This window comes from Phaethon lepturus, unplaced genomic scaffold (assembly GCF_000687285.1).
Source record: "Phaethon lepturus isolate BGI_N335 unplaced genomic scaffold, ASM68728v1 scaffold14987, whole genome shotgun sequence".
Classification (NCBI taxonomy): Eukaryota; Metazoa; Chordata; class Aves; order Phaethontiformes; family Phaethontidae; genus Phaethon; species Phaethon lepturus.
Genome location: NW_010554155.1, coordinates 13,069 through 72,774, shown reverse-complemented (window position 1 = coordinate 72,774; position 59,706 = coordinate 13,069). Strand labels below are relative to the sequence as shown.

The window sequence follows — 59,706 nt, the reverse complement described above, 5'->3', positions numbered from 1 at the left end:
AACCTAGTGTTTCTGTGATTCTGTGATGTCCTTCTATGTACTTAACACTGCTTGGAGTTTTGGCTTTACTGGAGATTGGTCATACTTACTACATATATCTCGTGATGCATTGAGTATTTCCATGTTTGTGAGTGGGGCACAGTGTATGCAGATGTTCACCACATAGGTGAGTTTAGTACTATAGAGGAAAATCTTCAATCTCTTGTTTTCTTGAATGGGATAAAATAACTCCGTTCAATTTAAGTTTTTATTGGATCTTGCATCTTAAAGGTTTTAGCAAGTAGTTATCAGCATCCTGAAAGGATGTTGTACACAAAGGGTAAAAAAACACCCTGAAGACAGTCAATGGTTGTTCTAAATGAATCCTGTGTTATTACTCACACTGGAAAATTGTTTGTAGTCCTTAGCTGGGAACACTTTTATATTTTGCCTTGGTCTAGGCATTATCTCATGCTTATTCACGTGGTTATACATTTACTTTCCAAGCAAAAAAAAATCATGTGCAATCATTGAGCTGTTAACTGTCAGAGTACAGCATATTCAAGGGGAGTCAGACTTAAAATTACTGCAAAATGTTGGCATGTTAGTTCCAAGGGTGTATTCAAGAAGCACTTTATAGTTTCCATTACTTCCCAAACCTAAAGGTCAATGTTTGAAGGGAAGTAGCTCCCAAGACAAGTTGTCTTCATATCTGACAGTTATTACTCCAGACATTTCAGTTATGTTTTATTAAAGTTTTTTTAAAAAGTTGCAGTCTGGGTTTCACATGTAGGAATATGATCAGTTGACAGGTAGTTTTTTAAAATAGTCCCATTATGCAGCAGCTAACACATAATGTGGTGGTGTTTTTTTTAATCTTGGAAGTATTAATCATTCATATTTTGTTACCTTGGAACTTTTGCTGACAGTAATATCACAAGCACTCCTGCAAGCCTTGCATTTATTTTGGAGGTTTTTGCTAAAAGCACATTTATCTGGATCTACCTTTCATAACATTTGTAGAAACTTCTCTGGAGGTTATCGAAAAGGTTGCATGGGGGTTTTTTTCAGTGTTACATGTTCATGCTATGTATACCTTCTGATTAACTTTTCAGAAAAAGAGCTTCACACTCCTACTTTAAAGATTTTCCTTAAATGAGCTTCGTTCTGGACTAATATTTGAGTTGGAAACCCAAATGTAAATGCAGATTATTTGACAAAAAATGCCAGTGAATTAAATTAAAAATCCTTTGCAGGCATCCTTTCATACTTTTGAGAGACTCAAGCCTCAAACACAAGTAAGTTATTATGTGATAAGTTTGTGTGTCAGTTGATTTATGGTAACGGCCCATGTTCTGTTCTTAGCCTGTAGGAAATGCATTCTGATTTAAGCTATATTATTAGGCTTTCCCTCTGAAATCTAATCTAACATAGTTGTGAAATGTTCATGTATTTAAGCCCTGAGACCTGAATCCAGATGTTATATCTAGAGTCTATTGTGTTATTGCCATACTACAGTTAGATGAAAAACAAGGAAGAAAACAAGTTTAGAACTCCAAGTAAAGCTTATTTCCTAATTCATTTAGGGCAGTTTTTAAAACAATAAATTGTGCAAGTGTTTTACGCCGCTTCCTAAGGAACGAAAGCTTATGTGATCATGCTGTGTGCCTATGACTGCCAGTATCTTACCTCCTCCCCTTTCCCCCAATAACTTTTGAAACTACTGGCCAATTTCAAACAGATTTGACAGGAGTAAAGGTCTCAAAGATATCAGATTCCTACTAGTTTCATGGAAATAGGTGTCTGGATGGAGAAGAGAGACCCTATTCATATGTCTGCTTTGGAAAAACTGTGGAATGAGATCAACTGTATTATTAGACACTAGCAAATCCTCATGGGAAAGAGAAGTTATGAATGCACTAAATAAGGGAAAGGCTTGGACTGGATTTCTCACCTTCTTAGACTTTAGGGGATCCAGCACAAGAGTCATAACCATAGAAAAACAGCCTTTGGTAGTTCCATTGCTCACAGGCCTGCTTGCTGCTCAGTGAGGTAGGGAAGTAGCTGATTATTCCTGAAGCCATTGAATTAATGAGGAAAAAGGTGAAAAAAAATCTTTTGAGGATGTCCTGCTTCAATTGTCTTTGTAAACTCACTTCAGAGGCAGACTGCTAGCAGAGTTGAATGAACAGTATTGCCTGAAATACAGAAGGGAATGATAAAAGAGGAGAAGCATATGAGAAGATAAAGCGCTTGGATGCATGCATAAAATGCAAACCTGACAGTTTTTGCATGGCAAAGTAGTAATTTCATCCCAGATTCAATAAACTGCTGGAATTGTTTGTTCTTTACATAATCGTGACTGTTTTCACTATTTGTGGAACTATAATGTATAGTTGCCCATTCCACATTTATTATTCTAATAAGTAACTAGTGCACCTGATCTTTCCAGACCTTTGCCTTTGGCCTTTCTACTCCAAATGCTCAGACATTTGCAGTGAAATGGAACGTTGTAGCTGATTACCATTGGGAAAGAATTGGAAGAAATACCTAAATACTACAGGTGCTGAGTATTACTGCTGCAGTGCATTTTAGGATTCAGTGTATTTCTAATTTTAAGGGATTGGTTGCATAGTGGTCAAGAAATTTGAGGGGAAAATTAATAGCAGCTTTTCATAGCTTAGCACCTTGAGAGATGGATGTTGCTTTAGTGCAAGTGCTGTGTAACTTTACTCAGTTCATGCTGTTTTTTAGATATGATTTGGTTCTTGTTGGTATATATATTGAGATATATGTATGTGTTTAAGGCTGGAGGAGGAAGTACTCTCATGAGAAACATTTTTTTAGGGTAAGTTTGAGAAAATGATTACAGAGCACTTTAGGGTAGTGAATCATAGCCTGGATAGATCTTGACCAGACCATGTCACAGCTGTCAAAATTCAGTAGCTAAGAGCATTTCAGCATGGGTGGGATTAAGCTTGAAGTAGTAGCTGATTGTATAGATATGTGAAATGTCATGTTTCTGAGGACTGTAAAGATTAAACAAGGAATTTTTCCAAAGGCTTTAAAGACAGACATATAGCTACAATGCCATTCATGAAAGAAATTGATTAGTTTCATGCTCAGTAAGTATCTTCCCAGCACCCACACATCTACTCTTACCTATCTATATGGCTTACTTTTTTTTTTTTATTTAAAGGGGGTATTTAAGCCATATCTGATGTGCTTATTATTTTCATTTAAAATTTTTTTTGAAGTCCAAAACTACCTGAAGAACCAGGCCTCCTGAAATATAGATAATTCCTGTATCCTGGTGGTTCTTGCACAGTGAAAGAAAGAAATGAAACTTGCAAATAGACTTTTGATGAATCAGAATATTGATGATCTGCAAATGTCACATAAGTTCTATGTCTATTTTCTAGAGTCTACAGTCTACTTAGTCACGATATATATTCAGAATTATGTGTATACTTCTGGTCATCCGCAGTCAAGAAATGCAAAATGAAATTGGGAGGAAGCTTGTAAAATATGAGGAATAGAGAATCCAACATATATGTAGCCAAAGGTATGACATTGTGCTGCGTCCAAGGGTGCTTAGAGAGCTGGCCTTTATGAGACTGCTCCCTCTCAAATTTGAAAGCTTCAAGAGACTGGGAGAGGTCCCAAACAACTGGAGAATGGCAAACCTTCCATGAGTCTTCAAGAATGATGGGTTGATGCTGAGAGAAACTACAAGTTGGTCAGGCTCACTTTGATTTCTGATGAGTGTCCTGGTTTCGGCTGGGCTGGAGTTGGTTTTTCTTCCCAATAGCTGGTATAGTGCTGTGCTTTGGAGTTGGTATGAGAATGATGTTGATAACACACTGAAGTTTCAGTTATTGTAGTGCTTATACTCAGTCAAGGACTTTTCCAGCTTCTCCTGCTCTGCCAGTGAGGAGGTGCACAAGCATCTGGGAGGGGACACGGCCAGGACAGCTGGCCCAGGCTGGCCAAAGAGATATTCCCCACCATATAACGTCATGCCCAGTACATAAACTGGAGTTGGTTGGGAGGTGGCAATCGCTGCTTGGGAACAGGCTATTGATCACCAGGTAGTGAGCAGTTGCTGTATTGGGCATCACTTGTTCTTGTACATTCCTTTGTCAGTATTATTATTACTTTTATCATTGTTGTTTCCCTCTCTCTTGCTGTCCTATTAAACTGTTTTTATCTCAATCCATGAGTTTGTTCCAGTTTTCTCCCCCGTCCCACTCTGTTGGGCAGGGGAAATGAGTAAGTAGCTGTGTGGTACTAATTGCTGGCTGGGGCTAAGCCACCACAGAAAGTCATGGAGCTACTCCTCTCAGAGCATATTTCTGTGCACGTGAAAGAGAAGGTGGTGATTGGGAGCTGTTGCCGTGGATTTACCAAATGTAAATGGTGCCAGACCATGCAGACTGTGTCTGCCTCCACCATGCTTTTGGTGATAAAACAACTGGATTTGCACCTGAAGGGAGAGCAGAGAATGCCATTTGTCTGGACTGTGGCAAGGCTTTCAGCACTGTCTCCCACAGTATTATGTCCAGATTGGGCTGTTATGGTTTGGATGGGTGGAGAATGAAATGGATAGAAAAGTGGTGGGGTGATGGGACTTAAAGGACAGTGGTTAGTGGGTCATATGGGCCTGGAGGCTGGTAACAGGTGGAGAGGAACAGTGGTCTCTCCAGGGACCTGTCCTGCTTCATATCTTTTAACAGTAACTTGGAGGAGGAGGTGGAGTGCACATCCATTGAGTTTCTAGTTGGTACCAATCTGGAGTGACCAGTAGATGCCCTCAAGGGCAGGACTGCCACCCAGAGACACCAGACTGAGGGAACGGGCTGACAGGAGCCATAGGAAAGTCAGGAGATGAATGCAAAGCCCTGCCCAGGGCTGAGAGAGCCCCTGCAAGGCTGTGGGCTGGGGTCGGTGGGGCTGGGGAGCAGCTCTAAAAGTGAGGCACTGGGTCCTGCTGGGCAGTGAGCTGAGTGTGAGCCCTGGCAGCAGTGGAGGCCAACAGCATCCCAGGCCATATCGACAGGAGCACAATTAGCAGAGCATATGAGGGGGCTATCCTTCTTTATTTGGCATTAGTCAGTTTGATACAGCATCTAGTTTTGGGTTCCCAGCACAAGGAGAACACTGATCAGCTGGAATAAATCCAATGGAGGGCTGTCAGGGTGGTCAGGGCCTGGAGCACTTGTCCTGTGAGGAGAGGCTGTGGGACAGGGCTGCTTTAGCCTGTGGAAGAGTTAGCTTCAGGTGTGACCACCTAGTACCTTCCAGGAAGTTACTGAGAAGACAGAGCCAGGCAATTTGCAGTGGTGTATGTTAGAAGGATGAGGAACAGCAGACATAAACTAAAACCACAGTTTCCAATGGGATATAGTGGAAAGGGTTTTCACTAATAGACCAGTCAAGAGTTGGGACAGGTTGTCTGGAGAGGTTGTGTGGTCTCAGTGCTTGGACGTTTCCAAGACCCAACATGACGAAACCCTGAACAACCTGCTCTGATCTCTGAGCTGGCCCTGCTTGGCAGGAGGTTGAATTATAGCCCTCCAGAGGTCCCTCCAAATCAATAACTCTGTGAAGAGCTTGCAAGATAGGAATCAGCTTCCAGTGTGGCTGCAGTGTGCAGGTTGATGAGGGATGTAGGGAGTAACTTTTAAGTGGCAGAGCCTTATTTCTGCCTCTTTCCCCAGGATCCAAATATTCCCTCAAAAGGGAAACTTGAGAGCTCCTCCTGCAGTGTGATTTGGTCCTTCTTAATCTAGTAAAATACAGTGACTTCTGCTGCAAACGTGATAGAGCACTATTCCAGGGACTACTGTGGTTGCCTCTGTACTGGTAAATTGAAATTTCCTGGGAATGTTCCCAGGCACAGAGGCCTTACTGGTGGGGAACCATCCGTGTCTATGCTGTTAAACTCTCTCAGCCTCCAGAAGAGGGTAGCTGCATTCAAACTGCTTCTTGAAGAGTGGTCCTTGGGATGCTGCAACACCTGTGATATGCCTGCAGAGTGTTTGGTGAGGTGGTTGCTGGCATGGGCCAAGGACAAGCTGTGGCCATTCCAGTGCTTAGACATATGTAATACTAGTGTATTCTAGTACCTGGCGATGTTCCCAACTTCTGCTTAGTTTACTGTACAGATGTAGCCTCCTTGCACTGCAGTCAAAAGGGGGCCACAGTGCCATGAGTGTGTGGGTTTGAGGGTGTGAGAAATAGTGAAGCCCTCTCCAAAATATTTGTGAACCCCTGCCATACAAAACAGTGAAACAAGATGGAATTTCATCAGTTGATGTGGAGATAATACGACGGCAATTTTTGTGGAAGGTTTCTGCAGCATGTAGTAAAAACCTGAGAAAAATAGCAATCACTTATGTCAGCTGCTTTGCTCTAGAATAGATATAATGCCTCTGTGAAGAAGGAGGATACTTTTTTTTGAGAATGAGGTAATACTTTTCTCATAAATAAGATTTCAGGAGTGAAAGGCAAGAGTGGAGAAGGGCAGGTTTTTTATCTTAAACTTGATTTTTATAACTGGTGATCATATTTTTATACTGACTGATGTAACCAGCAAGATTTCTTGGCTTCCATGGTACTTTGTAATTTTTCTAGCTTCCTAGAGTTTGCTGTTACAAAAGCAACTTCTGCTTTCACATTGTCATCACTGTATTGTGCAAGTCTAGTGTACTCGTTTTATTACCACACCCAGGGATGTCATGGTTACTGTTGAATGATTTCCCTGGAGATAATAGTGGCACAGCTTTAAAAAATCAAGACCACTCACTGATTGACTTAAGGAATAAAAATGGTATAATGCTTTCCAGATTCAAACTTGTAACAATACTTTCTTTGTATAGGCAACGAAGTGTCAGCATCCTTCATTTGTAGGTCATATTTTTTAACTCTGTACATGAATTTTCATTAACATTTTCCTCTTTTAAATTCATAGGTAATTTCATAGTGAAAACCTGTTTGTATGGAAGTTCTGTTTCTTAATTCAGAGTCTATGCGTATGTGGAGTAGAGGAGGTAGCTGATATTTAACCGACAGTAGCAAAGCTGGTTCTGGAAATCACTGCCTGTCTGTCTTGCAGGAGTTCCAGCTCTCAGCTGGGAAAAGCAAGTTGCTGTAGCTTACAGTGCCTATTGTAATGCAAGCATGTGAGGAACTTCTTACTTTTGAATTAATGTAGCATTCAGCGTTGTCCTGTATGTTATGACTAATCTCTAACTCTGTGGTAGAGAATTTACTTTCAGTACCAGCTGTAGGCAAGGTCATCAGTAGGTTACTTCAGGATAGTTTAGCTGATAGTTTTAATCTCTTGTCCTAGCAAGATTTTCTAGGTATAAATTTGTGAAAGCACTGAAAAGAAGTGAGTAAAGTATTGTTTTGGTTTGGTTCTTGAGATTATTAGGATGGCATATTGAGTATTGAAAACATGTGGTTTCAGACTGTGGGATTTTTATTTATAAAAAACACCCTGATTTCTCCTCCATCGTCTGTAGTTCTCAAAGACGCAGTTGAACTGGCATTGATAGTTAGCATGGAAAGACCAAGCTCTACTAAGACTAAGCTCTGCTGTAGAAATAGCCCTTTCAGAGTAGCTCCCTTCCAGCGTAGGAAAGGCGTTGAGAGATGCTCAGGATAGGGCAGTGACAAAAGGATCTGTTGTTATATGGGTCTGCAGGGCTTTCCTGCTTGAACACAGGGGTCACATCTGCTAGTACAGACAGCGGGTCTTGATAAAGACAGAAAGGGGCTGCACAGCTGCTCCGTGCTGGTGGGCTGCTGTGGAATTTCGCCCCCCCCCTCAAATTCTCCATTAATATTTCCCTGGTGAAAGGACATTTGCTTAGACAGTACCTTGCAGGAGACGGCATCTGTCTGCAAGGATGTAGATGTTATTAACTATGCTAACCCAGCTGATTGTTAACACAGTTTGAAATACTAAGATGAGAAGCAGAGCTCAAGTATCTCTGAGTCCTACTCTGGAGGCATAGGAAAATGAGTGAGGTGAGTTAGAGATGATTCTGTTACAGCTGTATGTTGACTCATACAATTAAAACTTCATCAATTAGTTCACACGCTAGGGATATTTTCGTTTCAAAATCAGACCTAAGTGTCTGTAACTGTACTCTCTGTAAAAATTATCTGTTAAATCATTTTCAAAATAGAGAAGGAAAAAGCAAAACATTATGGATTAGGGTTTAAGAATATAATGTAAAAAGAAGAGAGTGCAAGAGAGCCACTATATAGCTGCTATAGCCTGCAAGGACAAGAAAGGATAAAATCTGTCTGTCTAAATTTTTTTTTTCCCTAGCTTGTGGAATTATGGAATTCCTTAAATATATTTTGGATAGCAAATACTGTTAGAAAGGATTGTCAGAATACTTAAGTAATACAGAGAGAAATCATAGCCAGCAATGCAGATGCAGTGAGAGTTTCCAGCATGAATATTTTTTTTTGTTATAGACTAATATGTCATAATGAAAAATTGTTGTTACTGGAAATTAGCTCACTCTTAGTATCTAGCTTCAGATTCTGCCCCAGAAGAGAGAGCTTGCAGGCATTGCTGTCTAAGTGGCTTCTCATTTCGGTGCATAACCTTTGATAATTATTACCTTTAGATATGATAAATCTCATTTCTAGTGGAATGTAGTAATGCTAAGAATATACGACATATGTATTTAATGCAAAATTAAAATCCACCATCTCTATAGAATGAAGTAATTTTCATGTAGTCTTAGAATTTTCCATGAAAAAATGTACTGGCTCATATTTTAATGACTTTTTTTTAATATGTGAAACATCAGTAACTACAAGGAAAAATTATTTGAGAAGCTTTTCAGTTTAATTCCAAAATATTTTCTGTCTTATGGTTGAGATCACTTCTTTCTTCATCTGTAGAAGACAAACAGTAGGCAGGGTGAGAGGTGATGGGAAAATGAGAGTTTTGTCATAAGCTTCTAATTCTTGTTTTTATTTCTAAACTTAAAATACTGGTCTAATGGATAAGTGCTGAGTGTGATTTCTGATTAAGGGAACACAACTTTCTAAATGATTCTATATTCATTTTCATGTGTCTTTAAAAAACAATTTAAAAAATCCCAATAAACAGTAAAACAGATATTGAAGGGGAGCAGTATATCAGTCACATTCAGTTTGTTGTGCACTGGGACCTCTAGCAGATCTGCTCATTTTCTGTATAAATGAAGTGTTTAATGCTTCACTGTTTTACATAATGTTTTCTAGAATGATCTGAAAGAGGATGTAGGAAGCACATTAATTACATATACAGGTGATACAAAGTTAGAGAGCTACAGCAGCTGGAAGAATGGCAAGAAATATAAATTGATCTAGAGAGCAGCAATATGCAGGAATTTACAAAATGAGGCTTGTCTTGGAAATGTGATCCCAGTTGTAGACATGCTATATGTAAAATTAGCTTAGTGAAGTGTTGATGTTGAGCTTTCACTCATGCAGTAAGAAAGATCTATTTATCCCACCCAGTTAACTGTTTCTTATGGTATCCTGATCTTTAACCACTTCTATTGAATCTTCCTAGAATCATTTCCAATTTTGCTACTGTGGTTTTGGTGGTGAAGGACAAATAACTGGACAATTTCTTGGTTTAGTGTCAAGCAAAAACTAAGCAATATGTGGAAAAACTAATGCAAACTTTTTTATTATTTTTTCCCCCCAAAAAAATCATTGAATTTTAATAGAACTCTGTCTTCATCAGTGCTGCAAATTAACATGGCTGTCCAGTATTCAGAATCCTTGGATCTAAAATTCTGCTATTTTGTGAATCTGCTCCTTTACCAGTTTGCTTTCCCATTTGGGATGCCAGTAGGACTCCAGAGCAAAACTATCCTGAGAATTCATTTTCTTTATGTTGTTTTACGAATGGCTCATGCTTTGCCTTGACACTTTGGAAATGAAATGGATCTGGCTGCCTTTATGGCTTATCAGTCTCCCAGCACTGGGCTCTGTACAGGGGCAAATGCCAATCAGTTGTAGTTTGCTCAGATAACAGCGTTGCTATTGTTAGTGCTCACATTTCTGTTTGTTAAATAGGCAGTGTAATAGCCTGTTGGAAAATAAAATTTCATGTTGAAGAAACGACTGAAGAAGGCTTTTTTGGTACACTTTGTAAAACATTCTGTATGAAGGATGCAAAGCAAAACTGCACATCCAATGTCACGTTGTTTTTGGCTTAATTAGGGCTGTATCTAAACATACTGTGTTTGTCTGCACTGAGGTGCTGGAGCTAACTGCAATGTAACCCAGATAATTTGCTCCTACAACTATATTAAGTTAAGATTAGAAAACAGGGGGCAGGCAGTAAAAAGTATACAGAAGAATATTTCTTTGCAGAAGCCTTATGGGGTTGGTTTTTTTGTTGTTTGGTTGGTTTTTTGGTCAATATGTGAGCACCTGCCTAATGGATTTAAGCCTTCTAGTAATGGGCCTGCTTTACTTGCCTGCTAGAAATGGTCCACAGATGACAGTGTATGAGACGTGGAAAACAGTACAGTGAAGTTTCATGTAAGAAAGCATGTAACATTCAATTGCTTTGTACAAAGACTGAAGTCAAGACTAAATTAAAGGCTGTTACTGTCTTAACTTTGAAATGAACACCCAAAAAGATGGCCAGCCAAATTCACTGTGTCCCTGCAGCAATGTGGCAAATTTGGCTAGCACCTCCTTTCTGTTGGCTTGCACGGTAGCTGTGGCTCATCAGGCTGGCATGCATTTCTTGCTCCACTCTCTGTAGTGTGACCTCTTCCCTGCTCTGTTTTGATAATTCATCAAAAAAGGTAGTGTGTCCAAAAGCCTGGTTTGATTTCTTTCACTGTATCAGCTTTTATAAAAGGGAGGACATTATTTTTTCTTACAGGTTTTCAGAATTCCTTTCATGGCAGAGGTCCATGAAGCTGAGGATGTCTTTTGCAGTTTCAAAACTCTGTGTTGCACTAGCAGTATTGGTTTATGTAATACATTTAAGTAAGAGGCTGAACTGGTGTTCATTTATAATTACTTTTGAAATGTCTGCTGTGTGTCTGGCATTATTTTGATTGTGAGTTGAAACAGTCTTTCAGCTGAAATCTATTGTTATGCACGTCAACCTGTTTTAGAATTATTTATATTTTATTCTTTTGTGCTGACTAAACTGTAAATTGGACAATGCTTATTTGTCCTGACTAAACATATTTGCCTATACTGTATCTCTGTTGATTATATTAAAAGCATAAGACAAAAAGATGTACTTGTCTTGCTATTTCCTCCACAGTGTAAGTAGAAGATTGTGTTGCTGTTTATCTGTGCTGCTTGTGCTTCTCTATCTCTGTGGCTAGCATTCAAGTGTCGCGTGAATTCTTTATCCATATAGTATGGTGGTGGCTTGCAAGTGATGAAAAACAGTTTCCTTTACGCAAATGTCCATCTTTGTTAATGCTGTCAAGCAGCAAGTGTGATATCCAGGGAATACGTGTCACTCTGTCAGTTGCTGATAATATAATCCAATTTCCAAAAATAAATTAAATGCATCTTTTCATCAATAGACATCAGATGTATGTAATCTAAAAGAAAACAATGTTAGAGACAGTACATGTGAATTTGGAAGATCAGTGGCTAATATGAGATTAAACCTTTGGGTTTGCTGCATTTTCTGATAAATTAACCTTGTTGAAGAAGCTCCTAATGGTATCATGTGTTGGTGCCACAGATGAAATACCTTATCGATGTTGAAGGACTGTTATTTGTTTTAAACAATGCCTTTAAAGTCTTTATGAGCAATTTTTACAAGGCCTTTTTCAGCAAAACCTTATGTATAGTAGTAGTAAACTTCACTGTTTAAAAAGTGTTAACAAATGTTACAAATTTTTTTCTCGAATGTCTTCTATTTATTTATTTGCCATGCCCTCCCAAGCAAAATGAACTAAAGTGGGGAGAAAAATTAACGAAATGGCATTTCTGACTTTAGTAGTTGAGGTGCCACAACACGGACTGAACTCTTCCCTAGCATATACCACATACTTTTTAAAAGATGTTATTGCCATGTATTCAAGTTGAAAAGATGAGCAATAGTTCTGTTCACAGGGAAATGCCACAACAGTTGTGTCAATTCTTTTAATAATTACAAGATGTGAGAGATGACCCTTTTTCCTTCCACGTACCCCTCACCAACTTGACATTTCTGCAGGCATTTCCAATCAAAGCCAAGTCATTTTGGTGCCTCTTTCCTGAAAGATCTGCATCTGCTGTAGTTTAAGCTGGCCGAAGTCTGGATTGTGTCATCCAACCCACTCTGCTTTTCCCTGGATCTGCTCCCTCAACTAGTTTTTTGTCAAGCAGGGCACATGGTGTTGCTGCTAGATGTGGAGAGGCATCAGAAAAGCCCCCTATGGCTTCTGTAGGCTCTGTCAGCTATGGAAGTGTACCTTAAGGTAGTGCAGATTCCCCATCATCTACCCACTCCAAGCACCTAAGTCATCTCCTTCACTTCTGGTTTGCTTCTCTTAAGATGCATGGGACCTTGTTCAAGTAACCTTAATATCTTTCTTCTTCAATTGCCTCAATCTGTCACATTGAACATTTTTGTGTATCTTTGTATCTTCATCTAGCTTTGCCTGTTTATATTTTAGCTGATACTGTTTTGTGCATATGGCTGAACTAGTCCTCCTTTAACATAATAGAAACAACAGTTTTCTGTTACTTCTGCTGGACCAGGCAGAACAAATCTGTTCAGACCTTTTGTATATCCTGTATAACATTCCCACTGCTGAAGAAATACAACTATTCATTATAGATCCTATCCTTAATCACATTGAATTATTGAGGCTACTTATTTAATTGAAGGACTCCTTTCATTATTGAGAATTTGCTGGCTGAGCCCTGAAGGGGAAAACTTGTGGGCTAGTTTTTATCCAACAGGTGCATGCAAGGATCATAGACAGGCATTTGTAGTGCTACTTTAAATCAAAAGTAACTAACCTTCATTTGTTTTATCAGTAATGTTTATGTGATTGTATTGCTGCTGTGGGTACCAGAATAGGCACAGAGTTTTTTCAGCTAGTTCATTGGGCAGATGGCAAGAACATGTTAGCAATACTGTTAGGTTTTCAGTTCCTGGGGTGCTGCACTACATCAAAAATGCCTTTTATATAAAACCTGTGGTTACATCTTTGTACTGTTGACCTCTGATCTGTACAAGAGCAGGTTGTTGCTGTATCTTGTTATATTTCCTGCATGGCATCTCTTTTCCTGCCCATCAGAAAGTATGTCAGTGCTTGTGTCCTGTGCCTGTTGAATGACAGGTGGCCATTAAGATGTGTTAGCTGCATAAATAATTGGTGTGTAGATTATTCCACATATTCCACAATTCTTTTTGTGACAAATTTATTCTGTCACTTTGAACTGGAGGACTGTAGGGTATTTCTTATACTTACTAAGTATGTATTCCAGATTGTTGGAGCAAAGTGTTTCTAGTCCAGATGAAGTAACTCATTCTTTCCTTGTGTCCTAGTTTAGACTTGGATCTCTAAAGCTACGGAAAGTTTCAAGTCCGGCAGAGGTGGTTAAGGAACTGATTGATTACTGCCTAGACTGCCTGGGAAGACTGCAGGCAAAAAATGAGCACCTGGAAAAAGAAAATGAAAGGCTTTTCAGCGACTGGAGTGACGTAGAGAAGCGGTAAGTTTAAAAGTGCATTCACAGGTGATACTTGAGAAACTCACAAACACACTGTCAGTGCAAGCTTTACTGAGCACTTTTGGAGTTATATACAGAAAGGAGCACACAAGTTTTTATTCTCTTGACAAGTGTTTTGAGCCCAGCTACTTACAGCTCATGTAGTTTTGTGTAGTTGTGGATTTTCTTCCTATGTCAAAAATGGAACTGGTATTACACACTTTGCAATTAAAGCTGGTTTTACATTTATGAAGTGAAAAAAAAATTCTCTTTTCTGTAGAATCCACTTCACTTTCTTCCAGAAGCCTTCTTTCCACTATTTTCTATAATTTTTATTACTAGCAGTTTAAATTATTTACATTTTTGAATGGGAAATAAGTTGCCATTGCTTTAATCTGTTTGCCTTGTTTTCCAATTCTGTCTGCTTTGACAAGTGTGTTGTTATAGGAAAAAGCATAATTATTTTGTGAGTGCAGGTTTGTTTTTGGTTTTTTTTTTTTTAATTGCCATTGTATTTATGGTCTGAATTGTCCGCTACTGCACTCTGTAGTGAGGTAATCTTTGCTTATTTCAGTTAGCATAAAATGTTTAGCACATACAAGTCAGAGATTTATCTTGTTTTACTATAGCTTTATCTGAAAAAACACATTTAGGAAGATTGATTAAAGTATGTAGCTAATTGGCGTTAATTTACCTTGAAAAAGAGAGCTAACTTCTGGGAGGAGTTAGTTTTGTTTCCCTCTCATTAAAATGACTAACAGGTTCTGCTGACAATCTCTCTGACAAGCATATGGCCTTCCTAAGTAGTGTTTTACTGCTTAACAGTTTATTGAACAATAGCGTATTGTATAACCAGTATGCTGTACTGCATTACACGCTAATGTGTAATAGGCATTAGTACTTGTATCAATTTCCATGGTGGTGTGGCAGTTTTAAAGAGTAACCCCAAAGAAAAAAAAAAATCATGATTGCCTGACAGCCTTTGCTCTCGGAAGCAGTGTATTCAAGCTTTGAAAGCTGGTGGTTTTCTTTAGTATATTTTGAACAGCTGAAACATGATTTTTCAAAATAAATATTGAAAGTTGTATGGTCACCAGACTTTGGCCATGTCTGCTAAATGGAGAATAAACATAATTTTCATCAAAACAGTGTTGGCTTTTTGGGTTTCTTTGGTGGTTTGGTTTTTTTGGTTTGCTTTGGGTTTTTTTAATGCTTTTTGCCACAGCCTGGTTTACCCTGCTGTCTCTGTTTGCTCTTTTGGCTGCAAATGCTGGACCTAGTGTTGTGAGTTTCTTGGAGCTGAACAAAAGCTTTGCCTGTCTTTGTTCAGTAGATAGGATTTCAAGCCTCACACTCTATCACTCACGGCATTAAGTGGTAAAACATCAAATATAGAGCATGTACAGAGAAATGTGTTCCCTCCTCTCCTGGAGCTAAGGCACATCAGCTCCAGAGTTTCAGCCCTTGCAGTTCCCCTTGCTTAAAATCTCTCTCTTCAGGACCTCATTAGAATTAAAATACAGCATGCAGACTTCCAAGAGGTGTTTTTGTTCAGGTTAAGCATGGGGCACTGGGTGGAATAATTCAATCATCTCTTTTCTATTTCCTTAGTCTAGTTTTCTTGACCATCATGAAGATCTTGTGAGCTGGGCTCAGCAGCTTTGCCCCATAGGTCCCAGGGGTCTCTTGAAGGATAAACTTGTCCTGCTTTCCATTTGTTCTGTAAAATGGCAAGCAAGTTTCCTTTGGGAGGAAAAATCTGCCTAGTGAGCAGTCTGCAGGCTGAGTACCAGCCCGGATCTCTGCTTGCAATTGCCTCAATGTACGTGAGATGTCCACTTGGCTGTGAACAGCTCATGTGGCAGCCCTGCGCCCGGTACAGGAACAACTTCTGCTGGTTTCCTCTGCAATTGGGGTTCACATAAAGGCGAAAGCAGAAACAGGCCAAAAATACCTTTGAAGAGAATTCCCCTGCATCATCAAATTATTAAATTACTTATGTATTGTGGTCTAAGCTCTGCAGCGTCTGAGGTCTTGGGAGCATTTCTGGTTGACGCTGTAACTCCCATAATTTTCATCGTCTTGCTTATTGTGATGACGTGTAGGATTCTACGTGGCTGAACATTTTCCTGCTTTTTAGAAATGACCCATGTGTAGGTTACATCAGTATGAGAGTTATTAGCTAGCTAGGCTGTTCTGTACTTCATCTAAAAACATAAAATAAAAATTACTAAGACACTATCTGGAAAGATCCAAATAGAGAGGCTATGGACATTTCCAAAAGGATTATTCTGAAAATGCTGCAAGTGGGAGCCTGAGGTGGGAGTGTGTGTGTGTACACCTCAGGGATGAATGAGTTAAACTATCAGAGCAGAATAGCTATTGTTTTTATTTCATATAGATAATTAATATGGTAAAGGTAAAGTAATAATAATCTGTAGCAAAATAATTCCTTGGCCAGTAAAATACAAGTTAAATTTCTGTTTTGGATGTGGTATGTATTTTGTATCAAACATCTAAAATTAGTGTAGACAAGCCAAAATCAAAATAGCTGCTAATTTACGTTGTGGTCAGCTATGGTGACAGTATATTTAAGCCACAAACAGCTTATAAAAATGCAGGCTACATAGTTTGGTGCTTGAAACTGACTCTTCAGCATTAGCTCATCAAGATTCAATACCATTGCCAATGTTGGGGGAAGGGGTAACTCTGAAATGTAATAGAGCGGTGCCATACGACCGGTAATTATTTTAGAGCACTGAGGAGAAGGTTAAATAGCAGAGATGTTGAATTTTTTTCTTTCTAGTATTGGAGTGTGGAAAATGTGTAACTGAATTAAGTCGCATAGTTCATGTTAACCTCTGTGAAGCATGTGTGATTGCTCAATGTTTAGGCAGCACCTAAGAACTGGACAGTACATTATTTTCTCAATTATTAATAATAAGCATTCCTAATACTAGCTGCTTTCAATAGGTTGTGCAAGCTTTTTGATGGCTATCAACTTGGGTATGTCTGGTACCCAAAATTAAAAGCATTGCACTTACATAACAGAGAGATCTAAGAATATAGAAATTGGAAAGCACATGCAAATAAGACTTGCACCACTCTAGCCATTAACTTCTGTTTATTTTCATTGTAATTGAAAGCTGTCTTTCAGATGAGCAGCTTTTTTATTTGGCCTGAGGAGATGGTATTTTAGTGAGAGAAATCACATATAGGCACAAGCATGTGATGAATTGCAATTGAAGTTTGTATTTGTAACCAATGAGGTATTGCAATGAAACCCAGCCAGCTTTCCTTAGTAGTCACGTAATTCAGGTAATGCATGCCCGGGTGAATCCTAAAGGCTATGCAGAGTTACAGCCACAGCCACCCCACACACACGTATGTTCTGCATAATTAATTCATCCCTGTTCCCAAGCAGCAGAGGACTGCTCCTTTTTACTATTCTGTTTTTAAGTATCCTCATATGCCATATAATAGTTTATTTTTAAAGGCTCATCACTTGCACTTGCAAAAATTCTATTCATGTAATACTATTTTACACTGATGGACATTAATTTGGCATAACACTTACATGTATGTCTGGAGAATGTATTTATATATAGATTACTTTAAACAGCAGGAAGAAATCAAAAAAGGTGTTCATGTAAATGAAAACAATCATATAAGATTATCTAATGGGATACTATTAATTGATTTTTCCTACAGGGAAGAATTAATACTCTAATCTATGCATGTAGTCAGTATGTATATTTTGAGATGGTAATACTTTGCTCCAGAGGCTGAAGAAATCGGCTAGTCACGCGATAGGTTCCTGTGCTGTGCTGCTTAACGTCCAGGCAGCATCACCTTTGCTTCATTGAGAGTTTATAGTTAAGTGCATTTTCATCAGTGGGTGTCTTTGCAGGGTTCAAGGGCCTCACTGAAGTTATCTTATATGACACCCTTTTGGCCAAGTCAGCAAAATATCTCAATGTGATTATTTAAACCAACCTCAGCTGCTCTGACACAAACCAGTCCACTGGCAAAATAAAGGCACAGTAGTAATCACTGTCTTTAGATAGTATTGTTTTGTGTGTGTGAGAGAAGACTCTATAGGATTTGATACAGACAGGATTACCTTATTTTACACAAAATCCTTGTTTCCATTTTTATGTGTACAGACATAATTAGTTTCAAGCATGTAAATGGCCATTTACTGAACAGCTATATTTTTATTTTTAATCTTTTTTTTTAATGGCTGAATTCTACTTGATAAGTGGAAGGCAGTTCCTGTCCTTGCCTTTCTCCTTCCATGAACTGGTCAAGGCACTTCTGGACCCTGTGTAGGGTTTGTGATTCTTCGTGAATTCTCTATTTGTTCCCCATTAAACAGTTAACTTTCCTTTGTAGGTGGAAAGTCTCATGGTAGTTGATTAGTACATATGATCTTTCATTTAGGAATTATTGAACCGATCTATATGGTAATGATGTTCTGCTATTTGCATTTAAATTAGATGAATTATTTATCAACTATCAAGCATATCCCGAAAGTATTGCACAGTAGACTTAATACTTCATGAGATTATTTTCTAGTGTCTTTCTTCTTACATCACATATGATTTTGATCTATGAACAAAATAATCAGTATTTATCTAGGTAGTATGTTAAAATTTCAAACCTTATAAATTAATATTTTTAAAATCTGTTACGTGGTTGGGTTTAATAAGAAAGGAAGCCTTCCAAACATTACCAGCCTTGCACAGATTGGTGAAAAGAATGTTGTTTTATGACTATTTGATATAACACTGTAGTTACCATGATCAGTAAGATTGTCAAGATGTTGGCTTGTTATGAACACAGCTGTTAAAATGTTCGTGGTTCAACCCAAGGACTAAAAAATTGTGAAATACGAGAAGTAAATGTAGGATCGCACTTGTTATAAGTCACTTCATTTATTGTGCTCATGCTTGCTTATATTCCAATTTTGCCTTGCTTATGAGACAGTATACATCCATGTTCTTAATTTTAGATTTCCCTTATGCTTCACTTTATTGACATTGACCTACCTACAGCTGCAGCTTAAGCCTTTAAAAACATGCAGAATATTTTACTCTGAAGATATTAACTAAGAGCTTTTAAAAGATTTTTATATATATTGTAAGTGTTTAGTCCTCTACCAAGTAATTGTGATTGATTCAGGGAGAAAAAAAGAAATTAAAAACTGCCTAGTGGTGGATGCAAGTGTAACAAGATCTTAGCTCTGTATCTGTGTAATTTTAAATGGAGTCTGCAGCACTGGAGTTATTAGCGTTTTATTTGCCTGAATGCCTGTAGGGGATTATGGTCTCCATCAGGTGTTGTGGCAGTGTCCTCCTGAGCTTTGCCAGGAACTGGTTTCTGTACCTCCAGCTCACCAGAAAAAGACATGGCAGGCTGTTGATGGAAAATGGTCAGGCAAAGGTCTGTATCACCCATGTCTGCCTGGGGACTTCTGGCAAGAAAAGAGTTCTGGAACTGTCGTGGTTGCCCAAAGTATTTGGTCGTCATCTGAGCCCATGTGGGAGTGGAGTTGCCTATTTCTTGTTTCTTCCCTGCCCTCCACCTTCAAATGTATTTCAAGTCAGAGTGTGTTGTCCAGATTTAGGACCTGCCAAGCTTAATCATATCTATTTTTAATCTCATTATGTGTATCCTGCTAAGGTATGCCCACTATGCTGACTTCAACATTGATACTAAAGAACACTTGCCTATTTAAATTTTAGTTGTCCCAGGTGCATGTGTACAAGAACCTATCAAAAAAAGCATGAAGAGAAAATTTTCCTCTTGGAAATTTTCCCCTTTTGGTAGCAAATTTCATTGCACTGGGGAAAAAGTCTTCTGGCCTGTTTAAGACACAAGATGCTGGACTAGTCATGCGTGGTTTACTGTAGGGATTCCTGTAATAAGAAGGCTGTCCTCACTATGGAATTTTCTTCCAGGAAACACAGAATTTTAAAAAGAAATAGTGTAACAGTCAATTTTACATTGTAGGCTGGAAAAATGTGTGGAAGCTAAAGAGGAACTAGAGGCAGATCTTTATAACCGGTTTATTTTGGTGCTGAATGAAAAGAAAGCAAAGATAAGAAACTTACAGAAGTTGCTGAATGAAGCTAAAGAATCTGCAGCAGATACCAAAAGTACAAGGTATTTCTTAATTTTCCTGAGTTTCTTGGTATCATACCTGATGCATATTTTAGTTTAGTTTCCATTTCTTTGATATTAATAGTGAGTGACAGTTCTTCTTGGCTAAGTGCATGGTTATCCAAAACAATGCTGTTAGTCATGAAAGCAGAGGATTCTTTTTGATGTCACTGGAAATAGCAGCGTATTGCTTTGGATGCTGTAGCCAGGAATGAAATATCCAATGAATCTATCTTCTTTTCTCTGTTAGGTTGCAGTTGATTTTCCAATCAGAGTATGTCTCTGCCATTTCCACAGATGGTAATTTCATATGTATTCTCCCTGAATTATTTGATTCCTTTTGTCCTTTGGGAAACAAGCATATCTGAATATTTTTATGTACTTTTTATTTCAAAAATACCCGGAGTCATTCTAATGCTACAGCACACCTTAATTTGTTTGCTGTCCTGCTATTTTTATCCTGCTTTTTTATATCTTAACTTAGCTTTTATTGTCTGTTGTTGTATATGAATATGCTAAGCTGTTTAGCATGGGGACTCCCATGAAGAAAGTCTTGAAAGAGTTGGGGTTGTTCAGCCTCGAGAGGAGAAGGAATGGGGGAGACCTTATTTCAGCCTTCCCATACTTAAAGGGAGCTTACAAGAAAGATGGGGACAGACTTGTTAGCTGGGCCTGTTGCAATAGGACAAGGGGTAATGGTTTTAAACTAAAAGAGGGTAGATTCAGACTAGATCTAAGGAAGAAATTTTTCACAGTGAGGGTGGGGAAGCCCTGGCCCAGGTTGCCCAGAGAGGTGGTGGATGCCCCATCCCTGGGAACATTCCAGGTCAGGCTGGACGGGGCTCTGAGCAACCTGCTCTGGTTGAAGATGTCCCTGCTCACTGCAGGGAGGTTGGACTAGGTGGCCTTGAAAGGTCCCTTCCAGCCCAAACTGTTGTGTGATTATATGTTGATGTGTATCAGCTGGCATTGCCTAATAATTATAAATTCTGTGCAGAAATAATAAGTGCCAAATATGTGCTTTTTTTTTTTTCCTACTCCTTTTTTTTCCCCCTAGGGATAGTGTTGCTACCATTCAGGTGGCTACAGGGAGAGAGAATGAATATGATGGCAGCACTGATGAGGAAAGTGAAAATTTAGCACGGACCTCATTACCATCAGGTAAGACAGAATGTATTGTCTTTGGGCAATATCATGGACAGACCAATCACTTATCTGAATATACCTTAATGAAGACAAAATGCTACCTGACAGATTGCTCTGTGACAAGCCAACCTGCAAGCCTTAAAAATATCTCTCTTGAAGCAGAGTATAATACTGGCATTTTCAAATTAGACAGAGGAAGTTTAAAAGCATGTTGTACAAGTGAAGGTACTGTCATTTCTTCCAAAATGACAAATTACATACTTTGCAGAACTAATGGCAGACTGAACAGTATCTGAACCATCAACAATTCCATTTTAAATTCTAGGAATCATGATGTGTATGCAATGATTGCAAAAATGTAAAATGTAGTTCCTGACAGTTTCAATAGTGTTTAAAAAGGGAGAAGATTTAACAGCTATAAAAAGAGTTGTGTGCATAAATGGAATAAAAATGTATTTATAGCAGAATTAGTTTTAATTTGTAAGTAAATTTTTGGCCTCATGAAGATGTTCCTGAAACTTAATTTGACTAATTTTTCCAGGACTCTAGACTTGTAGGGTGTATGTGATACAGCAATTGTCCATTCTACAATAGAAGATATTTAACTGTGAACCATAAGAAATTTTGGCATATTTTGGCAAACTATTAGGAATATATAGGACAAATGCTATCAAAGTTTTTAAACTGCATTAATACTTGATGTACAGTTTTTTATATGTGTATATATACACACTATTATAAGTGTGGGGGTGTGTATATATACATACATATATATATATTAAAAAATATATATATAAAATCTTCCCCTCAGGTCTGCAAAGTTTGCTATGGATTCTCTCATTGGAGCTTTCTATTTCCACCATAGGTAAAGGTAATCAAGACAACAACTTGTTACAACAGTTTACTGTGCATACGGGGAACCAGAAGTGTTCAAGACCCTGATACCAGTGGTATTCAGCTTTGTAACACATATGATCCTGTTTGTTGAGGATCTTCTGGTGTAATATAAAGTAGGCAGAGCTTCAGACAATTTCAGAAAGTTGCAACCATGGAAAGAAACAATTTTATTTTGTACTATGCTCTTCAGTTCAGACATCTTTGCTTTCAAGTGGTATTTGGTCAGTTCAGATAATGTGGGAAGAAATACTTTCTATTTAGTGGAAAGGCAAGGAAAAGTGGAAGGTGTTGGTTCTTTTGTTAGATTCAGTAGGACTTAACTAGCTCAGTGAGAGTTTTGAGATAGACATACATATTTAAAAATGAAAACAAACTCCGACGGCCCTACTCAAGCAATCATGAGGGACTGGACTGATCAATGTTATAGAGAAGAAAGAGCAATGATTTTTATTTGAGTTGTAAACAAAAATGTGCTTTCTGTTGCCTTTGAGGGATACAGTACTCAACATTTTGATCATGACTAGAGCCTTATTTCAACTGCAAAATTTGCAAATCATGTGAAGACTATAAACTTAATCCTTTGGATAACGCACTAAAGTTATTCAAGGTAATGGCATTCTTGAATCTGCACAATGAGTATCATTTAGTTCAGTTGATACTCTTCCTCTGTACACAGATTTCTCTTTCCATGAACAATAGAAAAGCATAGATAGGAGCTGAAATTTTAGTGTGGTCTTGGATTTTCACATACAAAAAGAAGTCTGAGGCAGACTGTGTTGCTATGAAGAAGATAGTGATTCAGGGATGAAGGACATGAGCAGATAATGAAGCTCTTAGCTACATCAAGCATCAAGGACTGTAAGGCATAAAAGATAATTCAGATAATGTTTGGATTTTTTCTGTTTATCTTAGTTTTTCTATCTCTTAGTCCAACGTTACATTTCTTTTCCTTCTGGATTTAGAATGTCATTGTGTGGGTTGCAAGAGTCAATGAGAATTAGAAGATCTTTAAGAATGTTTCAGTAGATAGTGGTGAAAGGCACAATCAAGAGAGATCATAATTTAAAAACTAATTTGAAGGAAAGTGAAGGCAGATGTGTATAAGCACACATAGACACATAATAAATGTACATTTGTATATGTACACCTCCAAAATTTAAAAAGTGAGAAGCTGATGCTGCTTGTCATAAATGAACCGTAGGGACTGCAGAAGATGGATGAAGAAAGCCACACGATATAAAGACAGAGAATGTCAGACCAGGAGGTAGAAGGCCAATGACCAGTCTACAAGTCAGTTGAGAACGCATATACAGCTGTTATTGGCCTATTAGTGCAATGATTAAAAAATCAATTGTAATTGAAAAAGCAGCTGTCTTCATTACGTGTTTATGGTTTGTGTTTAGAGGGGAAAACTAGGTGTAGTTGTGTTATAATGTAGTTCTGTTCTAGCAGCTAAGGGGGATGTGAAACAGCAGCTGTGAAATCTAGACATTTTAAAATTAGCTGGTGAGGATATGTTGAACTGCAGAGTTTAAAAATCTGGCGAGGGATTTTTCTTAACCACCAATAACTGCTTTTCTTCTAGAATTTTTGAGGCATTGAGGGTGTTCTGGGGATTTGGAAAAAAGCTGCTAATATTTACCCACAGAAAAAGTAAATGAAATGGCACAATTAGTTATGGATGTATCAGTCTGGTGTTGATCTAACGGAAATATTGGAACAAGACTCAGTGAAGAAAAATATTAAGAAAGTGAGTAAGAATGTTAATTGCAATTTTTGTGAAGGTGCAGAAACTGGAAGTTGAAAACTAGGTACTCATGTCTTCTGTGAGGTGATTACCAGCTAGTTGATCAAGGTAAAATTAGTAAAGTAATAGACTGACTTCCATGAGATATCATGCTGCACTACATTTTATTCAAGAAATTAGAACATGGAAAATATAAATGAAATTTATGAGTCCTTCTATCTGTGGAGTGTGAAATTGAAGATAATTTATATAAACCAATTTGGATTTTGTGATACACCAACTATAAACAAAATGTGTGCATTCTAACACAGTATAATGCCATGCTTTCCAGTACTTTGACAGCTATGCTTCACTTGAGAAAACCAACAAAGTCTCAAGTTTTGCTTTGTCTAGCTCCTTCTGCCACATAAATTTGGATACCTCCAGGGATTACCATCATCTCCAGGTGAACCCATCTAGCAAAGCCAAGAGCTACTTAGACAACATTTGCACTCTGCTCTATATTGCACCCATTCCGGGAGGGTGGCTTGGTCCTGCCTGGCCTTACAGGAGCCAGCTTGGCTTTAGCCGCATTAGTTAAGATTCATAGAATGGTTTGGGTTGGAAGGGACCTTTAAAGGTCGTCTAGCCCAACCCTCCTGCAATAAGCAGGGACATCTTCAACCAGATCAAGTTTGCTATGTCAAGTTTGGACATCCAGATTTGAAGAAAAATGTCAATGTCAATGCTAGAAAATTGGGGAGAATAATGTTGTGATAACAGTGGAGGGATTAGCAAATTATTTAAATGAAATGTTGAGAAGGATCTTAAGTGATCATTTTTTTCATGGCCTAAAAGAAACTACATTGCAAACTGATGTCATTGTCTTGATGGTCTTTCTATAGAGCAACTATAGGTATTTAATGAACTTGAATAACTGGAACTTAACATTAAACAAAGACAAAAGTGGGATGTTATTTCTGCCAGGATAATTAACTCTTGGAAGAATTTGAGCAGGTTATGATGGGTTCTGTCCATCACTGCCCGTGTTGAAATAGTGGTGTCATGCTTTTAATAAAAAGACAAGATCTTGTTCATATTAGCATGAACTTAAAATAAGTACACAACCTACGTTATGTTCAGCATTGCAAATGGCTGTTACTATGACAGCTTCTCCTCTATAGCAGCAGATGAATTGCAGAAGAAAACCTTTTCTTGTGTCTTCTACAAAAATGGGCTTACTCATGCATGAATACTCAGCAAGGCTATTGGGTAGGTTTTCAACCTCTGCTCAGCAGGCAGTTACATTTATTTGTTCAGCCTCAGAAAAATTTTGTGTAGAGGTCTTTTCCCTGCAATAGCAGTTAAACTGTAACCTAAAAGTTTACCTAAAAATGCAGATTTTTGGCACTTGCAGTACCATTTGTAGATATGAATTATGGTTTACTTTTTGACAGCAGTTTTTACTTCATGGCTTACAGCCAAAATCAACTGAAACATGGTAGTTTTTTTCTGTAATCTACACACTGATGTAGTTAATGCTTTGTGTTGTAAAAGAACAAATTAAAATTGAATTAGTAGGTATTTTACTGTAAAGCTTTCAGGAAAACAACTGATGTATATGAGAAGTAGAACTTTTAGAAATAGTACAACTTCTATAAATCACACAGAATCACAAAATCATTAAGGTTGGAAAAGATCTTTAAGTTCATCAAGTCCAACCCAATAATACTGTATGTCTTTCTATATAACAGCTTTGTTCGTCATACCATTGAGCATGGGTGAAATTTATTTGACATACTGGTTAGGATTGTGAATGTGAGATTGAAAAAGCCACACAACTCCTGCTTTCACAGCAGTTTAATAAATTCTTTAGCAGCAGCTATATATTATGTGCCAATTCCTTCTAAATGCCTATGAGCTCTTGTTTGAGAGTTTCTGCTCTGAAAGGAGGACAGGAAGGAAATCCTTCTACTGTTAAGCAGTTCTTCATGAACAGGAAGGTATGACTGTTTCTTGGGAGCAGGAGGAAGTTGTTTTCAGTTTGTTTTGTTATTTGCTTTACTCCAGGGTTGGGGTAAGATTCTAGCTGAGCCACCAATAGTTTTTACTTTCACTAGTGATACTTCAATAAAGTTCCAGCAACTTTGCAGGCATTTCACACATGAGACTGCTGATGTGTTGCCTCGTTGTTTCACTCCTCCCTCACATGTTGCATCTAGTCTTGCACTTCAACTCTTTAATCAAATATCTGATAATTTGTTTCGCTTCACTGGTGTCTAGCATTTTTAGGTTCATCACTTTTGGTTGGGACCTCTAGGTTCTGTGACAGAAAGAATGATACAGCCACAGATGAGAAGCACCTGGAACAGACTTGGGAAGATTACAGAGAGATATTGATTGGAAAAAGACTAGTTATTTTCATGTTCTATTGCCAACAGGACCTGATTTTTGTTGGTTTTTCTTATTTTGGGGAAAAAAAAAAAAAGGTGGAAATTGCCAGTCTGTATTTGTCTTAACCCACAAGAGTTGACTTGGTGACTCAACATGTTGCCACCCACTGATGGAAGAAGTTTCTGTCATTTTAGAATGCAGAAACCCTTATTCTGGCTAAGAACAATCCAAAACACAACCCAGCTGGTACTGATTCCTCTTTCTTCTGCTCAGTGCTAAGTTTTACTGTTAGTATTTACTCTAGCTATTGAGTCCTTTCTCCTAGGAGACCTAAAATGACAGTAAGATTATCAGACTAAAAAAAATCATTTGATGTCCTGATTAGCTATCATGTCTTTGTCATACAAATGAAAGCCTTTTATTAATTGAAAAATACTTTGGTAGTCCATATGTCAGGAAGCTTTTAAAACAGAAGTAAGTATTAGATAAACATTCACCCTTTCTGTTTCCTTCTCAGGAGCTTGAAAGGTAGATGAATGGTAATAATTTCCCTCTTCACAGTGTTTGGAAGACTACCAGAGAGGAGAAGGTTACTCCTCCTTCCCAGTATATGATGAAACTGCAGGGAAAGATGTTACATACTGAAATCTATAAAAGATATGAAGGATAATATAGTAGGTGGGAGGTAGGCAAGGGAAGAATTTATTTTACAATTTCTTACTGTTTTTTTCAGTTACAATGCTATTATATGTGTCTGCCTATAGACAAAACAAGGCTACTGGGTACCAATTTACAGTCAGCTTGCTTTCCCTCTATTTTATTTTCTTTTGCCCATGAATTTCTTAGCTGTGTTTTACATTTAAGTCAGTGAAAGTTACTGCCTCTTGGGGTAAAGAAGGATCTCATGATCTGGCCAATTGGATTAAATGAAATTTTATGTTCTGTGTTTCTTGCCACATGTATGGAAATATTCCATACTAAGTGAATCCTCAGACTTCCAACGTTCATACTTTTCAACATGTTTGATGATTAGGACAGATTCAAAACTGGTTCTAATAAACTTGTTATGTGCCTGAAATAAATAAGAGCAAGCACCTTGCCTTTTCCACTGTTTTACTATGCAAGTGTCCTCGTCCCCTTCATTCAAGTTCCTGCCTTGGGGATTATGTGTGGTGCCTGGAGGAGGCTATGGCCCTTTAAATTTAATTAGTTCTCTTGTGTAGTCCAAACCACTGATGGCTTGATGCTGCTGGTTAATAAGCTTTGATCAAAGTTACTAAAAAAAAAAAAAGCCTATTATAACAGCACCTGACTGTGCTGTACAGTTAAAGTTCCATCTGTGAAGGCTCCTCTTCTAAAGCCTATTTTAAGGAGTTTTAGAACTTGGCCATTTTAATTGACTTGAGGCTTAAATTATTATTTTATTTTCCTGTCAAGCTACAATTAGAAATGGTTCATCCCAAGGAATAATCTAATTTCCCTTTCCCTTCAAGCTGTAGATATATTTTTTTTTCCTGAAACTTGGTGTTAATACTTTTTTTTTTTCCCCCATAACCGTATGGTTTTATGCCTGTAAAACATTTGCAGTTGCCAAACTGCTTTCCCTCTGTGTTGTACCAGGTGCCATGGTCAAAATGCATTTACAGCACAAGTATCCATATGTTTGTTTCATGCCCCTTTAAAAATCCTATTAGGAATATTGTATTAAGAGGCATTAATAAGGTATTAGTTTAAAATATTACTGTGAAAGTTATCAAAACTGCTTATGCCTCTGCATACAGCTGCTTATTGTACATGCTTCACTATTTAAAGTGATGTAGCTGAATGTAGTTGCCTCTAAATGAGTCATTATTTATTCAGTTGAAGTGATACAATAACAGTAATGTAATTGTAATGGATTTATGCTTTGGCAAGACTGCTGCATATTATTGAATTTGGTGATTGATCAAAAAGTAGAGTACCTAATGACTACACTGCAGGTGAGGTGCAACAGCATTACTAATACAAAATTACAAAATGTTTCTTGGTGTATTATCCACATATTACTAAACGTTACATGAGAGGGAACTTTATTTCCTTGGTGAGCTGTAAAAATTTTTGAAGTGTAATTAAAGCTCTGCTTCAATCATTAAATTAGCTGTCTTTATCAGATTTAAATTAAATTGAAAGAGTCCAATTTTAGAATCGTTTCCAGTCCAAGTTGGAAATTCCAAACTTAGTCCACTTACATGAATACTGGTTGGTTTTTCCTCCGCTTAAAAACAAAGCTAGTTTAAAACAGCTCAGCAATGTACATTTCTAACAGAGGTGAATGATTTCGTATTTTTTATTTGGGTTGAATATATCTATGCACAGAGGAACAAATAACAAAGTTCCAGTCATTAAAAAAATAAAAAAAACCAAAATCAAAACCATTGATGAAGTACTACCTTTATAAATTTTATCTTCCATGAATAAACAGGTTTTCCCCCTAAGGAAGTGAGCTATCTCTATGTTTGTACCCAGCGTGCTGGAGTTCTAGTGTTCCCTGTATTTCTCTTCAAAATCTATTGTACTTTGCTACAGCTTGAGAACCTGGCAGTATTAAGCAGCATTAGGCAGAGATAACAAATCCTCATTGTATTTATGTGGAGTACCAACATGTTCCTGTGGGACACATAAAGGAAATACAGAGCCTTCTTCTGTTCTTGCTCATATTTCACACCAATTTGACATGTACCCAACAGGCTGTAATTAGACCAGAGCTGGACATAAATTCTGTTAGTCGAGGCACTTCTGCACTGAGCATGCACATTCTGATACTTGTTTCCTTTGCAATATCCTGTAACTTGACCATCTACATGACAGCACTAATTCAGTGGGACTGTTTCTTTGTTTTCTCTTCTTCGTGAACTACAGAAGACCTATTTCAACACCTGTTGGTTGAGAATGTAATTCATCAGTTGTGAAACTATAGCATTAGTGGTGCTGGAGTGGTGCCATAAGCAGCCCTGCTCTGTTTCATCCTCCTTCAATAAATAGTTAAAGAACAACTGCTTATCAGGTAAATAGGAATCTTCTGCTTGTCATCAATAACCTGCCTGGGGTAATCCCCATTCTAACACTTTTGTTTGTTCTTGTGCTTTTAAGTCACAGACTGTATTTGTTTAGTGTCCACCTTAGTGGTCCTTTTGGGATCTGTTGTAACTAAAAGAACTAGCAATAATTATTATTCTTATACCAAAATATGCTTCAATACATGTATTATAGACCATAGAAATTATGAAATGCAATGTACAGGGACAATGGTGCTTTATTTTCATCTGTGCAGACCTGCCAATGAAACCACTCTATCACACAGTTTCATTATGAACTTCATGCTACATGCCGTCTCTAAACAATTCTTTGAGTTGCAAGTCATAAGTCGGTTCACTGGAAGGCACAGTCAGAGGTTTATTTTTCCTGGGGGCTATTTTGGAAAGGTAAAGCTGAACCAGACTTTTTTTTCCCCTCCTTTGTTTTGTTTCGTTGGTAGTTTTTCTTTTTTATAAAGGATGTTTTACTTTATCATGAGTGTTACTGTTTAACTGCTTTTAGTGTAAATAATAATCAGGTCTAATTTAATGGGAATTTTTTATTTTGTGTTCAGTTCACACCATTTACTATGATAGTTTTCTTCTGCATGTTTAGAAAGCTAGGCATTTGCTTTTGGTGTCTGGATGATTTTATATAGACGTGTAATTCAGAGAGAAAGAAAAATGCATCAAAAATATTTAAGTATACTTCATGATATATGGAAAACAAAAAACCAATTCACATGCAAATAACACAATGTGTTTGTATTCCCTTCCCTCTTGGAAATACGGATGTACTTTAGAAAGTTGATCTTGGGTTTAGCAGTATCAGCTCTTGGAGAAGTATCCTTTCATCAAAGAGAAGTATTGGTTCTTGAGAAAAATGGTTCCTGCAGCGGTACTGATAGCAAGTTTCTATAATCCTCAACATTAGGATAAAAGCCCTTATCTTCAGCTATTGAATAGGCTGCATATCAGTGGCAACCAACAAAGCCCGGATATAGATTCTTGCAGACCAGAGTCTTGTGTTCTGTGAGCGGCACATTCAGGCTAAGTTTGCTGTCATGACTTGAAACCTGTGGCTCTTGCACATTTTCTAACAGCTCTTCTCACTTTAAGATGAATGTTTCATAGGTTGTCTTCTTAAAATTCATGTTTCATGTGTGTTTTGTCATGGCTGGCAGTGACTGAAGCAGTTGAAAGTTTCCACTACTATTTACCCACAGTAATTTTTTTGCACAGCAACAAGCTTCTACTTCTGAATTTTGGATGTTGCTTTCTCTATCACAAAATGTTGGGAAGACTTTTACTGTGGCCAGCTGTGTAACATTCACTGTAATAATTCTCTTAATTACTTCCCATCTGTATTACAATGTCTCATTCAAGCAAACAGCCTATCTTGATTAAAAGCTGGGTTGCTGAAGATTGCACTATAACCTATGGTTATTTCCTTGATTTATTACTTTTCCAGGTTAAAGCATGCATCCTTGTTTTTTACCTTGAATTTTTCTCAACTAAACTTCACACTGAGTCTGGTAGTTCTTTCCTAGATTTGAGAGTTGGTCTCTCAGCAAGGGCTGCTTGCTGTAGCCCTTTTTTGTTTCTTCAAACTCAGTGAATCTTTGATTGGAAACAGCTTATACCTAAAGAAATGTCAAAATCTTCATACTATATAAAATAAGAATGTGAAAAGATTTTATTTTCTTTTAATCCTTCAAAAGCCTTCCATTAAGAAAGAAATCCCTTTGTTCTGTGAGCTAAAAGTAATGTATATTACACTCCCCTAAACTTTTTGTGTTTGGATTTTTGGTGGTTTGTGGGTTTTTGGTTTGGTGTTTTGTTTCTTTTTTTACTTCTCTCCTTTTCTATCCTGCATGTTTTACTGGGTATTTTCATTATTTATTACCACCTCAAGTAATAGGTGCTGTCATAAAATGACTTTACTATTTGTCCTTTAGCTTTTATTTGTAAAATAGCACATAGATCAATCTAAAAGATACTGAAGGTGAGGCATTAAAACTGTATTGGAAAAAAGTTGCTTTAATTAATAGAAACCCTAAATGATAGCTCTAATTTATACACAAATTCCACATAAGTCATTTGGCTTGATGCCAGATTTGTTGGAAAGTAGTTTTTTGTTGAGCATTGTACTGGAAAGCTGAGAAGTTCCTTTTCATCTTTAGGATGAAAGACTGTCCTCCAGGACCCTTTTCCTCAATCTGCATAACACTACATACATCGCATACACAAGTTTCATGTAGAATATTAGGCATTTGTAAAACTTAGAAGGAAAAAAATGGCTTTAATAATTCAGAGATAGGAGGCAAATGACATCTGTAATTATTACTCCAGTTTTTATAGTTTCACTATATTCTGCTTGGTTTTAAATATTAACCTGAGCTTGTTGATTTATGCTCCTTTACATACAGCAGGCCAGATGATCTCATAAAGAAGCTATCAGTTACAAAGCTATCAGTTCAAGGAGATCAAATGTTAATTTACACACTCTGAAAGACAGCTTACTCACATGTGACCTGATGGAGGAGAGACATTTTCAAAACTGGAGCTGTCAGCAGTATCTTACTAGTTTTTTGACCTACTGTATGAATTAAAGGGAACAAAAGATATAATGCTAAATCAAAAATACTGTAAACTCTGTCTTTTGCTGGTTTTAACTGGATGAAGATTAGAACCCAACATATCTGAAACAGGAAGAGAATGTATTTCCTCATGCTTACACATGCCTCATTTTATTTACAGAGTTGCTTATACTTTTGATTTTTTTTAGTCTGGTATGAGACATGTAACGTGACAACTGGTAACCCTCTGTAAAGAGCAAAATGGCAATTCATGAGGTTCAGAGCTTTACATATACATAGAAAGACAGGTGCAAAACCCAGTCTCAAATATTTTGCAGTATATGCAAGATCACTTTTTACTGTACTTATTTTAAATCTCTTTAAAGATACGTGTTCAGATAAAGTGATGATATGGGTCTGTGCATCCTGAATGTGTCTCCTGTGTCTTAGAAGCTAAAGATCTAACTTTAAAAAGGGTAGATTTAAATAAAAGCATGATCAGAGATGTATCTGCACTTTTCACCCCCGTCTCACAAGTCTTTACTTAGTGTCAGTTTTTCTGATATTACTGTGATGTTAGTAGTTAGTAGGTGTGATCCTGATCACTTGGAACTAATCATCATACTGAAATCACTGGGCCTTCTTTTGTATTGTTCATAAATTTAAACCTAGTAATTCACCTTGCCTAAGAAAGTATCCCTGTAGTTAAGTTGCTAACCTTTTTTTCCCCTGTAGCTTATAAAAATGTCATTAATAGCTCATTTATAATTCATTACCAATCCTGTCAGCATGTAAAAAAACGCGCAATCACTCTTTTCATACAAACAAAATTTGGATGCTCAGTGAGCTACCCAGTACCCATTGTTCTAGAAATTTGTGCATACATTTTGATATCTAAATATAAATTGAGTGCCCATTTTTAACTCTTTTTTTTTTTTAAGGAATGTGGCTTAAAATATAGGTCTTAGCTCTTTGTGTAAGTATCAATTTTGTCCAAAATTAGCATAATTAAAATGAAAAAGGTACATTAGCATATGTTTATGTATTTTGGAATATACTAATATAATAAAAATTTAAAATTGACAGGTAGTTCATAATAGTATTTCTTAGCCTCTCTTAACCAGATAACTGCCTCAATTGCTTGAAAAATACAACCAAAACAAATTAGTCAGCAGTATTGATGTCCATGGCAGAAAATCAGTTTACAGTGCCGATTTCAAATGCCTCTCACTTTACTGACAGGGTGTTCTTTTGTTTAGCTTGAGAGGAGAGTTTATTTTTTATTTAGTAAAAATATTAAACTTCCTAGCACAAAAATGAATAAGTACTTCATTGGCAACTGTGCTAATAGCTAATAATCTCAGGTTTCAAGAATGACCAAAGTAACTTCCATTATTTCATTAACTAATCAGTCAATAGCTTGTAAAGTTATTGCATGCAATCAATTCAAGCAAGACCAAAAATTTCAAATCTCTTATGCCCAAACTTCTGTGGAGAAGGCTGTTGTGTTCAGTTTTGGCCACCTCCAGAAAACAGAATGGCCTGAGTGGGGAGAACAGTAAATGTGAGTTGAGGAGGAGGAACTGAGTGGGAAAAATGTAGAATGCAGGAAAACAAGGAGAGACTAAACTCTATATAAAGTTACATTTAATATCAGCATTTTTTGCTGGTTTAACTTTTTGTCCTCATATCTGAGGTCTGTAGATTACCAAAGAAAACTGCTGATACTGCACAAATCCCTGTTACATAAGCTTTTGACAGTAAAACACTGATTTGTATTCAGCACTACCTTTCTGCAAATCACAGGAGCATTTTGAGTAATTTTTATACCTGCCACCACATTAATTTGTTTTTCTCATCTTCCTCTCACTACGCTCCTTCTTTTGCCTACAGCCTTGTCATTAGTTAACCCATTTATGGCAGTAAATTAATTCTTGTGTCTGTAAGGAACTTATCTGTTTCAAATGGAGAAATAAACTCAACTTGTAAGAGAACACTTCCCAGTAGTGCTTTTGCTGCTAAGCTCAGCTCTGCTTCAGCAGCTGCGACTTTGAATCTTCCAGATCTGTTTACCTGGCTAAACTATTGTTTTTGCTTATACAGTGCTGTCCTTAGATTTCTATCTGCTGATACAGCAAACTGCAGCGCTCTCCAATTCAATAAGGCAAAAGCAGTCTGGAAGCAGCCATACTGTGAGCTGTTGTCTCAGCCAAGAAAAAATAACTCTTTAATCTATAGCCATGAGTTGAATTCTCACAAGGATACTCATTACTTAGGTTCCTGGGCGAGAAGGGTCAGGTCATGAGTATCTGATTGCCAGCAATTTCCTTAAGACCTTTCCTGGGAAACATATGAGGCAAGCAATCGGAAGGCTTTGGAGTAGGAGTTGAGAAACACTATGTGAAACAAAGGGGTTAACCTGTTTGTAACCTCCAGGAGTTCTTGCATAAGGGTGATGTTAGCATTCTGGGCACTCCTGCTTGCTTAAGGTCATTTTAATTTTCTTCTACCATTTCTATGTTTTGTGAATGCAGCTCATTTGCTGAAGACAAAGTAATTTAAAAAAAAATCTAGGCAAAAACTTAAATGCAAAAAAAAGCTGTTGTCTATTCCATATTTGAAAGTAGTTTACTTCATTATACCTCAGCAAATATTAACTTCTTTAGTTACACATAAAACTTGGTCTGTTTTAGGAACAGTATCATTAACTATATGGTTCACTGGTAGCTCATCACTCATGCTGAAAGCTTCAAAACATGTTATATGCAATCTTTAAATTCAAACAAGACTTTCAGAATTTTGATGAAGGTGAAAGCTTCGCTGGTCTTTTTTAAGAGGTGAAGAGAGAGAGCACATTGTAAAAACACTTAGTCACTTAAGTTGCCCCATGGCCCAGGACATGTGGAAGGAATGTGTCTCACAGCAAAAGAGAGAAGATTTGGGACACGTCTCTGAGAACTGAGAACTGGCTTCTTGCATCACTGATCAGTGTATGCTAAGAGGAATGTAAACGAAGCAGATAGCAAAACGTATGCCTTCTTGTTTGAAACAGCATATGTAGCATTATATGACAGAGAATCTAACTGCTAGATTGTGTGCAGTAAGAAGGAGCGTTCAAAGTGGGGAACCCCACAGGCAACCTTGGGAAAAATCTCATAGACGTGCTGTTTTTTCCAAAGTAGTTGCATTGTGTGAACCATTGTCCTTTGTTAATTAAGATACTTTGTTCTTGGCTTCCAGTGACTTCTGGATTTTAAATGTGAAAGGTTTGCAGCATTTTTATTGGGATTTCCAGAAACACCGTACTGATAGGGGAAAGAAAAAAAAATTATGTACTATATGACCAGGATACTTTGTAGTAAATAATTTTCATGGACAATTTGTTTTTAAAAAAATCCCTCAAAATCCGCAAAACAAAATTGTGTGTAGATCTCCAATGCCTATGGTTTTTTACCTGGCTGCTTTTCTTGGCGTGTAATTGCAACACGGCATATAACAGTTCATTTTATGTTTAGTCCTAGTGCTAAACAAAGCTTAGTATAACAAGGGCTTTCGTTTGACAAAAATCACCTGCTTCTCTCTTTGCTGTGAAACATCACTTATATTAATTGCTTGGCATCAGCTTTCACCTGTGTCCAAAGATGAATCCTCATCCGCAGCTTATTCAAACACTGCTCCTCAGTTCAAATTAGCATTGAGAGCATTCAGTTCATTGCTTGTTCCTTGGCAAAGGTCTGTCACTTACTCACAGTTTGCTTTAACTGAGACTGATTGTAGGCTGCCCGAAGACTCAGTTCCCCAATTTCCTCACTTGACAACAGCAACTCTGAGTCAGAATTCCCAGTGCTCAGTTGTTTTAAACCATGTAGCAAGGTGTGCTTAATAAACCTCCCTGACAAAACACTGGTGTGTGTTTGTGAGGCTGCTTTGTGAGAAATGAGCCTTTATGCAGGAGACTGAAAACATGTTGATGCTTGTCCTGCAGTTGAAGCTGCTTGTAAATTGTATCTGATTTGATTTCGGTTCTGTTCCACAAAAAGGTCAACTACAATATTGTCATTTACCTTGATTTTAAAAATAAAATTCTCACTGGTATAGCTTAGCCCTTTCTTTAAAAGAAGTTTATAGTGTTAGCAGCTGAGTTATCATTGGGATACAGCACCATCAAATTTAGGACTACGGTTGAATTATTAGAGCCAGAATGCTCCGTTAACTGGGTGGTGATTTATTACTGACTTACATCAGTTAAGACTCTTGTCTTGCGTGTGTTAGAGTAGCACATAAGAACTAAGTGGATTTTCAGGAATATTACTGACGTGGCCAGTTGGCTTACTGCAAAACAGTGGAAGTATGCAGCCATGGGGGTCAAAGGAGATATAACACATGCCTTACACACAAGCAGAGGAGTAACAGCACTGAAGAGTGTCCTCTGTGCAAGAAAGTCAAAAGATTCAGGGGTAAACAGAGGATAAAGGACAAAGAAGTATGAATGGTCAATTTTTGAGAAAAGGGATCAGGAGTGACTTTGGTGCTGATCTAATTGAATGCCTTTGGCTGTTGATTTAATGGCAGAGGAAGGGTGATGGTAAGCTAAGCAAATATCTGCTTAGCCTTTTGGTAATTATGGCTGTTGAGATACAATCACTTCGGACAAATATAGCTACAGTTGCTTTTATATAGGAGTGTTTGATCGCTAAGACATTGAGCCTGTGTAGAAAGCTGAACTGACACTGAGTGACAGAGCAGATCTACTTCTGATGTGGAATTGTAGAGAAGATGAGGAACTTGGGGAATTTTTGGATAGATGTAAAGTGCGGGTGGACCTTTAGATTAAATGAATTTTCAATCACTACAATTTGCTGTCATTTTTTTTCACATGATGTGCCCTATTTTTATTTTATGTGGTTGGTTTTTGTGTCCCTCCATGTTTAAAACCATATCATTAACCAGTGAAACTTAGGAACATGTTCTGCCAACTATTTGTAAGCTCTGAGAATATTAACAAATCACTAAACAAGCACAAGCTGCCATCAAGATACAGAAGAAAATTAATATACATCCTCTCTGGGTGCCCAGGAGGAATAAGCTTCTATTGTGCACTTCGCCTTTGCAGATGAAGCTTCTCATATGAGCATGTTTTATCTTTTCATCAAAGTGTGGAACAGAGAGCTGTTTTCTTTCTGGCATTTCTAGTTTGTATTTCCAAGAAACAGTTGAGGCTTATAGCTTTTAGGGAGATATAAAAAGTGCTTCTGGCCAGCAAGGACTTGATAAAGATTTTTGGCACCTGTGACATGAATGCATCCGTCTTTTCCCTGTGGTCAAATATGGAGAGGGCTGTAAATGATGGAAATGTGATCTTCGATTTCCCACCTGCCTGCATCTAAACTGATTGTTTTGAGAAAGAAATGAAAGGTGTTGCACAGCTAACCATTACACTGAGCAGCTGACCCCAATTATTGCAGGCTGATGACATTGACTACATCAGACTAAAGGTGAAATCACATCTCTATCATGACTCCTATCATGTCAAGAGTCTCTTGCCTGTGAAACAGGGCAAGGATTAGAATGTTCGCACTGGGAATTTTTAGAGCTATGAGTGCTTCTAAGCTATCCTTAAGATATTTGGACCATGAAGTTGATGTCACTCATCTTCACAAAGCATCAGCAAGGTCAAAACTGTGATTGGCCTTTTGTTTGTGTGCTTGTGTGAGCAAATTATATTACTTTCTAGGTTCTGGAACTGCTTACTGAGGGTTTATTCTTTACTTTAACACTTCGTTCATGAACTGCATAATGAAAAAAAAATCTTTCTAGGCATGTGAACATCAAAAAGCTGTTAAAATGTCTGAGAACTTCCTTATAAGCTTTGTAGAATAAGTGAATTTTGATAATCTAGGAAAATAATAGGTGGAAAATTGTATGTTACTTTGGGAACAAGCATCATTCCCACTGTATCCTGAGAGTAGGGTAGTCTTGTCCCTCATGCTGGACCTTTGAGAAGGTAGTCATTAAGCTTTGGAGAGCTAAGCACAGGAGCTGATTTACTGTTTCCCTGTTTATCCCCCAAGACAGGATAACTAACGATAGAAGAAATACGGTCATCCCATTGTAGGTAGTATATCATCCCTCAGTGTGTGCCTTTTTGTGAGGCTTGGCTGATGTTCGGGGGATTGAAGTCACTTTTATGTGCAAGGAAAGGCCAACTCGGTGAATGTTCCTCTGTTCTTTGAAGTGGCATAGTCATTGAAGAGCTGTATGGAGCATCCAGATAAACAGGTACTTTCAGGAGATGTTTATATTTTATGTCTAAAATACATTACTTTAAATAGTGTTCTAAAGCTACAGCCCTAGTAGGGTAGTGTCTCTGGCCTACTGAGGAGAATTTTCTCTAGAGGAACAATGCAAAGTTGCCTTAAAATAACTCACTGGTAAACTCCCTCTGGGCAGGAGACTTGTCAGCAAGTCTCTGTTCAGCTGGAAGGAAAGGAGCAGGCACAGGGAGACCACACTGTCTCCAGGAGATGTACCTTAGCAGGGCAAGTGGAGAACCCACAGTTCCTGTCTTCTGGGGGCAGACGAGGTAACAAATTTATGGTACAATTGGGTATTTTGCAGCTCTTCTATGAGCTTGAAGAAAGGAACCGTGCCTGTTTCACTCTATGCTGCTCCATTTTTCTGCAGCAAGGAGTAGTAGGAGTAAAGGACAGATCAAGTTTGTTTTTGTTTTGGGTTTTTTTGTTTTGTTTTGTTTTTTTTACAAAATGGGATGTTAGACAGGAAGGAGTGACACCACTTTTTGGTGAGTGTAAGCTATTTCCCATTTCAACCTCTTCTCTTTACTGTGGCTTGCTAAAATGCTGTAGTATAGGAGAGAAGTAGAATCACCTTTGTTAACAGTAGTCACTGGCTCAGTCAGTCTTGAGCCTTATCTCAGTGGCAGCGTATTAACCCTGACCTGTGCTATATATCTGTGTCCTGTATCTGGGCCAGGAAACTAGAAGGCAAAACAAAAACCAAAGCCTTCCTTCCAGCAGTCTGGTGTCTCAGAGTTACTCGGGCTGGATCCATGCTGCTGCTGTTGCCATTCAGAAATGCACTGACACTTTAACTGGTGGCTGCATCTCGGAATAAATCATCCCCTTGTTGCTCATGGATGGAGGAACTTTAAAATCCCTCTCTGGGAAGAAAGCAGCAATTTGAACTGCTGAGTTCACGTGGTGATTTATGGCAGGAAAGATTCTGTATGCAGTTTCTGGTAAAGAGGGGGTGGCTTTATTTTCCTTAGATATCCTTGGATAACAAGATCAACACACTTCTTGTTACTAGAAGGAAATAAACAGGTATTTTTGTAGTAAAGACTCCTGAGACTAAATCATGAAGGTACATAGCATTTCCCAAAACAAGAGGCTCCAAAGTGGCTGCCTTGATATGTGACCACACAGGCTAACAGCTGGGAGCCCGTTGTAGCATCTGGGAGCGTTCTTCTCAAACTGGTATGGCCACGCAGCTCTGTTTGACTTTTCCAAGGTTGGGAAAGATTTATTTATCAAATGGAGTTTCATATTCTGGGGTAGGTATGGTGTGTTAATGACTTAAAACTGAGTATTTTACAGAATAGTCGTGGTGATGCTTTTTTCCTTGCTAATTCAGAGCTTGTGGGGAAAGAAAAGAGAAATCAACTGTAAGCCCTTTTTGTATAATTTTAGAAAAAAGTACAAAATTACTGTGTACAGCTTTTACTAAAGAAAAAATGGTCAAGAAGGATTCCAGGTGTTTCTCAGGTAATGATATTATTCAGCTGCCTTTTCAGGAAATACAGTTTTAAATGACTGTGTTCATGCACAGCATGCAATTAGTCTTTTGCTTTGTTTTCTGTATTTCACCAGCAGCTATCCCAGAATAATAGTCTGAATTCTCAATTGGTGTAATTCATTATAGTTCCATTAACTTCCAGAGAGGCTACTCTGGTTTATTCTGGCTGCGTTTCTGGCCAAAGTGTTCAATTCTGAATATGTAATAAAAGTGTTAGTCATCTTAACAGCCGTTATTCACATTAGTATTTTGTGCCTAGTCCTAGATGTTTTAATGTGGTTTTTGTTGATCAACAAAGAGGGTGTTGTGCACAACAGGGCATACATGGGCAAAGATTAGATGTATCTTTCTCGCTTTTGAACTTTTTTCTGACATTTTTACTCTCCTGCATAGTATTCTCCTCCACAAGTAGTCTAATCAGAGATGATCTTCCTGGGAGGCATGCTGCCAAATTAACAGTCAGTACCAGCAACCATGGGACTGAGGGCAGTACTATGAAGAATTCCCTGCTTAAACTTGAGCAGACACGGAAAGAAAACGTTTTTAAATGTCTGATTTGGAAGTCTGTGTGATTTTAATTTTAAGTCAGCTGTACTGGTATAATAATGATTAATCCATTCCAATAAAAGAAAATTAGGAGTTCTCAAACATTGTTTTAGGCAAGTATTGTGATGGTTAGAAACAATATTAGTTGGCAAAAATTCTAGCATTAAATAATAGCAACATTATTATGTCTAAGGATCAACCTGTCAAATACAGCTCTATTTAGGATAGCTGGACTACTTGTAAAATGTAGCCTGTAATGAGAGAAAATATGATACCAAGCTTCTCTGTTGTACATTTCTTTTTTCTTGGAAAGAATGAAAAATTATACAATATTTTCTGCTTATAGAACCTTGTTATGGCATTCTGTTATCCCATGCATCAGCCACTTACCCTAGTGACCTTATTCTGATTTTACTGTTAGTGAACTTAATTCTGTAAGTCTTTGTAGCCTGAAACACTTTTTTTTCCTCATGGCTCTTAGAAAATGTCATTATGAAGTCATGCATGCTTTCTAATATCTTCAGCAAATTTTACTGGAAATAGACCACTAATATTCTTTCTTTGAATACATCATGTTTTCATAGTGTTCATCACTAGAATTTAGTACGTGGTTTATATCACATCCTTTGTGTGATCATCCCTTCATGTTCTCCCTGCACCAAGGTACCAGAAGAAAAACTCTTTTCAGTCTAAATCAGTCTGTTAATTTGTCTGCTGGTTCTAGCATAGTGGTTTTTTTCTCAATTTCAAGCAATGTATATGTCATTTATTTCTGTTTCTTTTAAAAGTGTGGGAGCAGTTTTTGGAACCATTAGTTAATCATTAATTTGGGGTTTTTTGAGAATCACTGCATGTTGATGGAGGAGTAGAAGAATTGCATGAAGCTTTGCCAGTCCAGGCTGTGCTCTACCCTTAAGTAATTTCTCAGGCTGCTGCACACTACAAAAGGCTAGTCTGAGTATCAGAAAGGCTTAGTAGTAACATTCTTTTTCAGAAGAAAATAGTATGTTTCCTAGGCGTGAACACGTTTCGTGTTATTGAGTGGGTTTGGTGATTTAGGTAATAAAAAACCTGTCATTCCTGTTTTAATAAAGGATTTGTGTGGTGCCTCTTGGCCCTGGTGACTCGTAGGGACGTTGGCTGGGGAAGGATACATGGAACATTAGCACAACTCAGGGTGTGATCCTGTTTTTTCGTACTGAGGAGTGGAGTTTTTGCCATATGGAAAGACTATCCCAGAGTTAGTGGATCCCAGGGGAAGAAAGCCAGTTCTGTATAACGAGTCTGGCTGTGACTCTTGCCATCACACCACACAATGACTTCATCTTGCATCCTGGCTGTGCATCTCTATTGTCTGATTAACTTGGGGCCAGGCTATTTGCCATAGTCTTTTTGCCATTCATTTCCACCATTATCCTTTAAAATTTCCCTGAATATCTTCCAGCTTGCCAATAACAATGCATTTCGTAGATGGTTTCATGACGTAGGTTAAAGCTTCTGAAGAGGAGCTCCTTCCTAACTGTATCTTCAGCTGTGGTCTGTTCGTGGTGACCTTTGCACCTGTGTACAGCCCAGCCAGATCAGGAGAGCCCTTCAGGTGTCCAGGGACTTGAGGAAGAAAAACGGCCCGGGTCAGAGTGTAAACACAGGTCTTGAGTCCTGTCATCATTTTTATGATCTATGCACAATGAATAATAAATGACGAACAAAAGTTAAAATTGTGCTATGTATGTGTCTTACGGACTGCATTGTAAGTGTTTAAAAGCTTAAATAGAAGTTGTTACAGATTAAACCAGCCTCTTGATTCTGACTGAGACATGCTGATGGATAATTTTTTGTTTGTCATATAATAAAGTCTTGCACATGATCAGATTTCATGTTCATTGCTCAGTAAATGTTATAATAAATATTAATGTACTGCTGCTCTCAAAGTACTGAGATCTTTAGATTTCTTTATAAATATATTCTCAGAACCTCTCAGAGTAACCAAAATTACCTGTAGCATTTTCCATAGCAAAATTATCCTGTGATGTTGATTGAAATTATGCCAGTGCATCTGCCATAAAAACGTTAATGTCATGTCTGACTGAGACACATGCACCTTCTATGTTCGTCATGTCTGAATCCATTATAAAGACCTTAATGGTAGCTGTATATAAAGACATGCCATAATGACATCTTAAATGCTGTCTTTAAATTCACAGCATGAAAAGCCTTTTAGAAACACTGTATGAAAAAATCAGGTAGCTAACAGCAATTTCTGGGTAATATTCATGGTATGTCTTTTATTTAGTGGAGGTTTTATATTAATTTCAATAGAAATAAATGGGTCCAGAAAGCTAATGATGTAAATAGAACTTTTTTCGTAGTGAATGGCATTTGAGACCTCACGTCAGCTTGCTTGTTTCACAGCAAACATAAAACGCATGACAGAGTTCAAAGTGTATCAGCCAGTTATAAAAAAATTAAAAAATATACCATAGAAATACAAGATCTAAAGCATATTAAATTTGGAAAAAATGAAAAATTTTTCTGAAAAATACATAAAAAAAATCACAATATAAATATTCTAAAAATCACTTCTGTAGCAAGGTTATTTGGAAAGGGCATGAGCTTCTCATGAAACAACTGGTTTTGAAGGAAGGGGTTGGACTTTGTTACAACTCTCTCAAGAACCTTGTGTAGTCCCTTTCTGGGCAATGACCTCCTTTTATGAGTCACCATAATACAGTTTGTCTCAAATTTTGCTAAAAGCAGAAAGAGTAAAGGGGAATAGATGGAAAAGGCGGCAGTACTAAATCTTATGGGCTTAGCCCTAAATTTTTGGAATCATCACTGACAGACAATGCTGGAGCAAAGCATGGGCTTTTCTGAGGATGTCTCCTGGAGTCACATCTAAATTCCCAGTTTCTCACTTCACTATTCAAGACATTGAATACTCTGGGCTGTGATTTACTCTTTAAAATGTTTACTTTAAATAAAAATAAAAATTTTAAAAAAGAAACCAATACAAAAACCCCACAGTTTTGATCCATGAGTGTCTAAATTTATTTTCTTAATTACACACATTATAATATTGACATGACCTTTGATCCCAGTTGTACTGTTTGGTTGTATTTATTAGGCTTTACTCTTTCAACTGTTTTCTATCAACATTGACTGGAAGATTATAATAAGACTTTATAATTTTTCAGATGCTGAAGAATCATACTAGCCATCAGAGTGGCTCATTGGGTTGTTAGATCCCAAGCTTATTTGTGACTGAGCCTTGCTTGACAAAACTGGCCCTTTCCTCATGCCTACCTACCCCAAGACTCACAGTTTCCTCCACAGAGATTGGCCTCCCTGCCCTCTCCATCCTCCAGAGTTCCTACACACATGCACATAACTGGTGTCAACAGAAATAACAATACCTCTTAGCTGCTCTTATGTTTATGGAGGTATTTCTATCCTTTGGACCTGGCTTGTGTGATCCTTTTCATTCCTCAGTATCAAGATATTTTATAAAGTCAAGTAAACATTACTTACGGTTTACACACAAGGAACCAAAGCATGAATATTCATCAAAGTCAGTGGTAGGACCAGGAACAGATCCTTGTGTCCCCCTGAATGCAGGGCAGGACCTGCTGTGCTGAATAGCTTTGAAACTTAGAAAATTATTTTGGGGGGATGCCAGAAGATGTGGGTTTGGGGAAAAATTATTAAACTTAACTTCTACTTATAGATTCCAGAAGATTTTATCCACTCTTAGGTACCCAAGCCTTACTCAAATATCAGCAAGTAACAAATATTCCCTAGGAGCATGATGAAATTAAATCATTTCACAATAACTACAAAACAGCCACTGGTAATGCTGACTTTCAGTTACCACAACCATAGACAGAATTAAAGTTGGGGAACTAGAGGTAAAAAGCATGTTAGTAACTTTCTGAGTAAGCAGTCACCCTTGACTGTTTCCCATGCTAGTGTTAGTGATGTAGAACCACTGTATAAACTGCAGGAAATGCTCCATTTCCTTTTTACTCATTTAATGCTTTCTCAACATTTTTCCTTTGACGATGAAATTTTGAATGATTAGGCTCTCTCCAATCATTAATTATGTATGTTAACATGTAAGGACAGTTTTAATGTAGCTCTTCTGTGTTCCAAGCTTAGAATTGTGTATCTTTGTGGAGGGACATAGCGCTTGTGACACTAACTTTTAAAGTAACTTATTTTAAAGCTTGAAATCTTTTTGTCTTGCAAAGAAAACAGGTAGAACCACATATTTATGTTGCTATATAAATAATAAAAGTAGCAAAATAGCTTCTGATCTGAATGTAGTATTTGTTTAAACATTCTTGTATTTCCTTACTAATATATAGTGAAATATGGGCAGGCAAGGTTCCTGTTTAAATACATTTTTATTTTAGATTTTCCACCTGAAAATTTTGCTTAACCTAAAATAGAAATATCTATACCCCAAAAAATAAAATTTATAAAATAATTGAAAAAAATATTAAGGCAGCTGACAAGATACCACATAATAAAGTTATCGGTAGAGGTGAGCAATTTATCCACCATAAAATGCCATCATTATGAGAACATACATTTTCCAGAGTTATTGTGGCCTGTGGCTTCCCTTGAGTTGTATTGATTTCCTCAAAAGTTGTTTAACAGGGAAAGAAATAATTCTCATGGCATTAGAGTCTAAGATCCAGCTATTTCAAAGCACTATGGTGCAACTTCAGGGCACTGGGTAGGTTATGGTCTGAGTGCAGCTCTTACTTTTTTTTAAAACTACCTTCAGTACACAGAGGCAGATCTCTCTGGCCTCATGATCCCTGCAGGGTTCTTAGTGAATGACATATGTGTGTCAAGATGATGGTCTTCTAAACCAGCTAGCTTTTATGTACATTTCCAGGAGTCAGGCTAGATAATCTGAAGAGTATTCAAGCACAAGGGCAATGTAGCTCTTTATCCAAAGAAATAATAAAAAAAAAGTCAAAAAGCTTTATTGTTTACAGACCTTTTCAGTCACTGTTATATATTTCACCAACCAAGAGATACCAATTTTGAGTGAAGGAGTTAGCACAGGAGTAGCTGTAGTTCTTAGAAATGCATGTCTGAGGTGTTTGAGACTTACTGCTAGAATTAATTCAGAAGTGCTGTTTCAAAGTGCTCATAAATAGCTATGCTGCTTCATCTTCACATTCTAAATAGCATTACGAATATCCATTTTACGGAAAGGTTAACAAAATAATCTCTTACTGATTTGAAATCAGTGAGTAATACATTTACCATTATTCAAACTCTTCTTTAGGACTGGCTCTCAAATGTCAGGCTCCACGTCCACACAGCCAGGTACTAGGCATAACAGTGTTGTTGGACATATGGGGTAACCTTAGAGGTGACACATGGAAACCCACCACTGTCAGTGTCAGGGCCTGGATCAACTGTGCACGCTTAGCAACATAAGCTGTAGACACTAGATAAATTTACTAGAGCAAAAATTATGCCATCTGGAATTCCAGGCATGAGGTATATGTTTTACATGCCTGGTGAGAAATGACTTTGGGCTCCACTACCTCACACTGAATTGAAAGATCACAGCCCAGAAATTTTTTCCAAAGCTTTTCCTAACTTCATGTTTTTAATTCTTCCATCTCTCTGTCTTGTTGTTTTGTTTACTTGACCTGCATGCTGTTTAATGTCTCCTGGGGACGCTGTTCAGAAGCCTCCTACCTCCACCCTGGGTGGTACAGATGATCCAAATAGGACATCAAGGGAGTCCAGAGAATGACTCCAGCAAACAGTCACACCCGGGACAGTGAGCTCATCTAAACCTTTTCAGACGACAACTTTTTAAATGCTCTTGCCTGAACTCGGGTGTGCTAGATGATGGTGCATCCAACCACGGTACACAAAATTTAGCCTCATCGGGCAGTGTTAATACAGAGTTTCAAAAAGATTTGAGGCTCAGAGATGAAAAAGGATTTCTAAAACTGCATGTAATAAATCTGGACTTCTAGTGGATCATTAGAAAGCTGGAGCATGCAGTTGCTGAGCAGCCTAACGCTTCACCAAACAGTCTTCGGCTAGTCAAAAGCCACCACAGGCTCCGAGTCACCAACATTGCCATTGTTTCTGTCAAGTACCCATAAGAAATAAAGCAAGGAAAGCAATTTTAATTGTTAGTAGGTTACAGATATCAAAATTGCAATCTTGTAGCTTTCACTGCTTCATAATGGAGCCTCTACCTGACCCACGTCAGGAAAGATCCGAGCTCATTATAAAGCTTTCTGTTTGTATTGTAAGGGAAGTACTAATTTTTAGGGGCTGGAGACACTAAATATATAGAGTACAGGTGTATAGTGTGAGGATTTTCAAGATCACTGAGTTACTGATCAATCTTAACCTTTGACAGTTTATAACCAGTGACTTTCTTAGAATTATGGCATTACTGAAGTATTTTTAGCAACACACATTATTATGGATTATAGAAAATTAATATCTCATCTGATGAACTACATATGGTTCATTGAAATATCCCATATCAAAGTATTTTTAAAAGAGGGATTTCTATTAGAGATCATGGGTTTGATGACTAAAATTAATGAGCTCCTTCAGAGTCTCTGCAGATATTTGTAAAAACAGATTCTTTTTTTACCCTCTGATATTTTGATGTATGAAAAGAGACTTCTTCATGCTTCCTGACCAAACTTATTATTTGCTTGTCAAGTTTACCTGATTTTTTTTGCCATCTAGTTGCAAGACAATATGAACTGGTAGCAGATGAGAACCTCAGTTGCCTCCAATGAATAAGCATTGAGAAGGAAACCATATGTCAACTAGATTTTTATTATAACTTGATAAGTTTCACTCCAGGTTTGAAAGAAGCTTTTTTAATGACAGAACTGGATTTTAAAAGCTTTTGAAAAAGAGTGACATCAAGAAAAGAATAGGCTTTGCAAATAGAAAAGTCTACATGTGGAGACTTAGGATGGTTTGTCAGTGGTAATATAGTCTAGCTGGCTGAAATGTAAACTTCCTTACTGAACTGGATACAATTTGTAAATTTTGTATAGCTGGATCTAAACTTTTTGCTGGAGTTGTTTTAAAATGTGTCTTCATAAACACTTCCCATGGAGATACTCTTTATAAAAATAAACATTAATAACTAACTGACAGAGAATTTATAGAACTGCAGTCTCAACTGCGTTTAGGCCCCAGGGGATTACAGTTCAGTAAACCCAAATTTATACAAAGAATGAAATATAAAGTAGAACAGAACAAAGGGAATGGAGAATGGTTCTTACTGTTTTTCTAAAATAAAAATAGTGACATATTCCTATTACTTTCACTGAAGCATATGCGTGAACTGTAAACACCGATGTTTGATTTTGAATCCCTGAGTGATCTAACTGTATCTATTTCTTATGAAAAATGCCTGATTATGGGCAGAATGTATATATACAGGATAACTTTAGTGTAGGTAGAGTGGTGTTTCCTAAATTGCCTGTCAAGAATGACTTAATCCTACTTTGCAGGAATTGCCTACATCAGTGAGACACATTCATTTCCATACCCATTCATTTAGGAGACTCTCTGCTGAGAATATCAAAGAGATGCTAATTGTTATCAGCTATGGTGATCCCTTAGGAATTAGGCTGAGATTGAGAAACCACGTAATTACTGAAGTTACACTATAGTCAAGGATTAAAGTGATGAGTTCTGCTGCTTTTCTTTTTTTTTTTTTTCTTTCGTGGCTTGGGGAGCAGCTGTCACAGGCAGTCCTGGTGTTCTTTAGGTGATTGTTTTGTGACCATTTTGTCCTCTTTCAGTCTAGTTTCTCTGCTAGTGATGCTGTGCAAGGGCAGAAGCAGAAGAAGCAGTAATTGTATGTGCAGCCTGGTGGTTTGTCAAAGAAACCATCCTGGCATTTTTCTGTATTAGAGTAAAGGCGTCTTCTGTTTCCAGGTGCCCAACATTATGGGACAGTGTTGATTTAGTTTCCTCCTCTTTCAAACCAGTGAAAGCTATTTTTAGTTTATTATTTAGATTATTATCTAAAATATGCTCTCTTATTTGAAAATTCCCTCTACCCACCAAATAATATCACTCTTAAAAACAAACAAGAAAAAATACATCAAGATTTATTGTTCTTAGCACAAATATTCTTGGAGTGCTTGAACTACGGTTCCCTTTCTTGCACTCCTATTAATCTTGTTTCTTGCTGTTATTTACCTGCAGAAGGTATGTTATATATTTGGAACATTTCCTTTTCTTGATCAGCAATTGTTGTTTTAGGTGGTTTAAGTAACTGGCTTTCATCAAACAGTACCCTTGTCTGTATTTAACGATACCTTTCTTCTCAAAGGTATAACAATCATTCATATTGTATTACATCATATCAACGTAAGAAATTTAATTTCATGAGAAGTCAAGGAACTTTACTCGCTTAAAATGGTTGTGAAGTTTAGACAGAAAAGATTTTCAGAATAAAAAACTAGGTTTATGTTCAAGACTGTCTCTCATTTTTCCAAATGATTTTGTGTCAAGCAATGACTAATATTTTGCTGAAACTTTCTTTGGTTTTTAGTCAAGTACTATAAATGAATTCATTAATGGGAATTATTTTGGGGCAACAGTAGTGGGTGTGTGTTTAAAGTCTTATGGTGATGCATGCTGCTGTGAGCTTCAAGTGTATGCCATCTTTTCATCAGCAGTTCTAACCTAAGAGGTAGTCTGGCTTAAAAACAACAAACAAACAAAACAAAAAGACCCAAGCCAATGGTGGTCAATGATTATCTATGAGCTAGTTTACTACTATTCATAAGACTGCTTTCTAGGCTGTCTCAATTCAAAGCTTTCTTCTTGGTATTATTAAAAGAAACATTCTCACGATAGGAATTGTCAACTTTATTGCAGAGGCTTACTTTTAGATCAATATTTTTTATTCTGCTTGGGTTTAATAGGTCATAAGAGCAAAATTTGTTTTCATGGGGAAGATTAGATTGAGATGTTTAATAGAAAACTGAGACACTTTCCCAGCCTGAAGTTAGCACAAATGCAGTATGCTGCAAAGATGAACACGTGTCTTCCATTTTTCTCACTCGAGCACCAGTGGGACTGTTGTAGAAGACAAACAGTATTAGTGTCTAACCAGTAAACAATGCTGAGCATGAGGATGCTCAGCATCGTTGCATATTACACAAGTAAAAGCACAGGGACATTATTTATTTAACATCAGCATCATGTAGGCTTTTTATATGTAGCTAACCTCTGGATCTACTTTTTGGCAAAAGCAGAGAGTGTGGGAGGAGAATAGCAACAAGGAAGAATAAGGCCTATGATAGTAAAATTAATCAAGTTTGTTTAGTTCTTGACGGTAAACTGTTTTATGTGTATTAATTAAGAAGGGGGCGACTTTAGGAAGTGATGTTCAAATATAGAATTAGTGTAAATATTAAATAAATATACTACACTGAACATGCTGCCGGTAAATAGTAACTAACAATCATGAACATATTTTCAACTTTTAGCCCTGGAAAAGTATGCATAGATAGTTAAAGTTTAGTGTGGAGAATTAGGCTGTAATTTAACACTTTTCAGCATTTATTATAGGCAATGTATCTTGTCTGTACTGGACTTTGAAACTTGTTAATTAGCTTGTGCCTTGGAAATATGTAAGGTAATACCTGTTGTCACCCTACCAAGATCTGGAACCTGTGATGTAGTGTAGTGCACGCTGGTAAAAGCTAAGAGGTTCTGATCATTAAGCGTATGCTTCATTGTAAGCAGTTGTTGCACTGGCTCTAGGGAGCCTCTATTTACATGTTTAATTTAGCAGTGTTCTTAGTCAGAAACACATTTTTTTGAGTAAGAGTGAAAATGTTACTTGTGGGTTGCACATTTTCGTGCTGTTTCATTTTCAGTAGGTGTGGATAACACCTGTGAAAGGAATGAAGAAATAGGACCCATTATTTACTTTCTGTGAAAACCTTTGGTATTAAATCTCAAATTATGGTGTCTTTCATCCTTGTGAAGATTAAACCTTCCTAAAACACACAGAAAGTAGTAATCAGGGAATTTACCATAATAGCACCAACCTCAGTCACCACATTATTATTTAATATATTTCAGTTGAAATGTGTGCTGTTCTGGATATCATTATCTTGAAAATTCAAAGTAATTAAAGATTTTATTTTTCAAGCAGGCATACCAAATAAAGCATGGATGTTGGTAGCTGGAATGAAAATGTCTACGTATCTTCTGAGTGCATTAATAGCAAGGGAAGGGAGGGTTTTAGCTTAAGGAAGGATTCGGTTGTCTTGACATCTGAGCTTCAGGTAGGTAACTGTCAAAGCAGAGAGGGGATTGTTTTTTAAGTGTAGATAATGCATCTTTTGTGAGTTTACATGATAATTTAAATGTGAAACAGGTATGAAATTGCAGTTTCTGCGGTAATGATGGAAATTAAAATCATAGGTAAATGAACCTGGACAAAGCCTACTTTAACATTCAACAGGGGGGCAGGGGAAACCTAGACGGGTTATCCAGTTTTGGGTTGTGAAGTGTTAGGAATTATCCCTCTTTTCCTTTCAGACTGCAGCTACTCTTTGTCACTTAGAGAGGTTTATTCTGAACCAGGGCCACCTGTTCCACGCGTAGAGCAGCAAGATAGTGTTACCACTTTTTGTGCGTAGGTTTACTCCCGATGGATGATTTCTTGCCTCACTGAACAGACATCAGGCTGTTCATCCGGTCTTCCCGCCCATTGTCTTCAGGGAGTCTCCAGCAAAACTTGTAAGGGTTTGTTGCGTGGAGCTCCTTGGTAGCAGAATGACTAGTACCTTACAAAGTACAGTGCTTGATCACAGCAATAAGCATCCCTCAGGGGTTTATCCTAATGAATATTGAAAATTGTTTAATTCTTTTTTGTTCTGGATGTATATTGCAGTCCATACTGCAGACTAAGAGTCTGAACAAAGCCACACAAGTAAGCAGAACACTCAAGCTCCTTTCCCTGTGCCACGTACACACCTTCCTCAATTACTCTGTAGATGACAAGGACTAACTTCAGGTCAATGAAACTGCTATTCAGACTACCACTCTAGTTACTGTAGAGTCTACAAGGAGGAAGGAGGAGACCATCAGTATATTTCTGGTTTATCACTGCCCATCTTTCTCTCCACTGACCACAAAAAGATGTCAAGGGAAGCTTATCTTTTTAGCTTAAATTTGGTCTTTTTGAATTTCCATTTGTTATCTGTTTGTTTTGACACAAACTGCCATCAAATCTGAGCACATCTTAGCAGTACACAGATTCCAATCAATTTTTTTTTTTTTCCAATCAAAAAAATATTTTAAGAATTGTCTTGTAATACTTCAAGTTCTTTTCCACTTGGGTCTTTTTCCTTTTGGCAGCACCAGAAAGAACGGATTCCATTCTGGGTAGCCCAGATGTCATTGATACTGCTCCAAGAAGAAAGCGAAGACAAAGGACAGCAAAACCTGCTGGGACAGGAGCTAAGACGGCTACTTATGAGACAGAACTGCCAGCCAAGGAAAAGTAAGCAGTTTTCAAATGTATTGAAATGTTTTTATATCAACAGATGCTGGTGGGTTTGTGGTTTGGGGGTTTTTGTGTTTTCTCATGTAGTTTCATATTTCAGACTGAATACTGTTGTGTTGCATTCTGTATAGTCATTTACAGTAATTTTAACCAACTTGGAATAGATGCAAATGATTAAATTGTCAGGCCCAATGACTGATAGGTTTTAATACATCTCTAAAGTGATAACTGTAAAATTCTTTTCTTTAATTGACTTGGATAACTTTAAGCAAATAGATTGAAGCCTACTAAAATTATGTTCTGCGGGTTACCATATAACTTGCAGGCAAGGAAGGATGCATTCATAGCAAGTGTCAAACTAAGATGGTCAGCTTCAGCTAAGTTGTGTCACAGAAAGTGACACATTACGAGTGTCTTTTTTCATGGTGAGGGTGGTCAAACACAGGAAGAGGTTGCTCAGAGAGGTTGTGGAGACTCCATTTGTGGAAATACTCAAAACCTGACTGGCATGGTCCTGGACAGTCTGCTGCAGTTGAGGAGGGAGGTTGGGCTAGGCAATCTCCATGGGTCCCTTCCCACCTCACCATCTTGTGTTTCTGTCTTTGTAATTTTAGTGGAAATTAATTCACGATACCATTTTTTATAGACAAGAATAGGTTTCTTTTGAAAGTAAGATCAGTGGGGAGGAAAAAGAATTCACTCTTAAACACAAGGGGGTCAGAATTTATAACACTTCATAAAAGTCTTTTTCTTCTTGTGTCAATCTCAACTTTTGTAAATATTTTCACATGATCTGGGAGTTGCTTAGTTATGCATAGAATTAATTCGGATTGGCAATATGATTGGTGGTATTTTCTTCAAAAACTGATCTGTTTTTAAGATCCATGGTAAGTTAGTTTTGCAAATACTTATTTTCCCTTTTTATCTGTAATATCCAATGAATAACAAACTGTTTAAACAGACATTGACACAAGTAGACTACAAAGACATTTCCCATGGTTAGCAAAGATGTCTGTTTAAATCAGCAAGAGGATTATCTTATTTTGACATAGAAGGTTGTGGCTTGATGGCAGCTAGGAATGTTTAAACTTACAATCCTGTTTTATTAGTAAAAATATAAATACATTTTTTTAGAATAGTCTAGAAAAATGTAATCTTCTCTTCTGTTCTTTTAGGGTCTATTATATTACAATGATCAATGCCCTTTCCCCATTGTATGTAGTCAGTTCGATTTTGGTAGTCTGGCTGTGTTTGCCTGAAATACAATTTCACTCTTTTTAGTATTGATTGTGGAAGGAAAACCTGCAGAGGCAAATGATTGCAAAGGAGAATATAGAGGCCTTGGGCTAAGTAATCCTCAGTGTGTGGATGTCTGAGTCCTGTGTGTAGGGGAAGAGCTAAGAGGATATTGATATTTTTCTTTTAATTCCTTTAAGGTAAATTTTCAGAAAAAAGAGCAACATTATGTTTTTCATACTGTACAAAGCATTTCTAGTATGTTTGCAGAATCAAGTCAGAGCTGAATCTGAAGAGTGGGTCTTCTTGGCTATAACATAATTCATCATATTTTAAAGCTTACCATATGGAACATCCATTAGTCTCTATCCCCGTTTTTCCTTTTGCATTAAGTATGTATAAATTGTATTGTAAATAACAACTTTGCACTACAGGTTGCAATATTGCTTGGCGTGTGACATGCCTTCCAGTACTGTGAAGATGTGTCTAACAATGAGAGAGACATGTTTCTCTATGATCTCATGGTGACTTCAGAAATCAAATGTGATATTGCTTGGTGCTGGAATAGGTTTTTTAATCCTTTTCTTAGTTAAAAATACAGTGGCAGTGCTTTCTTTCATTAGATAAGAAGATATTAGATCTCCCTATTTGCATGGAACAAAAGCTGAACTGTAATAATTTCCATTTTGCTGATAATTTTTCTCAGTGTCCCTGCTTAGTTCTTGGATTTTGAACTTCATCTTGAGTCTTTTGCCAGCTGCTAATCAACCTTTCAGTCAATTTGCTTGGCTAATAATTTTCACTTCTCTTCAGCCTGTCAAAAGTAGAATTAGTATCATAATCCAGTTCACAAATATAGATGTTTCTTTTTATGAAGCCTCTTCAGTAATTTGTACTGATGACAGACTCGATCCTACACGGGGCAAAAGGCTTTATCTTAAGCTGATGGTACATTGGGGTCCTGCCCAAAATGTTTTCCAGCATTGTGTCACTTAGCAAGAAATTACTAATCCAAGCAAACCAGCCTGCTGTGGCGGCAGGGAGGCAAGGAGGCAGTTAACCTCTAAATTCCTTCACCTTTGGAAATGCTCCATCACAAATATGGAAGATGTACAGCCCTTGAAAGTCTGTTGTGCTTTTCTGTTGGGCAGGAGGCTGAAATGACAGATTGTGGTCAAATTTGCAAATGCACAAATGAATCCTTATTGCACAAACCTGCAGAAATATTTGATACTTTACTCCTAATGTAAATACTTTAAGGTGCTATCATATAAAATTGCATCCCACAGTTCTTGCTTTAACAAACTAAAGCTTGTTTGGAATTATTTACCATTTACAAGTTTTGCTGACATGACCAGTGCTTGTTTCCTGTTTGCCAGACAATGAAAGGGCAGTTACAAACCAAACATCAAGAGCATAATGGGGTCTTTATATTATTGCATCATAAGTCAATTGATACAAGATCCTAATCAGAAGAAAAAATACTTCTTTACTGAAAGAGAGCATCCAAGTTTTTCCTTTCTTTTTGGCTTTGGGATTGTTTTTTGAAAATACAGTGTTTTTCAACACAGTCATTGTTATCACATAATAGGAATTATATTTTAACCTTTATGCATTTCTCCCAAGATTTTAAAGTATGGTAAGAAAGTACTGTTTATGCTTCAAGTTAAGAGCATCTAAAGTAAACACTGAGTCATAAAAAATGAAAGGATTCTATTTCCGCAAATATTTTAGATTTATGGATGTTGAGACTAGTTATGTAGTAATTCTCTAGTTCTTTGGAATGAAAATATATTCTTAGATATGACCAAGAATACTGAGAAGAATGCAAATAAAAATATGTTTAACATAGAAATTAGAGCAAAAGAAGTACTGCCTTTCTCATGCTTTGTGTGTGGGTGCAGTGGCAGGAGAGGGAGTTGAATTGTATTTATCTATAGATACTAGACATCTAGTATCACTGTGACATTCAAGGACTAGCTTATTTTTTTTAATGAAACTTGGAAATGTACTTTTGGATAATACTTAGTGAAATTAGTAAAGACTAATGATCAGCGAAGAACTGAAATAGGATTTGTGGAACAAGGTTTGCTAAATGAACTGTAATTACTTGCTGAGATAAAGATGTTCATTAGGATAACATAAAAACTCAGAATAATTAGTTGGTCAGTGAACTGCCAAGATTCAGGTTTATCCAGCTCTCTAGCAGGTTGGTTTTGAAATCTGAGATATCTAATAAAAGGAAATGCTTAAACAGACAGATGTTACTTATAGTTGATAACAGTCAAACTATTGATAGCAATTTACACATTTTTAAAATATGACAGAGGACAGTTCTTACAGTTGAAAACATGATTCAGTCAGGAAGTAAAATAAAATTATTCTGATTGCAGCAAACTGTGATGGTATTGGTGAAGCTTTAACTGTAACTTAATATCTGGCAATTTCCTAAGGTGCAAAGCAGAGATAATACGTAATTCGCATTAAGATGCAAATTCTACTTTTCACAATTTGCATTTCATACTTGGAGAGAAAAATTAATAAAAGCAATCCCAATCCACAGTTAGAAATTATGCTTATTGATGCATTACCCAAATCTCTCAAGGGACTGCATTTGAATAACACTATTAGCTATGTAGAATATGCATTCAATATAGAGGCTTAAGCGTAGGGCTTGTCAGCCTGAATCCTATAAATAATTGGATGTTTCTATAATAATTTCACTTTAAATGTATTGGAACCTGTTTGAGAGAAGATAGTACCTACTGAAGATAGCAATTTTCTTAATATATAATGTTATAAATTAGGCATAGTCATTGAATATAGAATACTTTGTGTAGCTTGTACGATCTGTAGCCACAGAGTACAGTGGAACCCAACCAATGCTGCAGTCTCTACAACTAAAACAAAAGTAAATCATGAAAAAGCTTCCTTTTCTGGTATGGTTTACAACTATTAATTTGTTTCCACAAGTAAAAAACTGTCTTTCTGCTTTGGTTTATCAATACTGTTTTTATTTAGAGGGGTAAGAAAAGCAAAACCTTTTTTCTGTCTGTCTGTTATTTCCTACTAATAAAGAATCTAGCTTTATGGTCCTCATTCACACATGGGTTTCCTAGGAGGAAGACTTTACAGGATAAGACTTAAAATTTCTTTAAGTTATCCTGTATGTTGCAAAATGTACCCATTGCAGCTGCTGTATAGAGTTTATAATTTCTTTGCTATTGAATGTGCACATACTGTTGACGATATGTACAATTACAGAAGTGGTTTGGGGGAAAGCATCTTAAATACAGGAAAAACCTTGTTTTGGATGCAAATATGATGGATTCTCCTGAGAAGAAGAGTAGAAACAACCAAAAAATGTTGTCAAAGAGAAAATGCTTCATAATTCTGAGAAGCAAGTGTTAAGAAATACCTTTAATTCAATTGACTGAGAAATAACAGGTATTACTCGCTTACTTTTTCTATAAAGAAATATGTGTTTACACCAAGCACTGTGACTCTGATTTACTACTTACTCTGCAGGCCAAAAATTCAATTTCATATGTGTAACTCTCGTTTTGTACATTTGATGTAGCTGTTACTGTCTTTTTTTCTTTTTTAAATGAGATTTGATTTTTGCTGGCTTGATACTTGTTCCTTCATTGATAAAACTGATTGACTGTCAGAATCAGGCCTACATTAAAATTGAAGGAAAGAGATGCTTTCCCTTACCTCCAGTACGTTTGGTTTTGATGAAATACTGAGATGCAGTCATAGCCCCACTGAATTTGATAGGACCTTTGCCAACAGTAATTTAAATCTTTGTTTTTTGTATATGAATGCTGCTTTTTTAGAGAGCTCAAAGGGTTCAACATATAACTAGGAGTCCTCAGAAATATCTGTATGAATTAAAAAACATATTCAGATTGCTGACTGGGTATTTGGAAGTGCCATGAGTTGCCAGGGAGTGTTTTGTGGCACCTGTATTGCCATCACCTGCTCCATCAGAAAAGGCCAAAGAATGTCATTTTTACTTTAAATATGAATGTTATGGTCCTCACGCTCAGTGTTTGTTCTTGACTTATGAGTCTGATTAAAGTTAGTCACACATGTAGCTGTGGGTAGAATCAGGTGCATAGTTTTTGCTTGTTAGTGGTAAATGTGGGGTTTTTTTACTTTCATACTCTCATCTCTTTCTGTACCTTCAAAAGGTTTTTACGGTCTTCATAGGTATATATCATTTATTTGAAAAGAAAGCCCGTAGTGTTATATTCCAATACTGTAATAAGCTGGACTTGTCTTTCTTTTGATAACCTTCCATCCTTTTAAAAGCACTCGGAGCCTGTGGTGTGCCAGGAATCCCCTGGGGATCATCTCTCTGCATTTGTTTAATTTATTGCTTGTGGTTCACATTTTTAAAGTCCTGATGCAAGGTTTATTTGAAATGTGGTTTCCCACCACCAGTGATTCAGGTAGCAAAAACATAGCTTCGTCCTGGAATTTGGCATTCTCCGGGGGTTACACATTGCCTCGGTATTACTGTCTCACACAACGAGTAATTCCTTCTCGTAAAAGTCTAACCAAGTGAAATTTGGATTCCACTGAAAATGATACTATAGCCTTCCATGGTCCAGAGGGGGTATAAAGTTTACACCACAGTTACCCCCTTTTAAAAAAAATCTATGTGAGAGTTCGTGTTGAGATGTCCCTTCTTTATTCATTAAGTGTATTTGTTTAATACAGTTGGAAAGAACTTGCAGAACCTTGCATGGTGAGACAAAGCACTACCATCACTGGTATGTCAGTGAGTCAATGTAGAGTCTGTGTACAGGAGTGATAAGCTCATGCCTGCCATAATAAGTTTATGGAATGCAATGTTTAGAAAGTTTTTGATAATTAACTCATTCAGGCTGAAACGTAACAGGCTAAGAAATGTCTTAAAAGACGACAGTCAGGTTCATTTGAGACTCTAATGTAAGAAACAAACCAAAAAGTTTATAAATAGATGAATTAAGTCCTTTTTGTGTTTCATTCGTGCTCAACATTTCCTTACACTTTGGATGGTTTCTTTCTTTCCCTTTTTGCCATGACATTGGCAGCAACAGTCACTGGAGACTGTTTTGCCTCACCTGTGCAAATATTAAAAATGGTACTGTAACTTTGTGTGGCCCGATGGGAGCTTTGATAAGTGATACTCATCTTCTGAACAGTCACCTGTGAATAGTTAAGGTTGCATAAGGTTGGAGAGGAAAAAAGAGCTGTGTTTAATACCTGTGTTATGTGACTTGTGGTTGTACAAAAATGGGGTGTCATCAGAAGGAAAAAGGATAGAAGCCTTTGACTACAATGTATAGCAATATTTGCAAAAAAAAGTTTCAAAAAATCTAGACTGATTTCGTATTCAACTGGAATGAATAAGTCAGAAATAAGTACAACACAGTACACTTGCTTTTCTTTTGGTGGTACCCTGGTTTTCTGTGCAGAAAGTGTTTTTGTTTTAACTGAGCAGTAGATAATTAGGCTTCCACCATCTATGTGGGAAGGGATGATTTACTTCTGTGGGAAGTGCAAGGAATTGGTATCCGCAATCACCATTTCTTCTAATTCTCCAGGGAAAGATGGGGAGATATGAAGGCTGAAAGCCTGGGGCAGGGAAAAATGAACATTATCTGCTGACCTCTAAGGTTGCAATTTCTCCTGAGCAAAGTCAGTCTGCTCTCTAGTTTGTAGCACATCTCACCAATTTTTGTCACTGGTAATAGCCTAATAATTGAGTGCTGATGGAGAAGTTATTACTCAGTAAGACTGACAGGACTCTACCCTGTGTTTTTGCAAGGCATGTTCTTTACAGTGGGATTTTATTGCTGTGACAAATCTGGTGAGATATATATCTTAAATGATTAGTCTATGATGTATTTCAGTGAAACTGGTAGCTGTGAGATTATAAAAGGGTAGCTTAAAAAATGGAAACAATATCTTCTTCCATTACTTTCTTGGTAAATTCTTGCTGGTTTTTTTCCTTGCCTTTCTAAAAAAGTGTTTATATTGGAATGATGTTTGAAGCAAATTTTATATTTTAAACCTCTCTTGGATAGGTTGTAGTTTGGTATAGTTTAATTTATCACACTATGGATTAGTTTTGTTAAATACTGTGATCCCAGCTGGGGTATTGTAATACGGGAGGCAAAAGAATTGCTCTTCAGGGGTAAATTACAGTAAGAAGGAGGAAAGTTTGTGTGTGGTTGAGCTAACCAGCAGTGCTGGAATATTTGTTGGCTTTTGATGTAAACTAAGCTACAATATTTTCAGTCTTTTACCTGGAAGGGTGGAAAGTACGAAAAGGAGATTGCATTAAAAGCAACAAAGGAGGCAATATTTAAAATTCCTTGTACATCTTTGTGATTGGTGCACAGCAGCAAATGTACACTCTCTTCATGAACATTTCTGTAAAGGGCTCTTGATGTCAATTAAACCTCCATTTCCTAAAACAGTTCTTCAGGCAGAATTATTTTCATGTTACTTTTAATAGGAAGAAGCAGGTAATGTAGATGCCTAAGATTTTGAGTATAGATGTTGGCAGGAGATTAACACTAGACTGATAGAAAGCCTAAGTAACCATACTTGCCAGCTCAGTCGTGATGTCAAAGATAGATAGCGTGGAAGAGAATGAGATGAAAGCTTGGCTATATTAATGAGATAAAGTGACCTCAAATATCTGTTTTTATTTTTCATTAGACTGATCATGATGTACGTCTTCTTTACTTGGTTAAATTAGAGTATTCCATACAGCACAACTGTCTGTGAAGACCAGTAATCTCTTAACTCATTATGGACCCCATGAAACATTCTGGAGAAAATCCATACACAAAAATACAGAAAAACTCGAGATTTGGGAAATTATTTCACAAACAC

The 59,706-nt window shown here is 37.2% G+C and overlaps 1 protein-coding gene across 1 annotated transcript; it reads left to right on the top strand.

Annotated features, from left to right (window-relative positions):
- Positions 1 to 13,531: 13,531 nt before the first annotated feature.
- On the top strand, positions 13,532 to 51,574 carry XRCC4 (X-ray repair complementing defective repair in Chinese hamster cells 4; the record flags this gene model as incomplete). Its single annotated transcript, XM_010291751.1, has 4 exons — positions 13,532 to 13,698; positions 19,711 to 19,863; positions 20,918 to 21,021; positions 51,426 to 51,574. Coding segments are annotated over 4 exons (573 nt in total), but the record flags the coding sequence as incomplete, so codon positions are not given.
- Between the last annotated feature and the right edge of the window lie 8,132 nt (positions 51,575 to 59,706).